The 62,370-nt window shown below is 45.4% G+C and overlaps 2 protein-coding genes across 2 annotated transcripts; both read right to left on the bottom strand.

The window, feature by feature from the left end:
- Window positions 1–2,600: 2,600 nt before the first annotated feature.
- LOC115139151 (calmodulin-1) lies at window positions 2,601–28,167 on the bottom strand. The gene is made up of 6 exons (XM_029676285.2): window positions 27,786–28,167; window positions 16,829–16,859; window positions 15,743–15,886; window positions 11,481–11,587; window positions 11,034–11,169; window positions 2,601–3,579 (listed from the first exon to the last, which is right to left on the bottom strand). Exons 1-6 carry the CDS (start codon window positions 27,786–27,788, stop codon window positions 3,551–3,553), a joined length of 450 nt encoding a protein of 149 aa, XP_029532145.1. The 5' UTR covers window positions 27,789–28,167; the 3' UTR covers window positions 2,601–3,550.
- A 6,601-nt stretch (window positions 28,168–34,768) lies between these two features.
- On the bottom strand, window positions 34,769–46,608 carry LOC115139150 (26S proteasome regulatory subunit 4). The gene is made up of 11 exons (XM_065026206.1): window positions 46,426–46,608; window positions 45,900–45,953; window positions 45,670–45,766; window positions 42,088–42,212; window positions 40,987–41,172; window positions 38,477–38,605; window positions 38,078–38,174; window positions 37,615–37,804; window positions 37,234–37,385; window positions 36,685–36,839; window positions 34,769–35,067 (listed from the first exon to the last, which is right to left on the bottom strand). The coding sequence occupies exons 1-11, from the start codon at window positions 46,426–46,428 to the stop codon at window positions 34,933–34,935; spliced, it is 1,323 nt and encodes a 440-aa protein (XP_064882278.1). The 5' UTR covers window positions 46,429–46,608; the 3' UTR covers window positions 34,769–34,932.
- Between the last annotated feature and the right edge of the window lie 15,762 nt (window positions 46,609–62,370).

The following is a 62,370-nucleotide window of genomic DNA, read 5'->3' as shown; positions in this document are numbered from 1 at the left end:
CTGTCATGGAGCCTTTAGTTAACTGGTCCCTAAGGGGTGAAGGTGGGTTGTCATGGAGCCTTTAGTTAACTTCTTGCGTCGAGCCATCCCGGATCCGGGATCGTGAATACAGCCTCAAGCTCATTACCATAACGCAACTATTCATGAAAATCGCAAATGAAATGAAATAAATATGCTAGCTCTCAAGCTTAGCCTTTTGTTAACAACACTGTCATCTCCGATTTTCAAAAATATGCTTCTCAAGCATAGCAAAACAAGCATTTGTGTAACAGCATTTAGCGTTAGCATAGCATTTAGCGTTAGCATTCAGCAGGCAACATTTTCACAAAAACCAGAAAACCATTCAAATAAAATCATTTACCTTTGAAGAACTGATGTTTTCAATGAGGAGACTCTCAGATAGCAAATGTTCAGTTTTTCCTGAAAGATTATTTGTTTAGGAGAAATCGCTCCATTTTGTGCGTCACGTTTAGCTAAGAAAAAAAAATGTATCCAGGATTGTGTAAATCTATCAGCAAGCTCGATATGCCTACAAATACGTCACAATGCTGCAGACAACTTGGAGAAACGATAGAAAGGGCAGGCTAATTCGTGGCGCTTTCACAGCCATATAAGGAGACAATGAAAAACAGAGCGTCAAAAATCCTGCTCATTTCCTGTTTGAAGTTTCATCTTGGTTTCGCCTGTAGCATCAGTTCTGGGGCACTCACAGATAATATCTTTGCAGTTTTGGAAACGTTAGAGTGTTTTCTTTCCAAAGCTGCCAATTATATGCATAGTTGAGCATCTTTTCATGACAAAATATTGCGCTTAAAACGGGCACGTTTTTTTTATCCAATAATGACATAGCGCCCCCATAGGTTGAAGAGGTTAACTGGTCCCTAAGGGGTGAAGGTGGGTTGTCATGGAGCCTTTAGTTAACTGGTCCCTAAGGGGTGAAGGTGGGTTGTCATGGAGCCTTTAGTTAACTGGTCCCTAAGGGGTGAAGGTGGGTTGTCATGGAGCCTTTAGTCAACTGGTCCCTAAGGGGTGAAGGTGGGTTGTCATGGAGCCTTTAGTCAACTGGTCCCTAAGGGGTGAAGGTGAGTTGTCATGGAGCCTTTAGTTAACTGGTCCCTAAGGGGTGAAGGTGGGTTGTCATGGAGCCTTTAGTTAACTGGTCCCTAAGGGGTGAAGGTGGGTGTATTTCTCTGCTGGTGCTCCAGTGGTGTCAGCTGTGTGAGTGAGTCATTATGTCTTGTGGGTCCTCTACATGTTTCTTAGAACACATTTTCGTCACAGATGGAAGTGTATATTTCCAGATGTCTACAATGCTAGATGTGTTTAATATATCACACAAACATGATGTAACAATCCTATAGGCCTCATCTAAGCAGAACAGAACATGTGTGGATCTGGAATCCACATAAAATGAATGTGCACATTCTATAGCCTATTGAGATTGGACCTGTATGCTAAAGAATGATGCATGCTAGCCCTTTCATGGACAGAAGCAGAGTCACTCCACTGTATGGAGAAACATGTGCTCAAACTCCTATCGGTACGCATGGAAAACTTTAAAACACAAGGTCAGAATGGAGCTGGGATAGCCTGTGGGGGGTGGACAGACAGCCGCACTGTAATCATGGCCCAAATATGGTTAAACAATGTGGTTAAGTCTTCTTTGACTTGTAGGTAATATCGTAGCAGGGCAAACCAACCCTTTGTCCCTATTACTGTGGGGTTTGAAACATTAACAGGTTAGCCTGGGTTTGAAACATTAACAGGTTAGCCTGGGTTTGAAACATTAAACAGGTTAGCCTGGGTTTGAAACATTAACAGGTTAGCCTGGGTTTGAAACATTAACAGGTTAGCCTGGGTTTGAAACATTAAACAGGTTAGCCTGGGTTTGAAACATTAAACAGGTTAGCCTGGGTTTGAAACATTAACAGGTTAGCCTGGGTTTGAAACATTAACAGGTTAGCCTGGGTTTGAAACATCAACAGGTTAGCCTGGGTTTGAAACATCAACAGGTTAGCCTGGGTTTGAAACATTAACAGGTTAGCCTGGGTTTGAAACATTAACAGGTTAGCCTGGGTTTGAAACATTAACAGGTTAGCCTGGGTTTGAAACATTAACAGGTTAGCCTGGGTTTGCCTTACGAGGACAAGGTTGCTTACAACACAGAAGCTTCTCCCTCCAGTTGAGGCTTATTTAACCTCCCACTTGCCTTTTTCAAAACCCCAACAGCATGCGGCTGTTGCCTAGCAACTCCCTCAGATCTAGAGCGAGAGAAAGACGAAGCACAGCAGTAGATGTGTATGTATATCTAGGGCTCAGTGAGAAAGAAAACAGCAGTGTTCTTTCCTGAGAGGCTCAAATGTTGCTGTGAGTGGTAATGCTAAATGTAACACTGTCACATGACACTTTAGCCTACGAAGGATAAACAGCGATCTTGAACAATTGAATTTGCTAGGACTATTATTGAAATATGCCTAATTGATCTTTATCAGGTATAATCCAATATCAGTTGATATTTCACAATAGATAAAAAAAACTGTCACATGTGGTCAAACACGACATCTTATCATGCCCCTAAAATAACCACTCGAGAAACCCAGTCAAGTCCATGGTCTTTTTATTTGGAAATAAAAATAAAAATGAAGACTAGCATTTACAACTTGGAATGAATGTAAAGTGAACTCAGATGAACAGTGGATAAGACTCGTGCTGAAACTCCTATCTACAGAATGCATACTGCAGATAAACACAACAACCTCGCCACACTCCTGTCCGAGTGGAGAAAACTGAAGAAAGAAAAAGGCCAGTGAATCCCCCTTAGAGGCAGAAAGATGAAAACACAAAGCTCCACCATAAGACTCCTTCTATCCCTCCTATTCAGAACAGGTACACACATACCTAACATGGACCTCCAAATAACAGAACAAAAACAAACATGCCAAACATTTTGAAAATGTAATATCTTTTTTAAAATATAGATTTTAATCTAGCATACAAGTAAGTTTCATTCAGCTTTCAGCTTGAATAAGAACCATATTTCCTTTCATATACCATATCACTAGGATTCCTCTCCAAATAGAAAACACTGTACCAGACCAACGATGCCCCTGTGGAATCAGCACGCTCTGATTGGCTGCAGGGAGTGTTCCAGTCACAAGCTGCATGCATAAAGATCAGAAAACCGAGGAGAGAGACGGCCAGCCCAAACATTACCACTAGCAGATAGATGGAACCTGGAAGGGGTTCCAAGGTTCCATGGGATCCAAATGCCTTGCTTTGGTTTGAAGGTAGTTATTACAGGGTTTGTATTTGCATCTTTAAAGTACTGATGCTGAACTCATTTTTGGGGGACAGGGTCACTAACCATATCATGCAGACACGTTTTATATATTTTTTTCTCTCTGTGTGGAAAGAGATTTTATTTCAACATTTGTTTATTTTCTATAGAGAAACAGTATGAATAAATGAAAACAGTTTTTTCCCCAAGAGGTAAGTAAAACAGATATTTTTTTTCCCTCTCTGAGAGGGAACAGGGCAAGTCAGGCGAGGTTCACTTTGCAGTCATCATCTGTACAAACTCTGTAGGAGAGAGAGAGAAAGAGATCAATCAGGATAAACCAAATTACAACACAGTCAAAACAAAACTATATTGCTTATTGGGAAAGTCAAAGCAAAATGCAGTGCTATCTGGCCCTAAATCGACAGTACACTGTGGCTAACTATTTGACCTTAGAAAAACCTTGACAAAGTACAGGCTCAGTGAGCACAGCCTTGCCATTGAGAAGACCTGGCTCCCTGTAGAGGAAAGGCTGTGCAACCACTGCACAACCTGAGACGGAGCTGCATTTCGTGACAAAATGTAAAAAATATAAAACAATTAGAGAGAGAGAGAGAGAGAGAGACAGACAGAGAGACAGAGAGAAAAGACAAAGATTAGGAACGTACTGTAGCTCATTGGGCCCTATTAGCCCAGGACTAGGCGGGGCAGTCACCTGCTAAATTGTTTTTAATCCTTTTTTTTATTTTTTTTTAAATTTATTTTTACATCAAGCAGTGTAGGAACAGAATGCACATCATTCTAATTAATGTCCCGTTTCCAAACAGCTTCCATGTTCACCTCATTAAGCTTATTTAATTAAAAAGTCACTGCAATGTGACTACAACACAACGACGTCCAACCAAAATAAAGAAAAGTCTTTCAAACGCTTATAGAGTACATACTGTATGGTGTTTAATGGCACATTGAGGGAGGGAGGAAGTAGGGAAGCCAAGATGTATGGACTGTTTATTGTGTCAACGGCTCCTTCTAGAATATTAGTGAACAGTGTAATGCTCGGTGGGAATAAGAGTGAGAGAGAGAGAGGGAGAGGAAGAGGAATAGAGAGGGAGGGAGAGAGAAAGAGGAGAGCGAAAATGACAGAAAGAGAGAGAGAGAGAGCACAAGAAAAAGAGTGAAAGGCTGCCTTCTAGCATGGTGACGATGATTCATTCAAATGGCCTCATGGTATCTCCATCTGGGAACGGTTCTATCTAATAAGGAGGTGCTGTGGGATTATTAAAGATACTATTTGAAGAGGTAGGGTTTCATGTTCTTTCAGAAGATGGGCAGGGACTCTGCTGTGGAGACAGAGGAGAGCTTGGACTGGGCTGAGCGGGAGAAGACCAAAAGGTGGCTCGGGTTGTGGTGTAGGATTTGAGCAGAGTCTGAAGTTAGGGAGAGGCAGTTCGTCTTGCTGCTCCGTAGGCAAGTACCTTGTTCTTTTAATGGATGCGAGCTTCAACTGGAAGCCAGTTGAGCGTGCGGAGGAGTGGGATGACATGGGAATATTTGGGAAGGTTGAACACCAGGCAGGCTGCGGCATTGTGGATGAGTTGCAGTGGTTTGATGGCACAGGCGGGGAGCCCAGCCATTAGCGAGTTGCAGTATTCCAGATGGGAGATGACAAGTGCCTGGATTAGGACCTGTGCCACTTCCTGTGTGAGGTAGGGTCGTACTCTAAGGATATTGTAGAGCATGAACCTGCAGCCACTGCTTTGATGTTTGCAGAAATCGACAGGGTGTTGTCCAGGGTCACACCAAGGTTCTTTACACTCGGAGGGGGACACCGTGGAGTTGTCAACCATGATGGAGAGGTCTTAGAGCGGGGCAGGCCTTCCCCGAGAGGAAGATCAACTCCATTTTATCGAGGTTGAGCTTGAGGTGGTGGGCCGACATCCAAGCAGAGATATCTGCCAAGCACGCAGAGATGCGTGTTGCCACCTGAGTGTTAGAAGGGGGAAGGAGAAAAGTAGTTGAGTGTCATCCGCATACCAATGATAGGAGATCATGTGAGGATATGACGGAGCCGAGTGACTTAGTAAATAGAGAGAAGAGGGCCTAGAACCGAGCCCTGGGGGACACCAATAGTGGGTAGGATGCAATCCAGGAGCGTGCAGAGCCTGAGAATCCCAGCTCAGAGAGTAGAGAGGAGGATTTGATGGTTCACGGCATCGAAGGTCTATGAGGTTGAAAACAGAGTCAGCTTTGGCAGAGTGGAGAGCCTACATGACACAGAGGAGAGCAGTCTCAGTTGAGTGACCCGTCTTGAAGCCTGACTGGTTAAGGTAAGAAGATCGTTCTGAGAGAGATAGCTAGAGTTGGTCAGGGACAGCACGGTCAAGTATTTTGGAAAGAAAAGAAGGGATACCAGTCAGTAGTTTGACATCAGAGGGGTCAAATGTTGGTTTCTCGAGTAGGGGAGCGACTCAGGCCATTTTTTAAGTTTTGAGGCAGCCAGTGGTAAAATATGAGTTTACATGCCTGCTCCAGGGCTAGCACTGACCGTTACATGAAGCTGGTTCTAGATTAAAATGGACTGAAACAGAGAAGGGTTACCTGGACTTATAATAAAGAAACAGATGTTTTGTAAACCATTGCAAAGCGATTTGAAACGTTCTGTTGTGAGCCCTAATGAACACTACACATAGCTAGTCTGCCTCAACTACTGTCCTTCATAGTTGACCTGTCTGTCTCCCATCTAATAACCACTGCTACATGTGGCTTGGTTAGGTGTAGACAAGAGGGAAATATAGTATTCTTTCTCACAAAGATATCTACAGCACCTTCAGAAAGTATTCATCACCCTTGGGCTTATTCTACATTTTGAATGTTAACATTGAGATATCATTATTTTTGCCTACCTTATAAATGTCAAAGTGGAATTATGTTTTTCAATTATTATGAAAATCTGAAATGTCTTGAGTCAATAAGTATTCAACCCCTTTGTTATGGCAATTCTAAATAAGTTTAGGAGTAAAAATGTGCTTCAAAAGTCACATGTTGCATGGACTCACTCCATGTGCAATAATAAATGTTTAACATGATTTTTGATCGGCTACCTCATCGTTGTACCCCACATACAATTATCTGTTAGGTCCCTCAGTCGAGCAGTTCATTTCAAACACAGATTCCACCACAAACACCGGGGAGGTTTTCCAATGACTTTTCCAATGACTCTCAAAGAAGGGTTCCTATTGGTAGATGGGTAAATATCATAAGCAGACATTGAATATCCTTTTGAGCATGGTGAAGTTATTAACTACACTTTGGATGGTGTGTCAATACACCGTCACTACAAATACACAGGCGTCCTTCCTAACTCAGTTGCCGGAGAGGAAGGAAACCGCTCCGGGATTTCACCATGAGGCCAATGGTGACTTTAAAACTGTTAAATGGCTGTGATAGGAGAAAACGGAGGATCGGACAACATTGTAGTCACGAAACTAACCTAATTGACAGAGTGAAAAGGAAGCCTTCACAGATTTTTTTTCCTCTAAAACATGAATCCTGTTTGCAACAAGGCACTATAGTAATAATGCAAAAAAATGTTGCAAAGCAAATAACTTTTTGTCCTGACTACAAAGTGTTATGTTTGGGGCAAATCCAACACAACACCTTAGAGTACCACTCTCCATATTTTCAAGCATAGTGGTGGCTGCATAATGTTATGGGTATGCTTGTAATAATTAAGGACCGGGAGTTTTTCAGGATAAAAAAATAATATAATGTATCTAAGCACAGACAAAATCCTAGAGGAAAACCTGGTTCAGTCTGCTGTCCACCAGACACTGGGAGGTTAATTCACCTTTCAGCAGGACAATAACCTAAAAACACAAGGCCAAATCTACACTGGAGTTGCTTACCAAGAGTGGCCAAGTTAGTTTTGACTTAGATCTACTTAAATCTATGGCAAGATCTGAAAATGGTTGTCTACCAATGATCAACAACCAATTTGACAGAGCTTGAAGAATTTTGAAAGTATATATATATTTTTTTAAATGGGCAAATATTGCACATGCCAGGTGTGGAAAGCTCTTAGAATGACTTACTCAGCTGAAATTGCTTCCAAAAATGCTTCTACATAGTATTGACTCAAGGGTGTTAATAATTATGTAAATTTGATATTTCTGTATTTAATTTTCAATACATTTGCTAACATTTATAAAAACATGATTTCACTCATTCATTAGGGGGTATGGTGTGTGAATAGAAAAACATACATGTAATCCATTTTGAACTCAGGCTGTAACACAGATAAATGTGGGATAAGTCAAGGGGTATGAAGCCACTGTACATACACTTCAGGATGTTGTGTATCCCTAGAAATAATCAGAATGGATGTAAACATTATAGTTTTGAAAATAATGTATGGGGTAAGATGAGCTGCAGGACACGGTACGTTAAGCTGCCTACACATTTCTGTACTGAATTAAATCTTACCACAACCTTGTAAAAAACATGGCTAACTTTATTTCCCAAACAATGCAACACAATCACAATTTTGCCTTTTAAATCACCTTTCAACACCTAACACTTTATTTTAAATAATGTATTTTTATTTTATTTACATAGGACAGGCCCTGTTGTTACCTCATATCCCAGCGATAATGCCTTGCATTACGCCTGGAAAGGAAACACTTTCATTTGCTCAACTTGCTAAACTTACCCCAAGGAACCATTTTGCCCACACAGCTACAAGGATACACGTTCATGCTAGGTTCAGGACCTCATATTGAAGCTTATAGAGACCCCAACTGATGTATAGAACAATCTTTAAATGATCTACTTTGGTTTAGATACAAGCTTCATGAAACCTCTAACACAAATCCATTTGACCTGGTGAAAATGTGTTTTTTTAGACCTAACTTGCTCACCACTTTTTTCAATGTGGTTTTGGTAACACCGCGGCCATTACACCTTATGACGCGGCCTATTACACCTTATGACGCGGCCTATTACACCTTATGACGCGGCCTATTACACCTTATGACGCGGCCTATTACACGGCCATTACACCTTATGACACGGCCTATTACACCTTATGACGCGGCCTATTACACCTTATGACACGGCCTATTACACCTTATGACGCGGCCTATTACACCTTATGACGCGGCCTATTACACCTTATGACGGGCCTATTACACCTTATGACGCGGCCTATTACACCTTATGACGCGGCCTATTACACCTTATGACGCGGCCTATTACACCTTATGACGCGCCTATTACACCTTATGACGCGGCCATTACACCTTATGACGCGCCTATTACACCTTTATGACGCTGCCTATTACACTTATGACGGCCTATTACACCTTATGACGCGGCCTATTACACCTTATGACGCGGCCTATTACACCTTATGACGCGGCCTATTACACCTTATGACGCGGCCTATTACACCTTATGACACGGCCTATTACACCTTATGACACGGCCTATTACACCTTATGACGCGGCCTATTACACCTTATGACACCTGATAACAGCTGACATAACCTGTTATATTATGGTCATAACACTGTCATGAAATAGTTAGACCTGTTGTGACATGTATTGCATTATTTTATGGCTGGTTATGACACCTACACCATTGTCAAAACCCACAAAACAAGGTAAAACATTCCATTACACCATCATAAACATACTGTTGACAAGTAGGCTATGTTATATAACATTTCCTGAAAATATACAATATTGATTATCATTGCAATTGATGTCAGACATGTCCCTACCCCATTGCTCTGTTGCTGATGACTGGGATGAATGTAGGAGCAGATTTCAGGATCAGGAAAATACACCCTCTTTTTGACTGATGACTGATAGGCCTATCACATACATGCCCTTCTTTCTGGCTTAAATAATTATGATGGTCAGTGTATTTTCTACAAGTTAATTAAAATATGAAGAAAAAAAACATGACTGTAAATAATTAATTACGACAAAGGATTTATGAAACAAACTTTCAAAACGAAAGGAAACTTCTTTGCAGGGAAAAAAACTCATTTGAAAAAAATGTGGGTTTTGAAAACTGTTATGTAAGTGTCATAACCAGCCATAACATAATGCAGTATAGGTCACAACCTGTGTAAATAAGGGTCATCAGCAAGTTATCAGCAGTTATGACATACACTACATGACCAAAAGTATGTGGACACCTGCTCGTCAAACATCTCATTCCAAAATCATGGACATTAATATGGAGTCGGTCCCCACTTTCCTGCTACAACAGCCTCCACTCTTCTGGGAAGGCTTTCCACTAGATGTTGGAACATTGTTGTGGGGACTTGCTTCCATTCAGCCACAAGAACATTAGTGAGGTCGGGCGATCGGGCCTGGCTCGCAGTCAGGGCTCTGTGCAGGCCAGTAAAGTTCTTCCACACTGATCTCGACAAACCATTTCTATATGGTTTGTGCATGAAGGGATTGTCATGCTGAAACAGGAAATGGCCTTCCCCAAACTGTTGCCACAAAGTTGGAATGTCATTGTATGCTGTAGCATTAAGATTTCCTTTCACTGGCACTAAGGGGTCTAGCCCGAACCATGAAAAACAGCCCCAGACCATTATTCCTCCTCCACCAAACATTACAGTTAGCACTATGCATTGGGGCAGATAGCATTCTCCTGGCATCTGCCAAACCCAGATTTGTCCGTCGGACTGCCAGATGGTGAAGCGCGATTAATCACTCCAGAGAACGCGTTTCCAAGTCTCCACAGTCCAATGTCGGCGAGCTTTACACCACTCCAGCCGACGCTTGGCATTGCACATGGTGATCTTAGGTTTGTGTGCGGCTGCTCGGCCATGGAAACCCATTTCATGAAGCTCCTGACAAACAGTTCTTGCTGACGTTGCTTCCAGAGGCCGTTTGGAATTCGGTAGTGAGTGTTGCAACTGAGGACAGACGATTTTTACACTACAACACTTGGCAGTCCTGTTCTGTGAGCTTGTGTGGCCTACCACTTTGCGGCTGAGACGTTGTTGCTCCTACACGTTTCCACTTCACAATAACAGCACTTACAGTTGACCGGGGCAGCTCTAGCAGGGCAGACATTTGACGAACTGACCTGTTGGATTTGATACACCTGTCAGCAACAGGTGTGGCTAAACTAGCCGAATACACTAATTTGAAGAGGTGTCCACATACACTATATATACACAAAAGTATTATGACATGGTTATGACACTGGGTGTCAATTAAAGTGTTACCGTGGTTTCTTCCTTCTCAGACTCCATTTATATGATGACCTGTTCCTAAACATTTGGTCAAATTATTAACTTTGTGTTCGGTTTCCTAGAAACAAGGGTGGCTCAACTTACCCCACTCTCCCCTTCTGCCCTCTTACCTTCATAGTTGACCTGTCCGTTTGTCTCCCATCTAATAACCATTGCTACATGTGGCTGGTTAACCATACAGGGTTTGTCCTCTTACCTTCATAGTCTCCCATCTAATAACCATTGCTACATGTGGCTGGTTAACCATACAGGGTTTGTCCTCTTACCTTCATAGTCTCCCATCTAATAACCATTGCTACATGTGGCTGGTTAACCATACAGGGTTTGTCCTCTTACCTTCATAGTCTCCCATCTAATAACCATTGCTACATGTGGCTGGTTAACCATACAGGGTTTGTCCTCTTACCTTCATAGTCTCCCATCTAATAACCATTGCTACATGTGGCTGGTTAACCATACAGGGTTTGTCCTCTTACCTTCATAGTTGACCTGTCCGTCTCCATCAATGTCTGCTTCTCTGATCATCTCGTCTACCTCCTCGTCTGTTAACTTCTCCCCCAGGTTTGTCATGACGTGGCGGAGCTCTGCAGCACTGATGTAGCCGTTTCCGTCCTGGAGACACAGGAGAGAAGGAATCCCATTGGGTGAGAATAGATGGAAAGGCATTCCCATTGGGTGAGCAATCAGGATATAACCAAGGGGCAAATCCCCAATGGGTGGAGAATTAAATCCCATTGGACGGTTAATGATATAAATATATAGCATCATCATAACAGGAAGAGTTTGACGATGTGTTTATTAAAGGTGGTACATCTTATGAAAGTTGACCGTTTACTAGTTTAGAACGAAGCAAAATTGAGTATGATGATAATAGTATCTACTCTCCAAGGATGGGGGGCACTGAATTACATGTAGTACCTTACCTTGTCGAATACCCTAAAGGCTTCACGGATCTCCTCCTCACTGTCCGTGTCCTTCATTTTTCTGGCCATCATGGTCAGGAACTCCGGGAAGTCAATGGTGCCGTTGCCTGGATTGGAGGAGAAAGAACTACCACATTCAGTTAAGGTGCAGAGTGCAATGCAAATCCAAAATGGTGCTATATATTCATTGGCTATGTCATAGCTGATTTGTAATTTACACACACACAGGCTCAGAGAGGCCCCAGCTCAGAGAGGCCTCAGCTCAAAGACGCCCCAGCTCAAAGAGGCCCCAGCTCAAAGAGTCATAGCCAGCTCCTCACATTTGTTGCATAAACACATTCATTTTCCATTCTAAATGAAAACCTGCTGCTGATGGAGCTCATGAGCTGGGGCCTCTCTGAGCTGGGGCCTCTCTGAGCTGGGGCCTCTCTGAGCTGGGGCCTCTCTGAGCTGGGGCCTCTCTGAGCTGGGGCCTCTCTGAGCTGGGGCCTCTCTGAGCTGGGTTTTCATTTAGAATGGAAAATGAATGTGTTTATGCAACAAATGTGAGGAGCATCAAATCGATTTGTTCTCTAATCAAACCGAATCGTTTCAAACAAAACGTATCGTTTCTGTATAGTATCGGAGCCCATGTATCTAGATAATGACCTGTTAACTAACACTCAGAGACATAGACAGGGACACAGACAGGGAAACACACAACTAGGTGTGTGAGTGCATGTGTGTGTTTAGACACTAGGTAGCAAGGCAGGAAAAGCCCCTGGAAGAGGAGGTGTGGAGTGATGGAGAGCTGGCTGACTGACTCTTGGCTATGACTCTGCCTGTGGTGTTAGCGAGGGTAGATGGAGTGATGGAGAGCTGGCTGGCTGACTGACTCTTGGCTATGACTCTGCCTGTGGTGTTAGAGAGGGTAGATGGAGTGATGGAGAGCTGGTTGACTGACTCTTGGCTATGACTCTGCCTGTGGTGTATGAGAGGGGGGGATGGAGAGCTGGCTGACTGACTCTTGGCTATCACTCTGCCTGTGGTGTACGAGAGGGGGAGATGGGGTGATGGAGAGCTGGCTGACTGACTCTTGGCTATGACTCTGCCTGTGGCGTACGAGAGGGGGAGATGGGGAGATGGAGAGCTGGCTGACTGAGTCTTGGCTATGACTCTGCCTGTGGTGTACCAGAGGGGGAGATGGAGAGCTGGCTGACTGACTCTTGGCTATGACTCTGCCTGTGGCGTACGAGAGGGGGAGATGGAGAGCTGGCTGACTGACTCTTGGCTATGACTCTGCCTGTGGCGTACGAGAGGGTAGATGGAGTGGGTGGGAGAAAGATGGAGCGAGGGAGAGAAGAGGAGAGACGGAACTAGTGGGAGATGGTGTGATTATATAGCCTATGTAAGGAGGCACTGCTATCGCAAATTATAGGAAGCAGACTCATTCTATTGTCTGTGACGACATTCATTCCACATAATAGCTTTTCATAGACAAGGCAGAAAGGCCTCTAAGAAAACATCTGAAACCAATGAAGTCCAACTATTTTTCACATGTGAATGGTGAACAGGGAATGGGAGGGGATAACAGTGAATGATAAGAAAAAAATGACAGGGCAACATAAACACTACTTCAGAGCCGCTCTCCTCTCAGAGGTAATTTCACAGCTCTCTGGGGTAAAGCCTCTCTCCTCTCAGAGACCAACAGCACAGCTCTCTGGGGTAAAGCCGCTCTCCTCTCAGAGACCAACAGCATAGCTCTCTGGGGTAAAGCCTCTCCTCTCAGAGACCAACAGCACAGCTCTCTGGGGTAAAGCCTCTCTCCTCTCAGAGACCAACAGCACAGCTCTCTGGGGTAAAGCCGCTCTCCTCTCAGAGACCAACAACACAGCTCTCTGGGGTAAAGCCTCTCCTCTCAGAGGTGATTTCACAGCTCTCTGGGGTAAAGCCTCTCCTCTCAGAGGTGATTTCACAGCTCTCTGGGGTAAAGCGAATCTCATTCTCTACTTCCTTTGTCATGCACTCTGCTTGTTTAGTAAATAATCTATAGCCCTGCTGCTGACATCACTGAGGCAACTGAATGTACAAAGAGGAGAGGGATAATCGGTGGCCCTGCTGTTGAGAACAGAGAGAGAGAAGGGAGAACTTTGGATATATACAGCGAGCCACGGTGAGATTGATCAATATGGCAGTCCGATCGATAAGGCCCCATTTACCAAAACCCTAGAAGCTAACAGGACATCACCTCAGTTTAGTAGGTCTCACCAGCCCCCTAGATGACTGACAGGACATCACCTCAGTTTGGTAGGTCTGACCAGCCCCCTAGATGACTGACAGGACATCACCTCAGTTTAGTAGGTCTGACCAGCCACCTAGAAGCTAACAGGACATCACCTCAGTTTAGTAGGTCTGAGCAGCCACCTAGATGACTGACAGGACATCACCTCAGTTTGGTAGGTCTGACCAGCCACCTAGATGACTGACAGGACATCACCTCAGTTTGGTAGGTCTGACCAGCCACCTAGAAGCTAACAAGGACATCACCTCAGTTTGGTAGGTCTGAGCAGCCACCTAGATGACTGACAGGACATCACCTCAGTTTGGTAGGTCTGAGCAGCCACCTAGATGACTGACAGGACATCACCTCAGTTAAGTAGGTCTGACCAGCCACCTAGAAGCTAACAAGGACATCACCTCAGTTTGGTAGGTCTGACCAGCCACCTAGATGACTGACAGGACATCACCTCAGTTTAGTAGGTCTGACCAGCCACCTAGAAGCTAACAAGGACATCACCTCAGTTTGGTAGGTCTGACCAGCCACCTAGAAGCTAACAAGGACATCACCTCAGTTTGGTAGGTCTGACCAGCCACCTAGATGACTGACAGGACATCACCTCAGTTTGGTAGGTCTGACCAGCCACCTAGAAGCTAACAAGGACATCACCTCAGTTTGGTAGGTCTGACCAGCCCCTAGATGACTGACAGGACATCACCTCAGTTTGGTAGGTCTGACCAGCCACCTAGATGACTGACAGGACATCACCTCAGTTTAGTAGGTCTGACCAGCCACCTAGATGACTGACAGGACATCACCTCAGTTTGGTAGGTCTGACCAGCCCCCTAGATGACTGACAGGACATCACCTCAGTTTAGTAGGTCTGACCAGCCACCTAGAAGCTAACAAGGACATCACCTCAGTTTGGTAGGTCTGACCAGCCACCTAGAAGCTAACAAGGACATCACCTCAGTTTGGTAGGTCTGACCAGCCACCTAGGTGACTGACAGGACATCACCTCAGTTTAGTAGGTCTGACCAGCCACCTAGGTGACTGACAGGACATCACCTCAGTTTGGTAGGTCTGACCAGCCACCTAGGTGACTGACAGGACATCACCTCAGTTTGGTAGGTCTGACCAGCCACCTAGGTGACTGACAGGACATCACCTCAGTTTAGTAGGTCTGACCAGCCACCTAGGTGACTGACAGGACATCACCTCAGTTTAGTAGGTCTGACCAGCCACCTAGGTGACTGACAGGACATCACCTCAGTTTGGTAGGTCTGACCAGCCACCTAGGTGACTGACAGGACATCACCTCAGTTTGGTAGGTCTGACCAGCCACCTAGGTGACTGACAGGACATCACCTCAGTTTGGTAGGTCTGACCAGCCACCTAGATGACTGACAGGACATCACCTCAGTTTAGTAGGTCTGACCAGCCACCTAGACGCTGTCAGGTTCCATTTCCAACATCATTAAGAGTCAAAGACGCTGCCGACTGACATCCACCACGATCATCCTCATCCTCAATCACTCAAAGTGCATCCCAAATGGCATCCCCATATAGTACCTGGTCAAAAGTAGTGCACTAGAAAAGGAATAGGGTGCCATTCATGAGTCGCTGTTGACTCAGCCAGAACTATCTAGGCAGGAGTTGGGTTGATAAGTTTATGGGTTGGGACAGGCTTCTTGAAGAGCTGTCACTCACCACGGTGACAGGCCTGACTCTCGCTGTCACAGTGTCAGCTTTACCAACGAGATGGTACACTCCAGCAGCCCATAAGGCAGGTAACAGTTAGGTTGTCATAATGTACTTCAGCACCAGAGGAGATAACCAGATAAATTCAGTTGCTGGATCTAAATGTATCTTCTTCTGATGACACAAGAGAAGTGTCCATGACTACCCCAGCTTCCTCTGGCCACTTTCCACCAATCAGGTTTGTCTATAAGCTTCCTGTTTCCTGCCTTTTTGACATATCGAGTGTGTTCACTTCTCCACTCACCGTCAGCGTCGACCTCATTGATCATGTCCTGCAGCTCCGCCTCTGTGGGGTTCTGTCCCAGTGACCTCATCACGGTGCCCAGCTCTTTGGTCGTGATAGTGCCGTCACCATCCTTGTCGAATAAGGAGAACGCCTCTTTGAACTCTGTGAGAAGGGAGGGAGGAGAATGAAAGTGTTTCTTGGGCTGTCGCTCAAGCTCTGGTTGTGGGGTGGGTATCACTTTACATTAAGCTAGATTTTAAAAGGGAGTATGTAGAAAACGTTAAGAGGCATAAATATCATACCCCCCCCCCAAAAAAATGCTAACCTCCCCAGCTATGGTAATGGTGCGAGGTTAGCACGTCTTGAGTGAATGATATTTGTGTGTCTGTAACTTTCTCAAGCATCATTATTCAATATTGATTCAGGATTATCTGTAACCATGGCAGCATCCACATTAATGTAGAAGTGTTTCGAAACAAATTCTATTGCTATTTACAATAAAAGTGACTCCAAAATGACAATACATTAATTACCATTAATTTCTATTGGCCACAAGATTATGTAAAACACAACCAAAACACACAGAAAATGTGTCCAGTTTGGAGAGTCAGTTTGTAGAGTCACACGCTTCATGTAGTCATTGTGTGATATGAATATGGGACCAAATTGTAAACTTTTCTACTTTGTAGAAAAAGTGCTGTAGTTTCTAAATGGGTCACCTGATATGGATGAAAATACCCACAAATTAAAACTGACAGTCTGCACTTTAACCTCATAGTCATTGTATTATTTCAAATCCAAAGTGCTGGAATACAGAGCCACAACAACAACACATGGGTCACTGTCCCAATACTTTTGGAGCTCACTGTATGTGTATATGTGTGGACGTGTATATGTGTGTGTGTGTGTATATATATATATATCTGTGTTTGTGTACGTGTTTTTATCTGTGTGTGGACGTGTATATCTGTGTGTGTGTGTGTGTGTGTATATATATATATATGTGTATATGTGTGTGTGTGTATATGTGTGTGTGTGTGTGTGTTCATTAAATGAGTCAGCCGTGTTAAAAGCATGCTGGAGTGATTACTCAGTGGTTCCTACCTGCAATCTGTTCCTCTGTTAGCTGATCGGCCTGAGGAAAAAAGAGGGAGAGGGAACCAACATCACTCAATACCAAACTACTTAACCATGTTCTCCTGGCTGTCACCTGCCCCACGGTGAGGACACTGTTCAAGGCTCAGACCAGGGACCTCTACAGACCAGTGACTTGGATGGGGAACCAGAATATCCCCCACCTTGGCCCAGACAGAGGCCACCTTGGCCCAGACAGAGGCAACCTTGGCCCAGACAGAGGCAACCTTGGCCCAGACAGAGGCAACCTTGGCCCAGACAGAGGCAACCTTGGCCCAGACAGAGGCAACCTTGGCCCAGACAGAGGCAACCTTGGCCCAGACAGAGGCAACCTTGGCCCAGACAGAGGCAACCTTGGCCCAGACAGAGGCAACCTTGTTCCAGAGGCTAGACTAGCCTGGGATGTGTTCAGTCAGTGGACACAAAAACATGTTTTTGAAACAGAAAGAGTGTTCTTATTGACCAAGCTCAGTTAGTACATAGCATTTTCTCCCTTCTGAACATTACCCAGATAGAACCGACTCTGTTTAAAATGTCTTTTGTCCTATTTCATGATTTCTAAATGATTTCTGGCCCTGGCCTGCTGTAACATGAAAAAACAATGGCTGTAAGGGTGCATTCAGTTGGCTTGGTCTGCCTGACTACCTCCCTGTATGTTCTCTGTTAGTGCTATTTAACAGCTGAGTCAGAGGTGTGTGTGTGTGAGTGACTTGGCAGCACTTCTTTTTAGTAGTGACCCACAGATGAATGAGGTCTTTAGAGTTTAGACACACAGGGCCACAGCTTTCAAACAAACATTCACAGTGGCAGCAGCAGCGTAGGTCTTACGAGAGCACCTAAAGCCTGTTGGTGTGTGGGGTGTGTGAGTGAATGGTTCATCCCACAGGTACGAGAGCACCTAAAGCCTGTTGGTGTGTGGGGTGTGTGAGTGAATGGTTAATCCCACAGTTACGAGAGCACCTAAAGCCTGTTGGTGTGTGGGGTGTGTGGGGTGTGTGAGTGAATGGTTAATCCCACAGGTCACGAGAGCACCTAAAGCCTGTTGGTGTGTGGGGTGTGTGAGGTCTTACGAGAGCACCTAAAGCCTGTTGGTGTGTGGGGTGTGTGAGGTCTTACTAGAGCACCTAAAGCCTGTTGGTGTGTGGGGTGTGTGAGGTCTTACGAGAGCACCTAAAGCCTGTTGGTGTGTGGGGTGTGTGAGGTCTTACGAGAGCACCTAAAGCCTGTTGGTGTGTGGGGTGTGTGAGGTCTTACGAGAGCACCTAAAGCCTGTTGGTGTGTGGGGTGTGTGAGGTCTTAAAGAGCACCTAAAGCCTGTTGGTGTGTGGGGTGTGTGAGGTCTTACGAGAGCACCTAAAGCCTGTTGGTGTGTGGGGTGTGTGAGGTCTTACGAGAGCACCTAAAGCCTGTTGGTGTGTGGGGTGTGTGAGGTCTTACGAGAGCACCTAAAGCCTGTTGGTGTGTGGGGTGTGTGAGGTCTTACGAGAGCACCTAAAGCCTGTTGGTGTGTGGGGTGTGTGAGGTCTTACGAGAGCACCTAAAGCCTGTTGGTGTGTGGGGTGTGTGAGGTCTTACGAGAGCACCTAAAGCCTGTTGGTGTGTGGGGTGTGTGAGGTCTTACGAGAGCACCTAAAGCCTGTTGGTGTGTGGGGTGTGTGAGTGAATGGTTAATCCCACAGGTACAGAGCACCTAAAGCCTGTTGGTGTGTGGGGTGTGTGAGGTCTTACGAGAGCACCTAAAGCCTGTTGGTGTGTGGGGTGTGTGAGGTCTTACGAGAGCACCTAAAGCCTGTTGGTGTGTGGGGTGTGTGAGTGAATGGTTAATCCCACAGGTACGAGAGCACCTAAAGCCTGTTGGTGTGTGGGGTGTGTGAGTGAATGGTTAATCCCACAGGTACGAGAGCACCTAAAGCCTGTTGGTGTGTGGGGTGTGTGAGGTCTTACGAGAGCACCTAAAGCCTGTTGGTGTGTGGGGTGTGTGAGGTCTTACGAGAGCACCTAAAGCCTGTTGGTGTGTGGGGTGTGTGAGGTCTTACGAGAGCACCTAAAGCCTGTTGGTGTGTGGGGTGTGTGAGGTCTTACGAGAGCACCTAAAGCCTGTTGGTGTGTGGGGTGTGTGAGGTCTTACGAGAGCACCTAAAGCCTGTTGGTGTGTGGGGTGTGTGAGGTCTTACGAGAGCACCTAAAGCCTGTTGGTGTGTGGGGTGTGTGAGGTCTTACGAGAGCAAAAAAAGCCTGTTGGTGTGTGGGGTGTGTGAGGTCTTACGAGAGCACCTAAAGCCTGTTGGTGTGTGGGGTGTGTGAGGTCTTACGAGAGCACCTAAAGCCTGTTGGTGTGTGGGGTGTGTGAGGTCTTACGAGAGCACCTAAAGCCTGTTGGTGTGTGGGGTGTGTGAGTGAATGGTTAATCCCACAGATACGAGAGCACCTAAAGCCTGTTGGTGTGTGGGGTGTGTGAGGTCTTACGAGAGCACCTAAAGCCTGTTGGTGTGTGGGGTGTGTGAGGTCTTACGAGAGCACCTAAAGCCTGTTGGTGTGTGGGGTGTGTGAGTGAATGGTTAATCCCACAGGTACGAGAGCACCTAAAGCCTGTTGGTGTGTGGGGTGTGTGAGGTCTTACGAGAGCACCTAAAGCCTGTTGGTGTGTGGGGTGTGTGAGGTCTTACGAGAGCACCTAAAGCCTGTTGGTGTGTGGGGTGTGTGAGTGAATGGTTAATCCCACAGGTACGAGAGCACCTAAAGCCTGTTGGTGTGTGGGGTGTGTGAGGTCTTACGAGAGCACCTAAAGCCTGTTGGTGTGTGGGGTGTGTGAGGTCTTACGAGAGCACCTAAAGCCTGTTGGTGTGTGGGGTGTGTGAGGTCTTACGAGAGCACCTAAAGCCTGTTGGTGTGTGGGGTGTGTGAGGTTTTACGAGAGCACCTAAAGCCTGTTGGTGTGTGGGGTGTGTGAGGTCTTACGAGAGCACCTAAAGCCTGTTGGTGTGTGGGGTGTGTGAGGTCTTACGAGAGCACCTAAAGCCTGTTGGTGTGTGGGGTGTGTGAGTGAATGGTTAATCCCACAGGTACGAGAGCACCTAAAGCCTGTTGGTGTGTGGGGTGTGTGAGTGAATGGTTAATCCCACAGGTACGAGAGCACCTAAAGCCTGTTGGTGTGTGGGGTGTGTGAGGTCTTACGAGAGCACCTAAAGCCTGTTGGTGTGTGGGGTGTGTGAGGTCTTACGAGAGCACCTAAAGCCTGTTGGTGTGTGGGGTGTGTGAGGTCTTACGAGAGCACCTAAAGCCTGTTGGTGTGTGGGGTGTGTGAGGTCTTACGAGAGCACCTAAAGCCTGTTGGTGTGTGGGGTGTGTGAGGTCTTACGAGAGCACCTAAAGCCTGTTGGTGTGTGGGGTGTGTGAGGTCTTACGAGAGCACCTAAAGCCTGTTGGTGTGTGGGGTGTGTGAGGTCTTACGAGAGCACCTAAAGCCTGTTGGTGTGTGGGGTGTGTGAGTGAATGGTTAATCCCACAGGTACGAGAGCACCTAAAGCCTGTTGGTGTGTGGGGTGTGTGAGGTCTTACGAGAGCACCTAAAGCCTGTTGGTGTGTGGGGTGTGTGAGGTCTTACGAGAGCACCTAAAGCCTGTTGGTGTGTGGGGTGTGTGAGGTCTTACGAGAGCACCTAAAGCCTGTTGGTGTGTGGGGTGTGTGAGGTCTTACGAGAGCACCTAAAGCCTGTTGGTGTGTGGGGTGTGTGAGGTCTTACGAGAGCACCTAAAGCCTGTTGGTGTGTGGGGTGTGTGAGGTCTTACGAGAGCACCTAAAGCCTGTTGAGGTGCCTGTTGGGGTGTGTGAGGTCTTACGAGAGCACCTAAAGCCTGTTGGTGTGTGTGAGGTCTTACGAGAGCACCTAAAGCCTGTTGGTGTGTGGGGTGTGTGAGGTCTTACGAGAGCACCTAAAGCCTGTTGGTGTGTGGGGTGTGTGAGTGAATGGTTAATCCCACAGGTACGAGAGCACCTAAAGCCTGTTGTGTGTGTGTGAGTGAATGGTTAATTCCACAGGTACGAGAGCACCTAAAGCCTGTTGGTGTGTGGGGTGTGTGAGTGAATGGTTAATCCCACAGGTACGAGAGCACCTAAAGCCTGTTGGTGTGTGGGGTGTGTGAGTGAATGGTTAATCCCACAGGTACGAGAGCACCTAAAGCCTGTTGGTGTGTGGGGTGTGTGAGTGAATGGTTAATCCCACAGGTACGAGAGCACCTAAAGCCTGTTGGTGTGTGGGGTGTGTGAGTGAATGGTTAATCCCACAGGTACGAGAGCACCTAAAGCCTGTTGGTGTGTGGGGTGTGTGAGTGAATGGTTAATCCCCCCCCCCAGATTGGGAAAACATGCTTATGATTATGGCAAACAAACCACTGACGTAACGGAGTGCCTGGTGCTGGTAGTGAGAAAAACAGAACACACACACACACCCTCTAAGTGACATTTCCCTGTATGCCAATAGTTTCCATCACCAGGTTTCCTGTGAAATGAGTCACACAGAATAGCAACCAGTTCTGTCACAAAGTAGAAGAAATATCCTACAGCATGTGTCTAGGCTTTATAGATAGATCTGTGTGTATTCAATATCTGGGGTTTGAGAACACTAAACATAGACCTGCCTCAGTCCACAACATGAATGGTCACGTGACACCATGACACAACCGCCACTCCTTGTAGCGTAGGCATACAGTGTGTGTGGGGTGAGGTTTCCCTTCCTTGTGATAAGGTCTGTTGGTTCTGATAAATCACACAGAGCAATGGAGAAGGGGATTCATCTGAAGTCCTAGACCTCAACTTACATTCTTTTGTTTTGGAGATGCTCTTTAACTTCGACTGATAGCAAAATAGTCTCTACATGGCTCTGATGCTGCATCACTGGCCCAGGTCCATACATGAGCTGACGTGATTCAATAAAATGGAGGACAACAGCCTTTGCTTTCCTTTCCTCATTCTTCTGGTCTCCCTCGTTCTCTCCATCTGTGAGGTTTGTGAAATGTTGTGTCTCTCTCTATCTAACTGTTCTTCCCTCTGAAAGGCTGGGCGTTGGGTGGGTTCAGTGGCAGAGATCCTGTGGCTGTTTCTCAGACAGTTAGGCCTCACCGTGCTGCTGCACAGCCAGGCCTACACCCGCCCATGCCTTCCCATGCCTTTCCATGACTGGGCCTCACAGTGCTGCTGCGCGACCAGGCCTTCTCCAGCCCTTCCCTTTCCTTGGCATGGCTAGGTCTGCCTGGAACCATGCCTACACTCCTACTACAGGCCTTTCCTCTCTGGGGCTCCCTCGCTCCCTCCCTCGCTCCCTCCCTCCCTCGCTCCCTCCCTCCCTCCCTCGCTCCCTCCCTCTTCTGGCCAGTCTAGCAGGAAGGCAACAGGGGCTGGGTGGATGTGCAATCTGTTGGTAGGCAGCAAAGTACTGGTGAATTTACACAACACAGAACAACCCCAAGGACCACAGACACACACACTCCCTCTGATTCACCGTGTCCTATGGACATGAGGGTGTTGTGTCAACCTCAGTATGGGACTAGAGACAGGACTCAACAGGCTGACACACAGCACCCACCCCCCCTTAGTATTCTGGTGTCTGTCTTTAGGTTACAATACAGGCTTGGGTTTACAGCAGTAGATTACAGGAGAAACTAGCTAGCTCAGTCTGGTATGCAGTGCACCATTCTTCTCAAACCTCATTGACAGGGCAGGTATTATTCTGGTGTTTCTGCTCTCTAGGCTACAGTTTTACAACAGTAGGCTACAGTTTTACAACAGTAGGCTACAGTTTTACAACAGTAGGCAACAGTTTTACAACAGTAGGCAACAGTTTTACAACAGTAGGCTACAGTTTTACAGCAGTAGGCAACAGTTTTACAGCAGGAAAATAACCTCACACTCAACGTCAACAAAACTAAGGAGATGATTGTGGACTTCAGGAAACAGCAGAGGGAACACCCCCCTATCCACATCGATGGATCAGTAGTGGAGAGGGTAGCAGGTTTTAAGTTCCTCGGCATACACATCACAGACAAACTGAATTGGTCCACTCACACTGACAGCGTCGTGAAGAAGGCGCAGCAGCGCCTCTTCAACCTCAGGAGGCTGAAGAAATTCGGCTTGTCACCAAAAGCACTCACAAACTTCTACAGATGCACAATCGAGAGCATCCTGGCGGGCTGTATCACCGCCTGGTACGGCAACTGCTCCGCCCTCAACCGTAAGGCTCTCCAGAGGGTAGTGAGGTCTGCACAACGCATCACCGGGGGCAAACTACCTGCCCTCCAGGACACCTACACCACCCGATGTTACAGGAAGGCCATAAAGATCATCAAGGACATCAACCACCCGAACCACTGCCTGTTCACCCCGCTATCATCCAGAAGGCGAGGTCAGTACAGGTGCATCAAAGCTGGGACCGAGAGACTGAAAAACAGCTTCTATCTCAAGGCCATCAGACTGTTAAACAGCCACCACTAACATTGAGTGGCTGCTGCCAACACACTGACACTGACTCAACTCCAGCCACTTTAATAATGGGAATTGATGGGAAATGATGTAAATATATCACTAGCCACTTTAAACAATGCTACCTTATATAATGTTACTTACCCTACATTATTCATCTCATATGCATATACTGTACTCTAGATCATCGACTGCATTCTTATGTCACTAGCCACTTTAACTATGCCACTTTGTTTACTTTGTCTACATACTCATCTCATATGTATATACTGTACTCGATACCATCTACTGTATGCTGCTCTGTACCATCACTCATTCATATATCCTTATGTACATATTCCTTATCCCCTTACACTGTGTATAAGACAGTAGTTTTGGAATTGTTAGTTAGATTACTTGTTGGTTATCACTGCATTGTCGGAACTAGAAGCACAAGCATTTCGCTACACTCGCATTAACATCTGCTAACCATGTGTATGTGACAAATACAATTTGATTTGATTTGATTTAGCAGTAGGCTACAGTTTTACCGCAGTAGGCAACAGTTTTACCGCAGTAGGCAACAGTTTTACAACAGTAGGCAACAGTTTTACCGCAGTAGGCTACAGTTTTACAACAGTAGGCAACAGTTTTACCGCAGTAGGCAACAGTTTTACAACAGTAGGCAACAGTTTTACAACAGTAGGCAACAGTTTTACAGCAGTAGGCTACAGTTTTACAACAGTAGGCTACAGTTTTACAACAGTAGGCTACAGTTTTACAACAGTAGGCTACAGTTTTACAACAGTAGACAGTTTTACCGCAGTAGGCTACAGTTTTACAGCAGTAGGCTACAGTTTTACAGCAGTAGGCTACAGTTTTACAGCAGTAGGCTACAGTTTTACCGCAGTAGGCTACAGTTTTACCGCAGTAGGCTACAGTTTTACAACAGTAGGCTACAGTTTTACAGCAGTAGGCTACAGTTTTACAGCAGTAGGCTACAGTTTTACCGCAGTAGGCTACAGTTTTACAACAGTAGGCTACAGTTTTACAACAGTAGGCTACAGTTTTACAACAGTAGGCTACAGTTTTACAGCAGTAGGCTACAGTTTTACAACAGTAGGCTACAGTTTTACAGCAGTAAGCTACAGTTTTACAGCAGTAGGCTACAGTTTTACCGCAGTAGGCTACAGTTTTACAACAGTAGGCTACAGTTTTACAACAGTAGGCTACAGTTTTACAACAGTAGGCTACAGTTTTACAGCAGTAGGCTACAGTTTTACAGCAGTAGGCTACAGTTTTACAGCAGTAGGCTACAGTTTTACAGCAGTAGGCTACAGTTTTACCGCAGTAGGCTACAGTTTTACAGCAGTAGGATACAGTTTTACCGCAGTAGGCTACAGTTTCACAGCAGTAGGATACAGTTTTACAGCAGTAGGCTACAGTTTTACAGCAGTAGGCTACAGGAGTGTAGGTAGTGTCACCATACAATATATGGACTATACAAACCAACAGGCCTCTTTCAAAGGACCTGCTTCCCCTATAGCTTATCAATATGACTCATAACAAAGGACCTGCTTCCCATATAGCTTATCAATATGACTCATAACAAAGGACCTGCTTCCCCTATAGCTTATCAATATGACTCATAACAAAGGACCTGCTTCCCCTCTAGCTTATCAATATGACTCATAACAAAGGACCTGCTTCCCCTATAGCTTATCAATATGACTCATAACAAAGGACCTGCTTCCCCTATAGCTTATCAATATGACTCATAACAAAGGACCTGCTTCCCCTATAGCTTATCAATATGACTCATAACAAAGGACCTGCTTCCCCTCTAGCTTATCAATATGACTCATAACAAAGGACCTGCTTCCCCTATAGCTTATCAATATGACTCATAACAAAGGACCTGCTTCCCCTATAGCTTATCAATATGACTCATAACAAAGGACCTGCTTCCCCTATAGCTTATCAATATGACTCATAACAAAGGACCTGCTTCCCCTATAGCTTATCAATATGACTCATAACAAAGGACCTGCTTCCCCTATAGCTTATCAATATGACTCATAACAAAGGACCTGCTTCCCCTATAGCTTATCAATATGACTCATAACAAAGGAAACCCTTAGTCCCCAGGGAAACACTACACACCCAAAACACGCACTTTTGTACCGGGAGGCTTTTCAGCTCATAATGTGCTGTACGTGTCTTTTGTTTTAGTCCAGCTGGTCACCAACTAGCAACACCAGCAGCTAACTAACTGCTGTCTGCAGGTTAGGACCAGGCCATATTGACCTGAGTGGTGGTTTGAGTTCAGTCTACAACTGGGTCGTGTTCATTTGGGCACACAAGGGGAAACTTTTTGCAACGGAAAAATGAAAAATAACATTATTATTAGAGTCCCCTCCCTGTAGTCCCTCCCTGTTTCAGTCAGGTGCCTAAGGAACGAACACAATCCTGATAGCAGTTTACAGACGGACCCATTTGCCAAGCAAATAAATTATTCAATGCACTGGATCACATGTCCTCTAAGTTACTCCACGTGCACCAGCAAACAAGGCGGGAACAGGAATAGGATAGGCCCGTTTACACTCAGACGACACAGGAATAGGATAGGCCCGTTTACACTCAGACTACTTACACGACACAGGAATAGGATAGGCCCGTTTACACTCAGACGACACAGGAATAGGATAGGCCCGTTTACACTCAGACGACACAGGAATAGGATAGGCCCGTTTACACTCAGACGACACAGGAATAGGATAGGCCCGTTTACACTCAGACGACACAGGAATAGGATAGGCCCGTTTACACTCAGACTACTTACACGACACATCCATCTCAATTGAGACACACTGTTTGCACTTCAATAGCTGTATTGTGTTGAAGTGTACGGTAGGCCTACACAGAGGTTCACGCACAGATTCAACTTTTCAAAAGCTCCATTTATATACTCCAATTATTACCGTGGTTATGCAACATGAAACCTACGGCATGCCGTTCAATACCATATATGGGATATTTGTTCCCACAGAGAAACATGTAGTTTATATGTCTTGACTTCCCCAGAGCTGTGAACGATCCATAGGGCAGAGAATCAATATACTGACTAGGAGAGGCCTTTTCCTTGCTTCAACACACCCTGCTGCATCACTTCTACATCAGGACTGACATTTGGCTGAGAGATGCTTTTATATGGAATTTAATGAGCTCGATTCCAACATTGTGGACTGTTTGACAGTTATACAGTGAACTTTGAAATGCATTGCTGATTTAATCTGATAATAATTCCCATAAAACAATTTTGTAACTGCAAACGGATTTGATAAGGAAGACAAACAAATACTGTATTCTGCATTTCAATTAATTTATTCATACCAAACAGACCCAAGACTGAACAGCTGTTGATGTTCTTGCCTAGGTTACTGTACAGTGGGCTGCCAAAGAGCTTTGGCGACTCGATGAAACGAGAAGCATCATAGCATTTGCATTGAGAATTTGCAAAAGACAACCAAATCAGTCGGCATTACATTGACATAAACGGAGCGTGAAGAAGCATCCGAAACATTCTAACTACTGTACTGCAGAACGCCAGTGGGCCAAACTATATACAATGTTGCAATTTGTCTGATCCCCCCCCATCCCCCCATTTGAGGTAGATGTTGGGACTTATGTTACGGATCAGAGGCGAAAGATAGATTGTTGCAATTAATCATTATCGTCTCTAGGCAGCAAGACACGATGATGCAACATCGACAAAAGCAGCTAATAGACCTATCGAACTACTGAATTGATTAATTTGCCTCAAAATTAGATTAATCTTAATCAATATCATACAGGAGTTGATATATGTAACTCGATCGCCAGTTAATAAAACTGGTTATTAATCATAGACACATGACATCTATCAGCAGCATCCCCCATATTCGTAGCGCGCTACTCCATTCCAGCCTACACACAGACTCTGAATTGTAATAACTTTTAGCTACATATCTATGCTGTAATCATCTAGTATAACTTGCTAGTTATCCCGATGCTATTAATCTAATCGGATAATTCTTTCAATCTGCACTGTGCAGCAACATGGGACATGTTAGCTACATGCAATGAAGTATCTATCATTGGCTACATGCCCCAATATTGCTATCGAGCCAGCTAATATGCCGTAAGAATTGCGCAGTTATCGCGGAATCCCCGCTCCACGGAAAACGTCCCTCCAAATCTAATCAACTCACCATCGAGCCTAAATTAAATATCCCATGCAACGACATAATAGCTGCAAAATAGCACGCCTTTTGATGGTCCTAATTTAAATCCAGGTAAAATAAAATTATGTAAATCTATGAGTGGCAAAATAGAGGATTTCCTCAAATCTTTACCAATAGCCCCAATCATTTCCCGTTATATCGTGGCATTGAATGCATTGACAAATGATATAAAAAGGAATCAAAATACATACCATGTTTGATGGATCTAGGCTGATTATCTATGAAGCAGACTATGAGTGTGCTCGTTCTTTAGATGGAGTTTCCACTAGCGGGATAGAGGTGTATACTCGCCGTGGTTAGAATGGGGACTATGTATCCTTCCGCGACCCTAGTCCAGCATGTAGTAGTGGCTAGAATGGATACAGCTTTTGTTCAAATGTACTTTTCGTAGCAGGTTTAGAATTTACGCAGCAGGTTAGGATAATTAATGTACCAGGTTAGGATGATCAGGTTAAAGTTAGGAAAAGCTAAATCTATGGTTAGCTAAAATAAAATATACCTTTGAAGTCTATTTGACAAAAGCTGTAGGCCATCTAGACAATACCCCAGCCTGTTCACTCACTTCCTTATTTCTCCAACTGCAGATACTGTGTTTAAGTCCCTCCCACTACAAGGCGGAGACGTGTCAATCACAGGACCGCCCTGCGTCTTCTGGAGTTAGCAGGCCTGTTGTTGCACATTGTAGACTGCACATCCCCTCATTTCAATTATGATTTGCGCCATAGCGCACCAACTCTCCATACACTACGGCAAGAACAGCCAAGAACATTATAAGAGTCACCAAGGTCATTTGAGACAGTCCTTGGTGTGTTATTATTTTATTAGGGATTTAACCCAACACCTCTGAATCAGAGCTGCCTAATCGAGATCAACGTCATCGGCGCCCGGGGAACAGTGGGTTAACTGCCTTGTTCAGAACGACAGATTTGCACATTGTCAGCTCGGGGATTCGACCCTGCAAACTTTCGATCACTGGCCCAATGCTCCTACCTGCCACACCTATTATAGGTCTTGCTAACTCTAAACTATGTCTCATTCAAGTCATTTTACAAACCTTGCCTTAAATACAACATATTAGGCATATAACCTGTGCAACATAATGCCTCCTCGTGAATAAGGACAGGGGAACCTCCATATTCCCTTTATTTTGACGCAAAGACATAATTAATCACACTACATCAACAACAAGTGAGCCGGTGAATAATTGAGAAATACATTTAGCATTAGTTACATTATGACTATCAATGATACTTCGAAAGACCATAAAATCAAACTAAACTTTTCGGTCTCTTCTTTAGTACAAAACTTCTACACTGGACTATTTTACTATAGCGGAAGGATACTCGTAGTGTATAAAGTCGCTACCTGGCTGACGCTGGATAATTTGCAGTGTCGTTATGTGACGCTGCGTCTGATTGGTTAGAGCAGACCCGCAATATTATGTATTGGCCGCAAGTATTGGCTAGGTCGGACCTGCATTGCACCAGTAACGCTAGATGGAAATCCCATAAATGTAACAAAGTTCAAACCAATACGATTTACGCCCATAGTTTGTCTAATCGGCTCATTTAGTTAGATATGGAGATTACATTGTGGTTTACTAAAAGCTTTGGAAATGTAAGTATTTTGTGACAGCGAAGAGGACTACCCAATGCTGAGATTCTATGCTGGGAGGTGCAAGACTTTCCATTGGATGATACGCTGCCTACTAGAAAATCATATATACATGTAAGAACGTAAGACTGGAGCGTCATCGTTGCGGTGGTGTAAATGCCTTTAATGGGGGAAAACACTGCTCTCTATATTTTATTTGAGAAGTTTTGCCTGCATAATAGTCCGTATGTTGTGTTTGTTGCTTATGTTGTAAATTCTACCTATTTCCTAGTGAGTTGAGTATGCTAAATATCAAATGTTTTCAATGACGGCTATTTTAGGATTGGCATAGGCTACAGTAGCTTATTCTGCAGATGGTGTTCAATTTCTGAAGGCAAATGTCAGATTTTATGCGACATTTGTTGGCCAAGAAGTGTGACCAGCCTAATTCTCATGTCCTGTCTGTCAGTGTACTTTTTTATAAAAACGCGCACTTAAGGCGCCACCTTGTGGTGGATGATGAGAATGATCTCTCCCACAGAGAAATCCATTTCAGATCAATTCAATCTGTCAGAACATTAGTCTTTGAATAACCTAGGAAGTCTCTGCCTGAAATGAAGTTTGTTTTTTAAAGTCAGCTTCGAAACAGAAGTCGATGACAGCCTGACTGAAGAGATGTCCTCAGATACAGCGTGTCCATGATCTTTACCTCTTCAGTTGACTGAGACATCACTGAAAGGTCAACCTCCGTATCTGCCAATGACTCCACCCTGCAGAGAGAGAGAGAGAGAGAGAGAGAGATTCCACCTGTCTCTCTATTCCCACTCTGTCAGTTGACCCGTCAAATCTCAGTTCAGTGGTACACTGTGCATTGGTCATCAATAAAAAATGTCCAGAGCATGGAAACAAGATGGTTAACCTTTGTCCTTTGACACTTTCACACTACATAGGCTTTATTACACAGTAATAACTGGGGGGGGGCCTAACACCGCGGTCTAAGGCACTCACTAGAGGCGTCACTACAGACCCCGGTTTGATTCCAGGCTGTATCACAACCGGCTGTGATTTGTGCTGCGCCCTATGGGACTCCCATTGGACCAGCGTCGTCCGGGTTGGGTCGTCATTGTAAATAATTTCTTAACTGACTGGCCAAGTTAAAATGTAAAAACACCAGTAGTTATAACCACGTAGGATAGGCCTACGCATTCACTACCAACCGTCTCCCCTGCCTGCAGGCCTGGTATGGCTCAGCTCAGTCACTCTGTTAATATCTGTGACAGGCCGTCTCCCCTGCCTGCTGGCCTGGTGTGGCTCAGCTCAGTCACTCTGTTAATATCCATGGCAGGCCAACCGTCTCCCCTGCCTGCTGGCCTGGTGTGGCTCAGCTCAGTCACTCTGTTAATATCTGTGACAGGCCGTCTCCCCTGCCTGCTGGCCTGGTGTGGCTCAGCTCAGTCACTCTGTTAATATCCGTGGCAGGCCAACCGTCTCCCCTGCCTGCAGGCCTGGTGTGGCTCAGCTCAGTCACTCTGTTAATATCTGTGACAGGCCGTCTCCCCTGTCTGCTGGTATGGCTCAGCTCAGTCACTCTGTTATTATCCATGGCAGGCCGTCTCCCCTGCCTGCTGGTATGGCTCAGCTCAGTCACTCTGTTATTATCCATGGCAGGCCGTCTCCCCTGTCTGCTGGTGTGGCTCAGCTCAGTCACTCTGTTATTATCCATGGCAGGCCAACCGTCTCCCCTGTCTGCTGGTATGGCTCAGCTCAGTCACTCTGTTATTATCCATGGCAGGCCAACCGTCTCCCCTGCCTGCTGGCTTGGTATGGCTCAGCTCAGTCACTCTATTATTATCCATGGCAGGCCAACCGTCTCCCCTGCCTGCTGGCTTGGTATGGCTCAGCTCAGTCACTCTGTTATTATCCATGGCAGGCCAACCGTCTCCCCTGCCTGCTGGCTTGGTATGGCTCATCTCAGTCACTCTGTTATTATCCATGGCAGGCCAACCTTCTCCCCTGTCTGCTGGCTTGGTATGGCTCAGCTCAGTCACTCTGTTATTATCCATGGCAGGCCAACCGTCTCCCCTGTCTGCTGGTATGGCTCAGCTCAGTCACTCTGTTATTATCCATGGCAGGCCAACCGTCTCCCCTGTCTGCTGGTATGGCTCAGCTCAGTCACTCTGTTATTATCCATGGCAGGCCAACCGTCTCCCCTGCCTGCTGGCTTGGTATGGCTCAGCTCAGTCACTCTGTTATTATCCATGGCAGGCCAACAGTCTCCCCTGTCTGCTGGCTTGGTATGGCTCAGCTCAGTCACTCTGTTATTATCCATGGCAGGCCAACCGTCTCCCCTGTCTGCTGGTATGGCTCAGCTCAGTCACTCTGTTATTATCCATGGCAGGCCAACCGTCTCCCCTGCCTGCTGGCTTGGTATGGCTCAGCTCAGTCACTCTGTTATTATCCATGGCAGGCCAACAGTCTCCCCTGTCTGCTGGCTTGGTATGGCTCAGCTCAGTCACTCTGTTATTATCCATGGCAGGCCAACCGTCTCCCCTGTCTGCTGGTATGGCTCAGCTCAGTCACTCTGTTATTATCCATGGCAGGCCGTCTCCCCTGCCTGCTGGCCTGGTGTGGCTCAGCTCAGTCACTCTGTTATTATCCATGGCAGGCCAACCGTCTCCCCTGTCTGCTGGTATGGCTCATCTCAGTCACTCTGTTATTATCCATGGCAGGCCAACCGTCTCCCCTGCCTGCTGGCCTGGTGTGGCTCAGCTCAGTCACTCTGTTAATATCTGTGACAGGCCGTCTCCCCTGCTTGCAGTCCTGGTATGGCTCAGCTCAGTCACTCTGTTAATATCTGTGACAGGCCGTCTCCCCTGCTTGCAGGTCTGGTATGGCTCATCTCAGTCACTCTGTTATTATCCATGGCAGGCCAACCTTCTCCCCTGTCTGCTGGCTTGGTATGGCTCAGCTCAGTCACTCTGTTATTATCCATGGCAGGCCAACCGTCTCCCCTGTCTGCTGGTGTGGCTCAGCTCATTCACTCTGTTAATATCCGTGACAGGCCGTCTCCCCTGCCTGCTGGCCTGGTGTGGCTCAGCTCAGTCACTCTGTTAATATCTGTGACAGGCCGTCTCCCCTGTCTGCTGGTATGGCTCAGCTCAGTCACTCTGTTAATATCTGTGACAGGCCGTCTCCCCTGCCTGCTGGCCTGGTGTGGCTCAGCTCAGTCACTCTGTTAATATCTGTGACAGGCCGTCTCCCCTGCTTGCAGTCCTGGTATGGCTCAGCTCAGTCACTCTGTTAATATCTGTGACAGGCCGTCTCCCCTGCCTGCTGGCCTGGTGTGGCTCAGCTCAGTCACTCTGTTAATATCCGTGACAGGCCGTCTCCCCTGCCTGCTGGCCTGGTGTGGCTCAGCTCAGTCACTCTGTTAATATCTGTGACAGGCCGTCTCCCCTGTCTGCTGGTATGGCTCAGCTCAGTCACTCTGTTAATATCTGTGACAGGCCGTCTCCCCTGCCTGCTGGCCTGGTGTGGCTCAGCTCAGTCACTCTGTTAATATCTGTGACAGGCCGTCTCCCCTGCTTGCAGTCCTGGTATGGCTCAGCTCAGTCACTCTGTTAATATCTGTGACAGGCCGTCTCCCCTGCCTGCTGGCCTGGTGTGGCTCAGCTCAGTCACTCTGTTAATATCCGTGGCAGGCCAACCGTCTCCCCTGCCTGCAGGCCTGGTGTGGCTCAGCTCAGTCACTCTGTTAATATCTGTGACAGGCCGTCTCCCCTGTCTGCTGGTATGGCTCAGCTCAGTCACTCTGTTAATATCCATGGCAGGCCAACCGTCTCCCCTGCCTGCAGGTCTGGTATGGCTCAGCTCAGTCACTCTGTTAATATCTGTGACAGGCCGTCTCCCCTGCTTGCAGGCCTGGTATGGCTCAGCTCAGTCACTCTGTTAATATCCATGGCAGGCCAACCGTCTCCCCTGCCTGCAGGCCTGGTATGGCTCAGCTCAGTCACTCTGTTAATATCTGTGACAGGCCGTCTCCCCTGCCTGCTGGCCTGGTGTGGCTCAGCTCAGTCACTCTGTTATTATCTGTGACAGGCCGTCTCCCCTGCCTGCTGGCCTGGTGTGGCTCAGCTCAGTCACTCTGTTAATATCTGTGACAGGCCGTCTCCCCTGTCTGCTGGCCTGGTGTGGCTCAGCTCAGTCACTCTGTTATTATCCATGGCAGGCCAACCGTCTCCCCTGCCTGCTGGTATGGCTCAGCTCAGTCACTCTGTTATTATCCATGGCAGGCCGTCTCCCCTGCCTGCTGGCCTGGTGTGGCTCAGCTCAGTCACTCTGTTATTATCCATGGCAGGCCAACCGTCTCCCCTGTCTGGCCTGGTATGGCTCAGCTCAGTCACTCTGTTATTATCCATGGCAGGCCAACCGTCTCCCCTGCCTGCTGGCTTGGTATGGCTCATCTCAGTCACTCTGTTAATATCCGTGGCAGGCCAACCGTCTCCCCTGCCTGCTGGTATGGCTCAGCTCAGTCACTCTGTTATTATCCATGGCAGGCCAACCGTCTCCCCTGCCTGCTGGCTTGGTATGGCTCAGCTCAGTCACTCTGTTATTATCCATGGCAGGCCAACCGTCTCCCCTGTCTGCTGGTATGGCTCAGCTCAGTCACTCTGTTATTATCCATGGCAGGCCAACCTTCTCCCCTGTCTGCTGGTATGGCTCATCTCAGTCACTCTGTTATTATCCATGGCAGGCCAACCGTCTCCCCTGCCTGCTGGCTTGGTATGGCTCAGCTCAGTCACTCTGTTATTATCCATGGCAGGCCAACCGTCTCCCCTGTCTGCTGGCTTGGTATGGCTCAGCTCAGTCACTCTGTTATTATCCATGGTAGGCCAACAGTCTCCCCTGCCTGCTGGCTTGGTATGGCTCAGCTCAGTCACTCTGTTATTATCCATGGCAGGCCAACCGTCTCCCCTGCCTGCTGGCTTGGTATGGCTCAGCTCAGTCACTCTGTTATTATCCATGGCAGGCCAACCGTCTCCCCTGCCTGCTGGCTTGGTATGGCTCAGCTCAGTCACTCTGTTATTATCCATGGCAGGCCAAAGGTCTCATTCCAGTGTTGCATTTGAACTGCGTGACTCATTTAATAAGGGGATGTCAGAGAGAAAGAGGGCAGGGCTGCATGCAGCATTTTCACTCAAGCAAGCATTGTGCTGAGTACCAAGTTACACTTGGCCCCACATCAAGAGCAGTTAAATCAATGTTGCTTTTCTGCAGCATGAATCAAATGAACTGCAGTGGCTCAGCCGCAAAAACAAAAAGCTGTGTTAGTTTGTGAACTTAAATTAAGATATGAAGATTATTTCTGGAGTTAATGAACCACAGTTATTGAATTGACCCACAAGTGGGAATGATGCAGACGGTATGCCAAGTAACACTGCTTCTATTGTAGCCGAGAGTCCCAGGCTTCTCCAAAAGGTTAAGACACTAGCTACGCAACACTACCTCTACTAAAGTGAGATAACATGGAGGGGAATATATAATCATATATGGGACAATGAATAACAACACTTCTCTCACATTCAAATTCTCGTATTTATTGTCTGTCATATCATAGCACATAAAGGTAGACAGTGGGAGTGTTGAGTCCAACGTAACATGCAACAAAATATATCAAAACTCCGTTCTGTGAGGAGACAGCCAGACTCCTCTCTTTCACACTGCGGACAGGTCAGGGGTTATAGGTTAGAGGTACAGGCCCTCTGGTGTGCCCTCCTGTTTCTTGTACAGCACATTCTCCTTGGACTTCTTGAAGTCTTCGTTGGTGACCTTCATCCTGCGCTCTCTCAGGGCCATGAGGCCAGCCTCAGTACAGATGGCCTGAAGGATGAGAGGACAGGTTAGTCTCAGAAGATGTCTTTCAAATACAGATAGAAATGTAGCAGAAAAAGAGCCCTGTTCAGACGGTTTCAAACTGTATCCTCGTCTCCATTTCTTTAAAAATATCACTGATTTAACATGGTGAAATAGATATAGTGGGAACATAGGAATGAGGGAGGAACAAAAGCTGTACTGTAAAAGTAAAGAGCTGTCACAAGAGGGCAGCACAGTCAAGTCAATGGGAGCTTATGTTCCAAACATCGTACTTCTCTGGTGTGCCTCGAGGCACTAATGTGTTCTACAGTCCTGTTTCCCCTAGGTAATGTGTTCTACAGTCCTGTTTCCCCTAGGTAATGTGTTCTACAGTCCTGTTTCCCCTAGGTAATGTGTTCTACAGTCCTGTTTCCCCTAGGTAATGTGTTCTACAGTCCTGTTTCCCCTAGGTAATGTGTTCTACAGTCCTGTTTCCCCTAGGTAATGTGTTCTACAGTCCTGTTTCCCCTAGGTAATGTGTTCTACAGTCCTGTTTCCCCTAGGTCATGTGTTCTACAGTCCTGTTTCCCCTAGGTCATGTGTTCTACAGCCCTGTTTCCCCTAGGTCATGTGTTCTACAGCCCTGTTTCCCCTAGGTCATGTGTTCTACAGCCCTGTTTCCCCTAGGTCATGTGTTCTACAGCCCTGTTTCCCCTAGGTCATGTGTTCTACAGCCCTGTTTCCCCTAGGTCATGTGTTCTACAGCCCTGTTTCCCCTAGGTCATGTGTTCTACAGCCCTGTTTCCCCTAGGTCATGTGTTCTACAGCCCTGTTTCCCCTAGGTAATGCGTTCTACAGTCCTGTTTCCCCTAGGTCATGCGTTCTACAGCCCTGTTTCCCCTAGGTCATGCGTTCTACAGCCCTGTTTCCCCTAGGTCATGTGTTCTACAGCCCTGTTTCCCCTAGGTCATGTGTTCTACAGCCCTGTTTCCCCTAGGTCATGTGTTCTACAGTCCTGTTTCCCCTAGGTAATGTGTTCTACAGCCCTGTTTCCCCTAGGTAATGTGTTCTACAGTCCTGTTTCCCTTAGGTAATGTGTTCTACATCCCTGTTTCCCCTAGGTCATGTGTTCCACCCCCCTGTTTCCCCTAGGTCATGTGTTCTACAGTCCTGTTTCCCCTAGGTCATGTGTTCTACAGCCCTGTTTCCCCTAGGTCATGTGTTCTACAGCCCTGTTTCCCCTAGGTAATGTGTTCTACAGCCCTGTTTCCCCTAGGTCATGTGTTCTACAGTCCTGTTTCCCCTAGGTCATGTGTTCTACAGTCCTGTTCCCCTAGGTCATGTGTTCTACAGTCCTGTTTCCCCTAGGTGGTTTTCAAACATCTGTAAGGCAACACTCAGAGCTAAAAACACACAACATTCAATTGAAACCAATAGAGGCCAGTCATTTTTGACATGCACAGTGCTTGACTGGGGGGCCTACCTCATGTAAGTATTGGTAGTGGGAACCCTGGACAGCCATAGTGTGCGTTTGAGATGGACTACATTAAAGTCAGACTGCGCAGAACTACTAATGATCCTGCAAAAAAAGCGCATCTGGCCTACAGCGATGGTGGTAGAGGAAACCCTGGCCAGCCGTATTACCTTGATGTCAGCTCCTGATAGGTCATCTTTAGCTAAGATCAGGTCGTCCAGGGTGACGTCGTCTGCTACGGTCATCCTGCTGGTGTGGATGTTGAAGATCCTCCGCTTGGTCTTCTCATCAGGCAGGGGGAACTCGATCTTCCTGTCAATACGCCCTGGAAGAACCACATAACCAGGGGGTGAGGAGGGCATGGAACATCACGAAGAGAATGGCTGTTCTCATTCCGATTCTAGAATAGAATACTTATTGAGATGGACTCAGTGTGTGGAGATAAAGGTTGCTTTGCTCAAATGGCTTCAGTGAATGTTGTTGCTTTTGATTTGAGTTGTGTAGAAGAGCTTTGAGAGCTCCATCTGTTGTTCACTAATAAAAAGGTCAAGCTATGGAGTTCAGAATGAGGAAATTAAATCTGCGTTCATTTTATAGTAGAATCTCAATCCTCAATATACACCTTTTATCCCTGTCCAAGTGTACAGCTCTATTGGTCCATTCATATATCAAATGTCAAAATAGGCTCCATTTTTCAGATCCTGCTGAGAGCATCTTACCAGGCCTGATGAGGGCAGGGTCCAGAGTCTCTATCCTGTTGGTGGCCATGATCACCTTCACATCTCCTCTAGAGTCAAAACCATCCAGCTGGTTGAGAAGCTCCAACAAAGTCCTCTGGATCTCCCGTTCTCCTCCAGAGTTCGAGTCATATCTGTGCGTGAGAGAAACACACAGTGGATAGTCCGAGTAGAGAAACAGTCCTGGGTTGTGTTCATTAGGGCACACAACTGAGGAAGATCTAAAACGTTTTACAAAGGAAAATAAACACGCGTCCAGGTAGTCCCTTTGTTTCAGTCTGTTTCCTTCCACTACCGTGCCTAATGAACACAACCCTGGAGCCCTGGTGTTACCAGTGGATCCAACTGGAAGTATTTTAGTACCTTTTAGTGCCGATGGCATCTATCTCATCGATGAAGACGATGGACGGTGCGTGTTCCTCTGCCACCCTGAACAGCTCTCTGACCAGCTTGGGCCCGTCCCCCAGGTACTTCTGAATCAGCTCAGAGCCCACCACACGCAGGAACGTAGCTGACGTCTGGTTGGCCACCGCCTTGGCCAGCAGGGTCTTACCTAACACAGAGAGGCAAACAGAGACATCAGCAGAGACACACAAACAGGCTCACACCGTTCATTACGTCATAGGATTTCAATGTCTGTTTGCCTGTACATACTGCTCGTTGCTATGCAATGTCTCAGGGATTATGTACGTTGTTTTGGTGCTTCTTGTTGTGTAAACAGTTTTGAACAACTTTGGAAATAATTTCCTCTTGAATAACCAGGAACATTTTTCTAAAACAACTTAGCGTGGAAGAATGTGAATGGTTAAATATTGATCAAACTCACCAGTGCCAGGTGCTCCATAGAGGATGACTCCTTTAGGAGGCTTGATGCCCATCTCCTCATAGTACTCAGGGTGGGTGAGAGGCAACTCCACGGACTCCTACAGTACAACATCAACTGTTATTATGGCTGTCACCCTGAAATGTATAGTGTTAACGAACATGTGGAGTATAGTATGTCCCTCCCCTCTCAGGCTGTTAATACTGGTTAGTTACAGGGTAAAGACATGGTTATTACCACTGGTAGTTACTGTGTTACAGCTTGTAGTGTTAGAAAGTCTATGTAGTGTTATAGAGTGTGTTATGTAGGGTGATGCCCTCTGTTGTGCCTTGATCACGTGGATCTGGCTGTCCAGACCTCCTATGTCAGATAGTAGCTGTGTTATAGGCTGTGGTCTTGTACCTTGATCTCCTGGATCTGGCTGTCCAGACCTCCTATGTCAGCATAGGTCTCCTGAGGGGCCTTCTCCACCTTCATCACCGTGACCAGGGGATCAGTGTCGTCCATCAGGACACCAATCACAGCATGGACCTAGAGAACAAACATGGAACAGAGTCAATCAACGTCACTCACACATAACAGAAATACTTTTCCCCACACAATGGGGACTTTGGCTTAACACACTTATATTGTCAAAGATTAAAAACATAAAACATCTCGGATTACAATGCAATTAATTAATGTAAAAACTATTAACGACAACAAAAAGCCAAATTCAGAGGCTACATTCCTGACTATGGGTAGACAGTTTTCTTTACTTCCTGGTTTAGTACAGAGCAGATGTAAACTCAGTTAAAAAAGAAACATCCCTTTTTCAGGACCCTGTCTTTCAAAGATAATCCGGAAAAATCTAAATAACTTCACAGATCTTCACTGTAAAGGGTTTAAACACTGTTTCCCATGATTGTTCAAAGAACCATAAACAATTAGTGAACATCCACCTGTGGAACGGTCGTTAAGACACTAACAGCTTACAGACGGTAGGCAATTAAGGTCACAGTTATGAAAACTTACGACACTAAAGAGGCCTTTCTACTGACTCTCATCTGTGTGAACGAGCCTTAGGCATGCTGCAAGGAGGCATGAGGACTGCAGATGTGACCAGGGCAATAAATTGCAATGTCCGTACTGTGAGACGCCTAAGACAGCGCTACTGGGAGACAGGACGGACAGCTGATCGTCCTCGCAGTGGCAGACCACATGTAACAACACCAGTACAGGATCTGGTATATCTGAACATCACACCTGCGGGACAGGTACAGGATGTCAACAACAACTGCCCGAGTTACACCAGGAACACACAATCCCCCCATCAGTGCTCAGACTGTCTGCAATAGGCTGAGAGAGGCTGGACTGAGGGCTTGTAGACCTGTTGTAAGGCAGGTCCTCACCAGACATCACCGGCAACAACGTCTCCTATGAGCACAAACCCACTGTCGCTGGACCAGACAGGACTGGCAAAAAGTGCTCTTCACTGACGAGTCGCGGTTTTGTCTCACCAGGGGTGATGGTCGGATTTGCGTTTATCGCCGAAGGAATGAGCGTTACACCGAGGCCTGTACTCTGGAGCAGGATCGACTTGGAGGTGGTCTGCGGCGGTGTGTCACTGCCTCGGTCGGACTGAGCTTGTTGTCATTGCAGACAATCTCAACGCTGTGCGTCACAGGGAAGATATCCTCCTCTCTCATGTAGTACCCTTCCTGCAGGCTCATCCTGACATGACCCTGCAGCATAACAATGCCACCAGCCATACTGCTTGTTCTGTGCGTGAGGATATGGACTGCACCAGTACTTAATGCAGCTAGTGGCCACACCAGATACTGACTGTTACTTTTGATTTTCTGGATAAAGTAATCCTTCTCACCCCCCCCTCCCCTTAAAAGATTTAGATGCACTATTGTAAAGTGGCTGCTCCACTGGATGTCATAAGGTGAATGCACCAATTTGTAAGTCGCTCTGGATAAGAGCGTCTGCTAAATGACTTAAATGTAATGTAATGTAAATGATTTTGACCCCCCCTTTGTTCTAAGTTGTCATAATTGTGACCTTAATTGCCTACTGTCTGTAAGCTGTTAGTGTCTTAACGACCGTTCCACAGGTGTATGATCATGAATTGTTTATGGTTCGTTGAACAAGCATGGGAAACAGTGTTTAAACCCTTTACAGTGAAGATCTGTGAAGTTACTTGGATTTTTACAAACAGAAAAAGGGACGTTTATTTTTTTGCTGATTTTATATGTCAGTACCTTGCGGTTGAGTGGTACAGAGCAGATATGTCAGTACCTTGTGGTTGAGTGGTACAGAGCAGATATGTCAGTACCTTGTGGTTGAGTGGTACAGAGCAGATATGTCAGTACCTTGTGGTTGAGTGGTACAGAGCAGATATGTCAGTACCTTGTGGTTGAGTGGTACAGAGCAGATATGTCAGTACCTTGTGGTTGAGTGGTACAGAGCAGATATGTCAGTACCTTGTGGTTGAGTGGTACAGAGCAGATATGTCAGTACCTTGTGGTTGAGTGGTACAGAGCAGATATGTCAGTACCTTGTGGTTGAGTGGTACAGAGCAGATATGTCAGTACCTTGTGGTTGAGTGGTACAGAGCAGATATGTCAGTACCTTGTGGTTGAGTGGTACAGAGCAGATATGTCAGTACCTTGTGGTTGAGTGGTACAGAGCAGATATGTCAGTACCTTGTGGTTGAGTGGTACAGAGCAGATATGTCAGTACCTTGTGGTTGAGTGGTACAGAGCAGATATGTCAGTACCTTGTGGTTGAGTGGTACAGAGCAGATATGTCAGTACCTTGTGGTTGAGTGGTACAGAACAGATATGTCAGTACCTTGTGGTTGAGTGGTACAGAGCAGATATGTCAGTACCTTGTGGTTGAGTGGTACAGAGCAGATATGTCAGTACCTTGTGGTTGAGTAGTACAGAGCAGCCGGGCTCCAGCAGGTCTTTGTCTACGAAGGAGAGGATGCTGACATAGTGCTCTGACCCTACTGACGTAGACACGATGGCATGGTTGTCATCAATGATCTCCTCCAGGTTCCCCACAGACATGGGTGTTCCCCTCAGGTCATCCACCTTGGACCTCTCCTCCTGCAGAACAGACACAGGAAATACATGGAAGACAACTTATGAGTTGAATTGACATAGCCTAAGGCATGTTTCTCAAGTAAATCAAGTGATTCATTATTATCCCGTGAAAAGGGAAATTCATTTAGCAAACAGACACATGTGGTTGTCCCACCTAGCCATCTTAAGACAAATGCACTAACTAAGTGGCTCTGAATAAGAATGTAGGCTAAATTACAAAAAATATTTATTTTTAAGTAAAATGTCCTACAGAGTTTACTTTATCAGTACCGTTTCTCCTTTAGTGGTTTCATCTGATAAACTACAGTAATATAGTATTATATATATATATATACATACATACAATATGGTATTACAAACTCAGCGGCCAGTTTATTACGTACACCCCATCTAGTACCGGGTCGAACACCCCTTTACCTCCAGAACATCCTGAATTCTTTGTTGCATGGAAATGTGGCTCAATTGGTATCAAGGGACCTAATGTGTGCCAGGTAAACATTCCCCACACCATTTCACCACCGCTACCAGACTGTACTGTTGACACCAGGCAAGACGGGGCCATGGACTCATCCTGCTTACGCCAAATCTTGACTCTGCCATCAACAGGAACCAGGATTTGTCGGACCAGGCGATGTTTTTCTCTCCTAAACTCTAGATACTGTCGTGGATAAAAAAGCCCAGGAGGCCGTTTCTGAGATACTGAACACGACGCGCCTGGCACCGACGATCACGCCACGCTCAGAGTCACTCATTTGGACCATTCTAACGTGCAATCAAACAATAACTGAATGCCTGGATGCCCGTTTGCCTGCTTTAACTAGCAAGCCACGGCCACGTGGCTCACTGTCTGTAGGAACTAACCATTTTCGTGAACAGGATGGTGTACCTAATAAAGTAATATATATCTGTAGTCAGTACCTCCTGTTTTTCCTCCAGCGGTTTCATCTGCTCCTGGTTCCTGATGAACTCCTCCTCCATCAGCAGGTAGTCTTTGATCCTCTCCTGCTTCAGCAGCTTCAGTCGGCAGTGGGTGTGAGGGGTGACTGCATACGTCAGGGGGAAACACACAGAGCATACGTCAGGGGGAAACACACAGAGCATACGTCAGGGGAAACACACAGAGCATACGTCAGGGAGAAACACACAGAGCATACGTCAGGGAGAAACACACAGAGCATACGTCAGGGAGAAACACACAGAGCATACGTCAGGGGGAAACACAGAGCATACGTCAGGGGGAAACACAGAGCATACGTCAGGGAGAAAGAGTCACGTCAGGGAAACACAGAGCATACGTCAGGGGGAAACACAGAGCATACGTCAGGGGGAAACACAGAGCATACGTCAGGGGGAAACACAGAGCATACGTCAGGGGGAAACACAGAGCATACGTCAGGGGGAAACACAGAGCATACGTCAGGGAGAAACAGAGCATACGTCAGGGAGAAACAGAGCATACGTCAGGGGGAAACACAGAGCATACGTCAGGGGGAAACACACAGAGCATACGTCAGGGGGAAACACACAGAGCATACGTCAGGGAGAAACACACAGAGCATACGTCAGGGAGAAACACACAGAGCATACGTCAGGGAGAAACACACAGAGCATACGTCAGGGAGAAACACACAGAGCATACGTCAGGGAGAAACACACAGAGCATACGTCAGGGGAAAACACACAGGCATACGTCAGGAGAAACACACATAGCATACGTCAGGGGAAACACACATAGCATACGTCAGGGAGAAACACATAGCATACGTCAGGGAGAAACACACAGAGCATACGTCAGGGAGAAACACACAGAGCATACGTCAGGGAGAAACACACAGAGCATACGTCAGGGAGAAACACACAGAGCATACGTCAGGGAGAAACACACAGAGCATACGTCAGGGAGAAACACACAGAGCATACGTCAGGGAGAAACACACAGAGCATACGTCAGGGAGAAACACACATAGCATACGTCAGGGAGAAACACACATAGCATACGTCAGGGAGAAACAAAGAGCATACAGTGCCTTGCGAAAGTATTCGGCCCCCTTTAACTTTGCGACCTTTTTCCACATTTCAGGCTTCAAACATAAAGATATAAAACTGTATTTTTTGTGAAGAATCAACAACAAGTGGGACACAATCATGAAGTGGAGCGACATTTATTGGATATTTCAAACTTTTTAACAAATCAAAAACTGAAAAATTGGGCGTGCAAAATTATTCAGCCCCTTTACTTTCAGTGCAGCAAACTCTCCAGAAGTTCAGTGAGGATCTCTGAATGATCCAATGTTGACCTAAATGACTAATGATGATAAATACAATCCACCTGTGTGGAATCAAGTCTCCGTATCAATGCACCTGCACTGTGATAGTCTCAGAGGTCCGTTAAAAGAGCAGAGAGCATCATGAAGAACAAGGAACACACCAGGCAGGTCGAGATACTGTTGTGAAGTGGTTTCGGATTTGGATACAAAAAGATTTCCCAAGCTTTAAACATCCCAAGGAGCACTGTGCAGCGATAATATTGAAATGGAAGGAGTATCAGACCACTGCAAATCTACCAAGACCTGGCCGTCCCTCTAAACTTTCAGCTCATACAAGAGAAGACTGATCAGAGATGCAGCCAAGAGGCCCATGATCACTCTGGATGAACTGCAGAGATCTACAGCTGAGGTGGGAGACTCTGTCCATAGGACAACAATCAGTCGTATATTGCACAAATCTGGCCTTTATGGAAGAGTGGCAAGAAGAAAGCCATTTCTTAAAGATATCCATAAAAAGTGTCGTTTAAAGTTTGCCACAAGCCACCTGGGAGACACACCAAACATGTGGAAGAAGGTGCTCTGGTCAGATGAAACCAAAATTGAACTTTTTGGCAACAATGCAAAAGCGTTATGTTTGGCGTAAAAGCAACACAGTTCATCACCCTGAACACACCATCCCCACTGTCAAACATGGTGGTGGCAGCATCATGGTTTGGGCCTGCTTTTCTTCAGCAGGGACAGGAAGATGGTTCAAATTGATGGGAAGATGGATGGAGCCAAATACAGGACCATTCTGGAAGAAAACCTGATGGAGTCTGCAAAGACCTGAGACTGGGACGGAGATTTGTCTTCCAACAAGACAATGATCCAAAACATAAAGCAAAATCTACAATGGAATGGTTCAAAAATAAACATATCCAGGTGTTAGAATGGCCAAGTCAAAGTCCAGACCTGAATCCAATCGAGAATCTGTGGAAAGAACTGAAAACTGCTGTTCACAAATGCTCTCCATCCAACCTCACTGACAGCTGTTTTGCAAGGAGGAATGGGAAAAAATGTCAGTCTCTCGACAAAACAGAGACATACCCCAAGCGACTTACAGCTGTAATCGCAGCAAAGGTGGCGCTACAAAGTATTAACTTAAGGGGGCTGAATAACATTTTTCCATTTTGATTTGTTAAAAAGTTTGAAATATCCAATAAATGTCGTTCCACTTCATGATTGTGTCCCACTTGGGGTTTGGTGATGATTCTTCACAAAAAAATACAGTTTTATATCTTTATGTTTGAAGCCTGAAATGTGGCAAAAGGTCGCAAAGTTCAAGGGGGCCGAATACTTTCGCAAGGCACTGTACGTCAGGGAGAAACACACAGAGCATACGTCAGGGAGAAACACACAGAGCATACGTCAGGGAGAAACACACAGAGCATACGTCAGGGAGAAACACACAGAGCATACGTCAGGGAGAAACACACAGAGCATACGTCAGGGAGAAACACACAGAGCATACGTCAGGGGGAAACACACATAGCATACGTCAGGGAGAAACACACATAGCATACGTCAGGGAGAAACACACATAGCATACGTCAGGGAGAAACACACATAGCATACGTCAGGGAGAAACACACATAGCATACGTCAGGGAGAAACACACATAGCATACGTCAGGGAGAAACACACAGAGCATACGTCAGGGGGAAACACACATAGCATACGTCAGGGAGAAACACACATAGCATACGTCAGGGAGAAACACACATAGCATACGTCAGGGAGAAACACACATAGCATACGTCAGGGAGAAACACACATAGCATACGTCAGGGAGAAACACACATCAGGCATACGTCAGGGACCAAAACCGGCACACAAGTGATTATTTTTGTCCACCCAAAGTTTCTGGGGTGGTGGTGGTGGTGTTAGTTTTGGTCTAAAAAGACAGACATCACCAGGAATTCCTAAAAAAAAAAATGTGTTTAGGAAATCTGTTCCCAAGTATTCCCACGAATAAAAAGATGTGTTATGGCCCCCGCAGCTGAATCTAGTTGCCTACCCTTGCCATACATTATGAATATTGTTTCTCTTGACAAGCGAGTGAGTAAGAAATTACAAAGCTAGAGTTGGGAATGACATACAGAAAAACATGTAAAACACCAAGCTAGATATTGAGTTTATAGGTTATTTATAAAGATAACCATTTCCCTAAGTGAGGGGACATTAGTTACGCTACCTAAAGGTAGCTTGCTGGCCGCATCTGGTCCCTTGCTCTTCTTCTTCCTCTTCCCAACTCTAGTGGGGATGGGAGGCTCATACTTCTTCTTCTTGTCCTGTTGGCATATGAAATGGTGACATGTTGTGGCAGTAGAATAATGCAGGTTAACACAGAAATCTGAAAGATCCAGCTGGTAGCTATAGAGATGGCGTTGTCAGAGGCTCTGATTGTTGCCATGTCATGCTCACCTTGTCATCCTTCTTGCCTCCACCAGGTCCATGGCCCCCACTTTGGCTTTGACCCTGAAATCATAAACACACACATTAGCTACATATCCTGGAGGTAGAATCAATCAATCGAGGCACCTTGAATCGGGCTTATTGTTGGTAACGTTATTAGCTAGCTGACATCTTTAGTTTCTTTAAGTTGGCCAGCTTTAGTTTATTTAAGTGCGATTCGTAATTGCCGCTATGTATTTCCTGATCGGGGAATCAACATGCTAGCTTGTTAGCTATCGGCAAACTGAACGCTGTAACGTTATTCAACGTAAGAGTTAACAGCTAGCTAACGTTAGCCAGCTAGCTAAGGTAGCTGACAATAATGAGGGTTTTTATACAACGAAGGCGTTTTAAATTTTTTTTTACAAATACATAAAATCGTGTTTTATGTATACATTTAAAAGCTACATCTTTAATATTAAGCTACAAAATCCGGTAAATCCTTGTAATATCTTATCAAAACATGAGCCAGAAAGAAATCTGCTTGCTCACTCACCATTTTTGCGTGTCGCTCTAAATTGACGTCACTACGGTGAATAAGGGATCTGGCAGGAAAACTTTACGAGGCTTCGTTGATCTCCTTCTTCGATGGGGTATAAAGGGAGTTGGCATCCAATTTTAATGGTGCATTACCGCTACCAGCTGGGCGGGGTATTGAATAAGAAACATTGCAGGAAAGGGGGAAAACGATATCATACCAAATTAAACACATCAACTAAGAAAACCCACTTCTTCAAATCACAGTCCACTCCAAAATACATCCCTACACAGGCTCAGATGTCTGGGATGACGGAACATTCACTAACATGATTTCTTGCACGGCCTCGGCTGTGAAATCACAAAGACCCCAAAACGTTCAGCGGCATTCACAATGATTCAAATTGTCTTAGACGTCTTCTCCACTTGTGCTGTACAGTTTATGACCACTGTAATAAAAAATACGAAGTCCACCTTTTAACATGTAGCATTTCACTATCCCTCAGTTGATGAGACTTTCTTTGATCCAATGGCAACCACCTTCTTCTTCCTTCGTCTTGGTTTGCGCTGTGCAGTTTATAACCAATGCAAAAAAACGATACAAAGTCCACCTTTTTGTCAGGATGTCAGGATCCCGTTGGCGAGTAGCATTTACTGCTTTCTTTAATCCATCTACCATGGTTTCTTCAACGTTACTCCCTTCTTCCACTCTGGATAAGAGACTCACATAACCCAATACACAGTACGAGTATACATATACAGTACGAGTCAAACGTTTGGACACACCTACTCATTGAAGGGTTTTTCTTAATTACATTTTTTTTTATACATTGTAGAATAATAGTGAAGACATCAAAACTATGAAATAACACATGGAATCATGTAGTAACCAAAAACAGTGTTAAACAAATCAAAATATATGTTATATTAGAGATTCTTCAAAGTAGCCACCCTTTGCCTTGATGACAGCTTTACACACTCTTGGCATTCTCTCAACCAGCTTCATGAGTTAGTCAGTCACCTGGAATGCATTTAAATTAACAGGTGTGCCTTGTTTAATTAAAAGTTAATGCGTTTCATTCCCCAACAAGCTGGTTGATGTGGCTCTGGATCTGCACCACGTCCCAGGCAAGATCAGAGATCTCATACTGGACTAATAAAAACAGTTTCAGTTTGAGAGTCACATTTGGATCCACAACATCGGAATGGCACAGGCTTGAGAAAGGAATCATCCCGGGCTGCATCATTTCAGTGAAACTGTTCGCCCTTGCCATATCAGCTGAGGTGGTCTGGCATGTGACACCCTCCTATCAGAGCCTTCATGGACAACTTGACTTCGACAATAACATCTGTCCCAGGGAGTAGGTGGATTCAGAAGCGGTTGGAGAAGCTTTATGTTATCTCAACACATATGATAGCTTTATGTTATCTCAATACATATGATAGCGTTATGTTATCTCAATACATATGATATCGTTATGTTATCTCAATACATATGATATCGTTATGTTATCTCAATACATATGATAGCTTTATGTTATCTCAACACATATGATAGCTTTATGTTATCTCAATACATATGATAGCTTTATGTTATCTCAATACATATGATAGTGTTATGTTATCTCAATACATATGATATCGTTATGTTATCTCAATACATATGATATCTTTATGTTATCTCAACACATATGATATCTTTATGTTATCTCAATACATATGATATCTTTATGTTATCTCAATACATATGATATCTTTATGTTATCTCAATGCATGAAGTTGTAATGACTTTGTTCACCAAGTACAGCTCAAATTAAATGGACATGGCGGACAGCTTGAACAATTTAAAGGTTTAACTTCCAAAACTTAAATCACAAGTATTCTCAGAAGCAAAAGTTTGAGTAAGTACAGTATATTCAGAACTTGTCAGTCAGAGTTAACTTGGTACCCCCTCATGGAGGCATACTGCAGGGGTAACAATAAACTACATTTAGTCATAAACAGTCATACATGCATCTCACTATGTTGACACAGACATTCATACCCTCATGCTGCCTCTCTGCTTCAGGTTTTATGAACAGTTGCATGACATTTTTTACATTTGTTTTCTTTCTTTTATGTTTGAATCTTTTTCTTTTCCATTGTGAAGTGTATTCTGGACATCTCTACTCTTCTGTACCCTTTCTGACTTTACTCTTCTTTTGCTTATGATTTGAGTTGTCCGGACTTATTGATTTTGTTCTCCTCATCCGCCCATCTACCAGGATAGAGCTGATCCCTCCCATTTGCCTCATCTTGTGCCGCATGATATCTCTGTGGTTGAAGTGAAACAACAGTACTCCTACTCATCTTCTTGTTTATGTTTTCTGTGCCATTATTAACCTGTTCAGGATAGGGGGCAGTATTTCCCCTTTGGATGAATTGCGTGCCCATAGTGAACTGCATCAAAATCTGTCCTAAATTGCTAATATATGCATATTATTATTATTATTGGATAGAAAACACTCTCATCCCAAACACCCTAGACCCACTCGAAGTTGCATACCTCCCCAACAGATCCACAGATGGATCTGCACTTCACACTGTCCTCACCCAACAGGACAAGAAGGGAAATAACTACGTGAGAATGCTGTCCATAGACTACAGCTCAGCGTTCAACACCATAGACCCCGCCAAGCTCATCACCAAGCTTGGCATCCTGGGGCTGAACCCCTACCTCTGGAACTGGATCCTGGACTTCCTGACGGGCTGCACCCAGGTGGTAAGGGTAGGCAGCAACACCTCCGCCACACTGAATCTCACCACGGGGGCCCCTCAGGGGTGTGTGCTTAGTCCCCTCCTGTACTCTCTGTTCCCCTATGACTGCATGACCACGCACGACTCCAGCACCATCATCAAAATTTGTTAGAGCTTGAGGTAGTCACCTCACACAAGTGTTTGGGAGTATGGCTAGACATTGTTCTTCTCTCTGCACATATCAAAGCTGCAGGCTAAAGTTAAATCTAGACTTGGTTTCCTCTGACGTAATCACTCCTCTTTCACCCCAGTAATTTATAGATCGGCAGGTAAGGGTGCTCTCGAACGACTAGATATTCTTTAAAATGGCCAAAGACTCCAGCCACCCAAGCCATAGACTGTTCACTCTGCTACTGTCCGGCAAACCGTACCGGAGCATCTGCTCTCAGACCAACAGGCTCCGAGACAGCTTCTACCCACAAGCCATAAGACTGCTAAATAGTCATCCTGCTAAATAGTCAATTAATGGTACCCAAAGTTAAGTTTTAAGTTGAAGTTTAATTTATTTGCTCCAAAGAAAACAAGTGATCAACAACAATACAGATAAAACGTATTAAAAAAACACAGTACAACAAAACATTTTAAAGTACATAAGTACGAAAATAAAAAAGGTTTGTTCAAATGATAACAAAACTTCTAATTGTAAATATATCAATTAATTGATCACTAATCACAAAAAAAACGATTTATATTTGTGTTTGCACGTGTGTATGTGAGTGTGTGAGAGTTAGGCTATATGGAGGAGATTACTGAGTAGTTTGGTTCATCAGTCTTGTAGCATACAGTGCCTTCAGAAAGTGTTCAGACCCCTTGACTTTACACATTTTGTTTACATTATAGCCTTATTCTAAAATGGATTAAATATTTTTTAAATCTCAGCAACTGTATACTACTACTCAACAAACAATACCCAAATAATGACAAAGCGAAAACAGGAAATGTTTAACACAGAAGTACCTTATTTGCATAATTAGTCAGACCCTTTGCTTTGAGACTCGAAATTGAGCTCAGGTGCATCCTGTTTCCATTAATCATCCTTGAGATGTTTCTACAACTTGATTGGAGTCCGTCTGTGGTTAATTCAATTGATTGGACATGTCTATCTATATAACGGTCCCACAGTTGACAGTTCATGTCTGAGCAAAAACTCAGCCATGAGGTTGAAGGAATTATCCATACAGCTCCGAGACAGGATTGTGTTGAAACAGAGATCTGGGGAAGGGTACCAAAACATTTCTGCAGCATTGAAGGTCCCCAAAAACACAGTGGCCTCCATCATTCTTAAATGGAAGAAGTTTGGAACCACCAAGACTCTTCCTAGTGCTGGCCACCCGGCAAAACTGAGCAATCGGGAGAAGGGCCTTGGTCAGGGAGGTGACCAAGAACCTGATGGTCACTCTGACAGAGCCCCAGCGTTCTTCTGTGGAGATGGGGGAACCTTCCAGAAAGACAACCATCTCTGCAGCACTCCACCAATCAGGCCTTTAAGGTAGAGTGGCCAGACGGAAGCCACTCCTCAGGAAAAAGGCACATGACAGCCCACTTGGAGTTTGCCAAAAGGCACCTAAAGACTCTCAAACGATGAGAAACCATATTTTCTGGTCTGATGAAACCAAGATTAAACTATTTGGCCTGAATGCCAAGTGTCACGTCTGTCGGAAACCTGGCACCATCCCTACGGTGAAGCATGGTGGTGGCAGCAGGGATGTTTCAACGGCAGAGACTGGGAGACTAGTCAGGATCGCAGAAAAGATTAACGGAGCAAAGTACAGAGATATCCTTGATGAAAACCTATTCCAGGGCGCTCAGGACCTCAGACGGGGTTGAAGGTTCAACTTCCAACAGGATAACGACCCTAAGCACACAGACAAGTCTTTGAATGTCCAGTCCATGCACAGTCCAGACTTGAACCCGATCAAACATCTCTGGAGAGACCTGAAAATAGCTGTGCAGCAACACTCCCTATCCAGCAGAGCTTGAGAGGATCTGCAGAGAGGAACGGGAGAAACTCCCCAGATACAGGTGTGCTAAGCTTGTAGCATTATACCCAGGAAGACTAAAGCCTGTAATCACTTTTTTATTTTATTTGACCTTTATTTAACTAGGCAAGTCAGTTAAGAACAAATTCTTATTTTCAATGACGGCCTAGGAAAGGTGGGTTAACTGCCTTGTCCAGGGGCAGAACGACAGATTTTTACCCTGTCAGCTCGGGGAACGCTCTAAACACTAGGCTACCTGCCGCACTGACAAAGGTGCTTCAACAAAGTACTAAGTAAATGGTCTGAATACTTATTTAAATGTGATATTTCAGTTTTTTTGTATAGATTTGCAAAAAGGTCTAAAAAACTATTTTTGCTTTGTCATATAAAGGTATTGTGTGTAGAATGATGAGGGGAAAAAATGAATACATCTCAGAATACGGTTGTAAAGTAACAAAATGTGGAAAAAGATGTCTGAATCCTTTCTGAATGAAATGTATGGAGCTATTCATCTTTAATGATAGTCCATAACTCCCTTGTGTTTAACAGCCAATCAGTAGCACTCGAAGTTGAAGGCCAAGGGGATACAGTTGAAGTCGGATGATTACATACACTTAGGTTGGAGTCATTAAAACTCGTTTTTTAACCACTCCACACATTTCTTGTTAACAAACTATAGTTTTGGCAAGTCGGTTAGGACATCTACTTTGTGCATGACACAAGAAATTCTTCCAACAATTGTTTAGAGACAGATTATTTCACTTACAATACACATACACAAAGTTGACTGTGCCTTAAACAGCTTGGAAAATGACAGAAAATGATGTCATGGATTTAGAAGCTTCTGTCAAATGATGCAAATTAGCCTGAGTCAATTGGAGGTGTACCTGTGGATGTATTTCAAGGCCTACCTTCAAACTCAGGGCCTCTTTGCTTGAGATCATAGGAAGTCTGGTTAATCCTTGGGAGCAATTTCCAAACGCTTGTAGGTACCACGTTCATCTGTACCAACAATAGTATGCAAGTATAAACACCATGGGACCACGCAGACGTCATACCGCTCAGGAAGGAGACGTGTTCTGTCTCCTAGAGATGAACGTACTTTGGTGTGAAAAGTGCAAATCATTCCCAGAACAACAGCAAAGGACCTTGTGAAGATGCTAGAGGAAACAGTAAAACGACTCCTATATCGACAGGGCGGCAGGGTAGCCTAGTGGTGAGAGCGTTGGATTAGTAACGGAAGGATGCAAGTTCAAACCCCCGAGCCGACAAGGTACAAATCTGTCGTTCTGCCCCTGAACAGGCAGTTAACCCACTGTTCCTAGGCCGTTATTGAAAATAAGAATTTGTTCTTAACTGACTTGCCTGGTAAAATAAATAAAACCTGAAAGGCTGCTCAGCAAGGAAGAAGCCACTGCTCCAAAACAGCCAGACTAAGGATTGCAACTGTACATGAGGACAAAGATCGTACTTTTTGGAGAAATGTCCTCTGAAAATAGAACTGTTTGACCATCGTTATGTTTGGAGGAAAAAGGGGGGGGGCTTATTCTGACATTTCAAATTCTTAAAATAAAGTGGTGATCCTAAGACAGGGAATTTCTACTAGGATTAAATGTCAGGATTTGTGAAAAACTGAATTTAAATGTATTTGGCTAAGGTGTATGTAAACTTCTGACTTCAACTGTATGTAAATGGCTGTCTTGCAGTTTGAAGTGTGCCTGAGAAATCCGCCCATTTCTACCCCTCACACAATTTGTGGAACCTTTCACGGGCCCACAAGAACCAGGATAGTGTACGCTTGCAGCTCCCGGCGATAGGTCCAGAACTCCCACAGCAGGCATAGCCACGCCAGATCCAGAGAGAGGGAAAGGAGCCAAACTCGACAACAAAGCCACTGACAATCCTAAAGCCCATAGTCATGCCATTCATCCGCCGCCATCACCTCATGTTTCAGCACGATAATGCACGGCCCAATGTCTCAAGGATCTGTACACAATTCCCAGAAGCTGAAATTGTCCCAGTTCTTCCATGGCCTGCATACTCACCAGACATTTCACCCACTGAGCATGTTTGGGATGCTTTTGATTGACGTTTACAACAGTGTGTTCCAGCTCCCGCCAATATCCAGCAACTTCGCACAGCTTTTGAAGAGAAGTGGGACAAAATTCCACATATGTGTCTCTAATATGGTCATACATTGGACAGGAGGTTAGGAAGTGCAGCTCAGTTTCAATCTCATTTTGTGGGCAGTGCGCACATAGCCTGTCTTCTCTTGAGAGCCATGTCTGCCTACGGCGGCCTTTCTCAATAGCAAGGCTATGCTCACTGAGTCTGTACATAGTCAAAGCTTTCCTTAAGTTTGGGTCAGTCACAGTGGTCAGGTATTCTGTCACTGTGTACTCTCTGTTTAGGGCCAAATAGCATTCTAGTTGCTCTGTTTTTTTGTTTATTCTTTCCAATGTGTCAAGTAATTATCTTTTTGTTTTCTCATGATTTGATTGGGTCTAATTGTGCTGCTGTCCTGGGGCTCTGTGGGGTGTGTTTAACCCGGACATGACTGAGAAGACATGACATGGTATGAAAGGCAAAACACAAGACAAAAATCGACATCACATTGCACTTTTCACTGGCTGTCCCTCAGGTTGTGGCAGGAGGACACATATTTGTCTGCCAAAACTGCACATTTAGACTTTTCACCCAATAAATGTTTGGTCAGATAGTCTGCCACCATGTACTGTCTGTTTAGAGCCAAATAGCATTGAAGTTGACTTTGATTTTTTTTGTGGTGTCTTTCCAATAGGTGATATATTTTTATTTTTGTGATGATTTGGTTTAGCCAGATTTTCTGAGTGCTGTCCTGAGGCTCTATGGGGTTGCTTTGGGTTGGTGAACTGAGCCTCAGAACCAGCTGGCTGAGGGGACTCTTCTCTTGTTTCATCTCTTGACATTTTAGAGCTGTGTGATGGAATGTTTTGGGGTCACTTGTTTTTAGATGGTTGAAAGTCATGCGTCCTCTGATACACAACCCAACCAAGCTGCACTGCTTCTTAACACAGCGCGCATCCAACCCGGAAGCCAGCCGCACCAATGTGTCAGAGGAAACACAGTGCACCTGGCAACCTTGGTCAGCGCGCACTGCGCCCGGCCCGCCACAGGAGTCACTGGTGCGAGATGAGACAAGGACATCCCTACCGGCCAAACCCTCCCTAACCCGGACGACGCTAGGCCAATACTGCGTCGCCCCATGGACCTCTCGGTCGCGCTCGGTTACGACAGAGCCTGGCGCGAACCAAGAGTCTCTGGTGGCACAGCTGGCACTGCAGTACAGGTTTGCTCTTATGCTTCTTTAGATTAGCCAAGGAGGTTCATTTGTCAAATATAAAGTTTATATTCCAAACAGCCAAATTTACACATTCGTTGCTGTAGGAGAATGTTATGGCTAAAAAGTTGTCCAGGAGAGATTGTATTTTTTGGCTACTAATTGCTTTTTGGTAGATGTCTGTACTGTTTGCACTCCGTCTATAGGCCTGTTTTAGTACCATGTAATTTATTTGGCCGAGATGCTTCATGGTTGGGTTCCGCTCTTCTCAGATACACTGTGATTTTACTGTGGTCTGAGAGAGGTGTTAGTGGGCTGACTGTGAAGGCTCTCAGAGACTCTGAGTTTTGGTCGGTGAGGATGTAGTCTACAGTGCTGCTGCCAAGGGATGAGCTGTAGGTGTACCTACCAAAAGAGTCCCCTCTCAGCCTACCATTGACTATGTACAGACCCAGTGTTCGACAGAGCTGTAGGTGTACCTACCAAAAGAGTCCCCTCTCAGCCTACCATTGACTATGTACAGACCCAGTGTTCGACAGAGCTGTAGGTGTACCTATCAAAAGAGTCCCCTCTCAGCCTACCATTGACTATGTACAGACCCAGTGTTCGACAGAGCTGTAGGTGTACCTACCAAAAGAGTCCCCTCTCAACCTACCATTGACTATGTACAGACCCAGTGTTCCACAGAGCTGTAGGTGTACCTACCAAAAGAGTCCCCTCTCAGCCTACCATTGACTATGTACAGACCAGTGTTCGACAGAGCTGTAGGTGTACCTACCAAAAGAGTCCCCTCTCAGCCTACCATTGACTATGTACAGACCCAGTGTTCCACAGAGCTGTAGGTGTACCTACCTAAAGAGTCCTCTCTCAGCCTACCATTGACTATGTACAGACCCAGTGTTCCACAGAGCTGTAGGTGTACCTACCAAAAGAGTCCCCTCTCAGCCTACCATTGACTATGTACAGACCCAGTGTTCCACAGAGCTTCACGAGCTGTACTCCGTTTTTGTTTTTCACTTTGTCATAGTTGTTTCTGGGGAGGTGTATGTGGGATGTGGGGAGGGAAAGGTTTTTGTTTCCTGGTAGGTGTTTATCTCCATGACTGTTAATAGTGTCTAGTTCTTCTGCTGCTCTACTATTCAGGTCTCCACAGACCAGTATGTTGCCTTGGGCCTGAAAGTGACTAATTTCCCCCTCTAGCATGGAGAAACTCTCTTCATTGCAGTAGGGTGACTCTGAGGGGGGAATGTATGTGGCACAGAGGAAGACGTTTTTATCTGTCGAGATGGCCTCCTTGTTGATTTTTAACCAGATAAAGAATTCTCCTGTTTTGATCAATTCGATTGAATGAATTAGTTCAGATTTATACCATATTAGCATTCCCTCTGAGTCTCTGCCCTGTCCTGAGTCTCTGCCCTGTCTGATTCCTTTTAATTTAGTGGTTGGTAGGATTATCTCCCTATAAGCTAGTGGACAGCGAGTGGAAACATCACCTCTGCACCATGTTTCCTGTAGTACTACAATATCAACATCATCAATTTCTTTCAGGAAGTCTGGGTTTCTGCTCTTTAGCCCAAAAGCAGAGGACTTCAAACCTAGCAAATTCCAACATGCAACGTAAAAAGATTATAACTTTTTTTCCCCAGTACCTTCAAAATGAGACAAATACTCACAATCCAACAAGAACTATTAAAATAGTTTTTTCAATTAAAGGAAACTCTTATTATGCAAATGTGATTTGTTTATCATTTATGATCGCATTAGTGTCATGCCACTTGGGTGGGTGTAGTGTGAGGATGGTAGAGTTCTTGTGCTCATCTTACCATGACCCTCGGCCTATCACATGTGAGCATAGTAGACTCAGCATTTGTCTAATGTCACTCATTTGGTTGGTGGGGGCTGGGCCAGCTGCTCCTCTCACAGCCTGTGTGTAGCTCTGCCTGCTGGGCTGTGGCTCCTCCAAGTGTGGGCCTGCGGTGGGGGGCAGGGAAACCTTGTCTGGGTGGCTCTGAAACTGGGCTGATCTATGCTGCCCTGGCTGTGGTGGGCATTGAGGTTGGTGGTGCTGTAGTCGTGGCTGGGGGGACCAGGGTGTTGGTCCGGAGTGTTGTCTCGGTGATCTCGGAGGGGTGGAGATTGCTCCGCTGTTCCTGGGTGGAGAGGTCGGGCTGCGGTTTAAAGCAACGTCCTTGAGAGTCTTGGCAAGGATGGGGACTGTCTCCCTGTACAGGTGAACATGGTCATAGAGAGTCCAGATGGTTGGCCAGGTGTACATTGGGTCGCAGGTCACAGTCCCAGGAGAGGCTGTCATTTATTCTTTGGATTGTGGCAGGGTGGAAGTCCTTCCTTTGTAGAAGGGTTGACACCACTGTCATGACGTTGCCCTCTTTGGGTATAGCGAGCACCATCCTCCTCTCTCTGTCTCCTACACTCAGGCTGCTGTGACCTCATGTAACGGCAGATTTCCTCCTCTTCGTCTGAAGAGGAGTAAGGATCGGACCAAGATACGGCGTGGTAAGTGTTCATGATGATTTTAATAAGAAAAGCACTGAACACTAAGAAATACAAAAACAATAAATGAATACGTGAAATAACCAAACCGAAACAGTACCGTGTGGCGACAAACACTCACACGGAAACAAACACCCACAAACCAACAGTGAAACCCAGGCTACCTAAGTATGATTCTCAATCAGAGACAACTAATGATACCTGCCTCTGATTGAGAACCATACTAGGCCGAAACAGAAACCAAACATAGAAACACTGTCATGGTCGTCCTCCTCATCTGAAGAGGAGAGGCGAGAAGGATCGGAGGACCAAAATGCGGCGTGGTATGTGTTCATGATGAAATGTAATAAAGAAAACACTGACCACTGAAACACACTATACAAAACAATAAACAAATAACGACTGTGAAGCTAAATGAGAACTGTGATGACACAAGCAGTCAACATAGACAATCACCCACAAACAAACAGTGAAACCCAGGCTACCTAAGTATGATTCTCAATCAGAGACAACTAACGACACCTGCCTCTGATTGAGAACCATACTAGGCCGAAACAGAAACCAAACATAGAAACACAAACATAGACTGCCCACCCCAACTCACGCCCTGACCATACTAAATAAAGACAAAACAAAGGAAATAAATTGTCAGAACGTGACATCTCCTCATGGCCACAGTATAGAGAGAGAGAGGGAGTTTTCATCGAGAGAACAAATGAATTTCTTCCACCTCACAGAACTTGAGGTCCGAACAACATTTATGTTTTGGAGAAGGTATAAAAGATCGGTGAAGAATCCAGCTACGAACTGGTCCGTTTGGTACAATTGTGTGAAACTCATGAGAGACAATACGGCCACAATACCAGGCAGTTAACACACTGTTCCTAGGCCGTCATTGAAAATAAGAATTTGTTCTTAACTGACTTGCCTGGTTAAATAAAGGTAAAATAATTGTTATAAATACCATAACGCTGTTTATACAATAGCCTCAGATATGAGGCTTACATCTAATTGTTGTATAAGATGAATGAGTGTGGATGATACTGTTTGTGAAATTGTGTAATGTGATTTTGGACTGTTTAATGAAGGATACTCCCATTCCCTTTGGAGTGAGCACAGTTATGGTCGGGCATCCTGGGACAGGCCCTTTTCTGCTCTTCCGAATAAAACCCCCACCCGGGTTTTCTATCACCAGACCATGCTTGTCTCAATTACGAGAGGACTAAGGTTGAGACCAGCTTACCTCACCACGAGGGGGCCAAGGTTTGAGACCAGACCAGTTTGTCTCCACACGTGGTTAAACAATTAGACTATTGATACAGACAGAATAAGAACAAATCTTTCATGCTAATTACTAGTCTGCAGCCATGAATTCGGTATCATTGAACGCGCAGACCGACAACCGCCGAAACATCCATTCTACAACAACATCGCTGAATGTTACTCTGAAGTATTCATTCTGACCACGGCAGAGAGAGAGACGGACAATTCTACAAAAGAAACACACTTTTCAACAGCGATCAAGACGACACACTGAGCGTAAATATATATATTGATTGAAATGATTCCCTAATGAGTGCGCGTTCATGTACAAAGGATCACTTTCCATTGTTATAATTATCAACTTTGTGGTGTTATCGATCTACCCCCATTTCCCTTCTGTCTAACAAGCCGCCATGCCGGTTTAGCCCACTAGGGCACATTTCCCGATCATTTCTTGTCACCATATTTACTTTGTTTGTTTGTGTGTGCACTTCTGTGATTGTTTAGTTAGAAATAAATAAATGATTGAGACAATTGATGTATGGATGACTCATAGTAAAGGCTGGGTTCGTGCAGATCAACAATATACGGCGTTCGGAATGAGACTAACGTGAGGTAAAATAAATAATTCATTAATTAAGAAGACTAATTGATCAGATATTAAAATATCTGAAAAGTTGTATTAGGAAAATTATAACTTTGTAATCTGAATATTTTCCTTGGTGCCCCGACTTCCTAGTTAATGCTCTGTCCGCTCCTTGGTTAGGAGCTCCTCTAAGGTGTGGTTGTCTGGTTGCTGTTAATTAAGACCTTGGTTAGGAGCTCCTCTAAGGTGTGGTTGTCTGGTTGCTGTTAAGACCTTGGTTAGGAGCTCCTCTAAGGTGTGGTTGTCTGGTTGCTGTTAAGACCTTGGTTAGGAGCTCCTCTAAGGTGTGGTTGTCTGGTTGCTGTTAAGACCTTGGTTAGGAGCTCCTCTAAGGTGTGGATGTCTGGTTGCTGTTAAGACCTTGGTTAGGAGCTCCTCTAAGGTGTGGTTGTCTGGTTGCTGTTTGCTCACGCTCTCCCTGAGCAGGACCACCTCCCCATCCAGTTTGGTGCTCTCATCCCTCATGGCAGCCATGATGGTGAGGAGGACCATCTCCCCCTCCAGTTTGGTGAACTCATCCCTCATGGCAGCCATGGTGGTGAGGAGGGTCTGAGCCTGTTCTGCACTGAGGGGGTCGCTCTCCTCCTGGGGTGTGTCCTCCACTATGGTGGGACAAGAGGTGCTGGATGTGTTTTTTGGGGTGGGGATAGTGGGGGTGAGAGTGGTGCTGGTGGAGTTTGTCTTGTGGGAGGGCATGTCACTGATGGTGTCTTTCTCTCTCTCTCCTTAATTGTTTGAAAGTCTGTTTCAAACAGCTTAATGTTAACTTGCACCATGACAGTCCCAGTCTTGTAGAGGTTGATTGTTATCATGGTGCTGTCAGTGTCGTCTCTCTCTTTGACTTTCAGCTTCCACCCATTACAGATTCCCTCTTTCTTTATGGATGGGTAGTGAGAGCAGACTGCTGAACGCCATGCATTTGGCTGGTCCGTGAGGAAGATGAGATTACCCACATCACCGTTTTGGTACAGGTCTGCAAAAAGGGTTTCTGGCCTCCCCTTTAGTAGTGTCTGTTTAAAAGCTTTCCTCGTTGTGTCATTTTTGGGCTCTGGAGGGTAGAGAATGGATTCAGCGTTGAGGGGGAGTGGGGACATGGTGCTTGTGGGCTCTGCTACAATTGCTGTCCTGCTGACCTGTTGCCATGGCAACCAGTTTGTTTGTCTGTTGCGGTTGCTAGCTCGCGCTAATTTAGTTCAAAAACCAGCAAAAAGAGTGACAAATCTTCACACAAAAAACACAAAATATGTTTAAAGTTAGTCCGTGCTCCTTTTTGGTTTACTCACTGTTATATAAATAATCTAATATCAAGCATTACTAGCAGACCAACGCTCTGGTTAAACCGGATGCCCTCAGATAACTCTGGGCGCAGTGCCCTCAGTCAAGTCTAGAGCCTGTGTGCAATAACATGATTATCCGAAGGACACACAGCTGCCATCACGCAAATATTACTCCCCTGTAACTACAAAGATCAGCCTGCAACACTAACGAGCTTAGAGTGCCAAACTATCTCACTGACATTTGAACCCTACATGCACTCCTACATAAACAGGAAACACCTGGGCCTAAAGCAGACATTACCAGTCCCTAAATCCACGCTTCCTTGACACACATACATCTCATGAAGCACTGTACACTCACACTCTACCCCCCTCTACTGGTCGGGTGCCAACAGCAGAGGACTCTGCTCTGCACCAATGGGGGGCCCGCTCTGGCTAGAGCAGGCCCGCCTCCAACTCTTCAGGACCAGTCAGAAGACCAACACGACGAGACTCCACCTACATTATTCTGTGTATACATTCTGCTGTAAACTCTGGCTGGGCAGCCTAATTATTCTGACTCTTCACAGAGTCACATTCCTTAGGTCCGTGCACGATGTAGAACAAGATATCTTTGACTTTCGATTAGAGTGTTTCTCATTCTAAAACAAAAAAATGAATATATCAGGAGCTCTCTCTCTGCATTAGCCAACTACTGTGATAAAGTGAGATTATTCACACCAAACTGTCATCTTCAGCACATTGTCTTCTTTGTTCTCTATATGTAGCCTAGTGGTTAGAGCATTGGGCCAGTAACCTAAAAGTTTGCTAGATCAAATCCCCGAGCTGACAAGGTAAAAATCTGTCATTCAACCCCTGAACAAGGCAGCTAACCCACTGTTCTTAACTGACTTGCCTAGCTAAATAAAGGTTGAATAAATAAATAGCAACCTAACTGTACACTGTATGTGTACGTGATACACAGTTGAAGTTTATCCAAAGTTGAAGAGGCGGTACTTCACAATGTTCTTTGAATTATGTGAAGATTACTTTGTTTTGATTCAAAGGAGTACAGCAGTGTCATTTGACGACTTGGCCCTGTGTTTGAAGTGTTTGAAGATACCTGGCACTTAAATTGTTCATCATTCAGAACAGATTTATTTTCAGAATATGGTTTCACTCAACACTCACAAACAAGAGCACCAGACAAGTCATTTCATATTTTTGACTCATTCGTTTCAGCACTCTACAATTTCTTTGTCAACAGTATAGTCATTTTATGATACATTGGTGGTTTCAAAATGAATTATATTTCGAAGTAGCAAACAATGTTCTAGTGACAAGTAGAAGATGTATTATATTATTCTCAATAATATTCTGATTGCCATTTCAAATCATTACATGACCATTTGGTAAAGAAATATCACAAAGCACATTCATGTGATGACTCACAGGCCTACTGTGGGCTAAACTGTAACCTATTCACACTTCCATAGTCCCATTATACTGCTTCTCAACTGTGGCGCGCTGTTATTTCTGAGGCTTTGGTTTTATCTGCTTTTCTGTAGAACTAATGAGACATCCAACACTAACGCTCACTGTGACGTAACAGCCAGGGAATCTGGAGGAGTTTCAGCAGTAACGCTCACTGTGACAACAGCCAGGGAATCTGGAGGAGTCTCAGCAGTAACCCTCACTGTGACAACAGTCAGGGAATCTGGAGGAGTCTCAGCAGTAACGCTCACTGTGACAACAGCCAGGGAATCTGGAGGAGTCTCAGCAGTAACGCTCACTGTGACAACAGCCAGGGAATCTGGAGGAGTCTCAGCACTAACGCTCACTGTGACAACAGCCAGGGAATCTGGAGGAGTCTCAGCACTAACGCTCACTGCGACGTAACAGCCAGGGAATCTGGAGGAGTCTCAGCACTAACGCTCACTGTGACGTAACAGCCAGGGAATCTGGAGGAGTCTCAGCACTAACGCTCACTGTGACAACAGCCAGGGAATCTGGAGGAGTCTCAGCACTAACGCTCACTGTGACAACAGCCAGGGAATCTGGAGGAGTCTCAGCACTAACGCTCACTGTGACAACAGCCAGGGAATCTGGAGGAGTCTCAGCAGTAACGCTCACTGTGACAACAGCCATGGAATCTGGAGGAGTCTCAGCAGTGACGCTCACTGTGACAACAGCC

This window comes from Oncorhynchus nerka, linkage group LG13 (genome assembly GCF_034236695.1).
Source record: "Oncorhynchus nerka isolate Pitt River linkage group LG13, Oner_Uvic_2.0, whole genome shotgun sequence".
Taxonomy (NCBI): domain Eukaryota; kingdom Metazoa; phylum Chordata; class Actinopteri; order Salmoniformes; family Salmonidae; genus Oncorhynchus; species Oncorhynchus nerka.
This window is presented reverse-complemented; position numbering and strand designations above follow the sequence as displayed.

Coding starts and splice junctions, on each gene's coding strand:
- LOC115139151 (XM_029676285.2), bottom strand. Junction 15,887..16,828: donor AACAGAGGAACAGATTGCAG/GTAGGAACCACT, acceptor CCCTTCTCACAG/AGTTCAAAGAGGCGTTCTCC. Junction 3,580..11,033: donor CGGACAGGTCAACTATGAAG/GTAAGAGGACAA, acceptor TCTCTCCTACAG/AGTTTGTACAGATGATGACT.
- LOC115139150 (XM_065026206.1), bottom strand. Junction 38,606..40,986: donor CTGTACTACTCAACCACAAG/GTACTGACATAT, acceptor TTTGTTCTCTAG/GTCCATGCTGTGATTGGTGT. Junction 38,175..38,476: donor GCCAGATCCAGGAGATCAAG/GTACAAGACCAC, acceptor GTTGTACTGTAG/GAGTCCGTGGAGTTGCCTCT.